General features: G+C 46.2%; 1 protein-coding gene across 1 annotated transcript; it reads right to left on the bottom strand.

Moving 5' to 3' along the window:
- Positions 1 to 16,696: 16,696 nt before the first annotated feature.
- Positions 16,697 to 65,824, bottom strand: nagk (N-acetylglucosamine kinase). Its single transcript, XM_063045150.1, has 10 exons — positions 65,697 to 65,824; positions 62,584 to 62,668; positions 60,188 to 60,286; positions 35,328 to 35,469; positions 33,228 to 33,338; positions 30,150 to 30,262; positions 29,075 to 29,162; positions 23,483 to 23,580; positions 22,459 to 22,537; positions 16,697 to 18,032 (listed from the first exon to the last, which is right to left on the bottom strand). Exons 1-10 carry the CDS (start codon positions 65,723 to 65,725, stop codon positions 17,845 to 17,847), a joined length of 1,032 nt encoding a protein of 343 aa, XP_062901220.1. The 5' UTR covers positions 65,726 to 65,824; the 3' UTR covers positions 16,697 to 17,844.
- Between the last annotated feature and the right edge of the window lie 6,265 nt (positions 65,825 to 72,089).

Genomic DNA, 72,089 nt, shown 5'->3' with positions numbered 1-72,089 from the left:
CTAATCAAGAACTTATCAACCTCCACTTTAAATATACCCAATGACTTGGCTTCCACAGCTATCTGTGGCAGTGGATTCCACAGGTCAAATTCCTCTGGTTAAAGCAGTTTCTCATCTCCGTTCTTCATTCCCTGGAGCATAGGAAATTGAGGGGAGATTTGATAGAGGTGTACAAAATTATGCAAAGTATATAGGGTAAAAGCAAGTGGGCTCTTCCCCCTCAGATTGGAAGAGACTAGAACTGGAGATCATAGGTTTAGGGTGAAAGGTGAAATATTTAAGTGGAACTTGACGGGAAGCTTCTTCGCTCAGAGAGTGGTGAGAGTGTGTAACGAGGTGACAGTGGAAGTGGTGAATGTGGGTTAGATTGAAACAGTTAAGAGAAGTTGGGATATATACATGGGTGGGAGGGGTATGGTTCGGGTGCAGGTCGATGAGGTTAGACAGAAAACCAGGCTGGCACAGACTAGATGGGCTGAACTGCCTGTTTCTGTGGTGGAGTGCTCTATGACACAATAAACCTACAACACAGAACTTTGAACAATACTACACAGAAACAGGCCCTTTTGTCCACCTTGCAACAAACACACACACAAGAGATTCTGTAGATGCTGGAAATCCAAAGCAATACACACACACACACACACACACACACACACACACACAAAATGCTGGAGGAAATCAGCAGGTTAGGCAGCATCATGGAAATAAACAGTCAATGTTTCAGGCCAAGACTCTACATCAGGACTGGAGAAGAAGGGGGCAGAAGCTAAGATAAGGAGGAGGGGGGAGAGGAAGGAGTACAAGCTGGCAGGTGATAGGTGAAGCCAGGTGAGTGGGTGAGGGAGAAAGATGAAGTAAGGAGATTGGAGCTGATAGGTGGGAGATATAAAGGTGGTTTGGAAAGATAAAGGGCTGTAGGGTTGTAAAGGAAGGGATCTGATAGGAGAGGAGAGTGGACCATGGGAGAAAGGGAAGGAAGGGGGGACCCAGGGGTAAGTGATGGGCAGGTGAGGAGAAGAGGAGGAGTAAGAGGGGAGCCAGAATGTGGAATGGACAAAGAATGGAGGTGGGGTTAAATTACTGGAAATCAGAGGAATCGATGTTCATGCCATCAGGTTGGAGACTATCCAGGCAGAATATCAGGTGTTGCACCTCCAACCTGAGAGTCGGAATTAGAAGGAGACTGGAATTAAAATGGCTGCCCACCGGTATTCAACAACAGTTAAGGTTTCTCAAACACCAGCAATCCCATCGACCTCCCCAACCACCCAAGTCATTAATAGTTATAACATCACTAATTGGATCCAGTGCTTGAAAGGAGTTCCTTTGGAGACAGAGTTATTACCTTCTGGATTGTTCCAATAACAAGAATCACTTCCTCTCACTACATGAAGATTGTCTTTTAAAAATGTTTTTGTCAATATTACCATGGATATGACTGTTTATAAGTGTGTGTGTGTGAGTGTGAGTGTGTGTGTGTGTGTGAGTGTGTGTGTGTGTGTGTGAGAGTGTGAGTGTGTGAGTGTGTGTGTGTGTGTGCGCGCGCATGCAGATATGTGGAGATGAACGGCAATGCTACATTTTATTGAACGAGAAATATAATTAATTAATTATGATGTCACCCCCCCACTCCTGTGACATCATTGCTCCCTCCCTAGTTGATGATTTCTCCCCTCCCTCAGGACAAGAAAGTTCACCAAGCGCCTCCTTGTCCTCAAGAGGCATAAGAAATTTAGCCGCATCTTTTTTTTTGACCATACAGAGTGTCCTATCTGGATGCTTTCAGTAAATTGAAGGCAGAGAATCAGAAAAGGCTGCAAAGAGTTGTAAACTCAGCCAGCTCCATCATGGGCACCAGCCTTCCCAGCATCCAGAACATCTTCAAAAGGCCATGCCTCAAAAAAGACAGCATCCATCATTAAGGACAACTATTACCCAGATGGGTGACAGGGTGGAGATACGTCTCTACCAAAGGAAGTGTAAGGCACTCCTTCCCTCTGCTAACCTGCAGGTCACCCTTGGGCAAGGTGGAGCACCTGCTTAGTCCCTCGATCAGTCACGTGAAGCCATGGGAGCAGGTAGATTGGGGAGCAAGCCTTATGAGAATAGGTTGAGTGAACTCGGCCTTTTTTCCTTGGAGCGACAGAGGATGAGAGGTGATCTGATAGAGGTGTATAAGATGATGAGAGGCATTGATCGTGTGGATAGTCAGAGGCTTTGTCCCAGGGCTGAAATGACTGGCACAAGAGGGCACAGTTTTAAGGTGCTTGGAAGTAGGTACAGAGATGTCAGGGGTAAGTTTTTTTATGCAGAGAGTGGTGAGTGCGTGGAATGGACGGCCGAGGATGGTGGTGGAGGCAGATACAAGAGGGTCTTTTAAGAGACTCCTAGACAAGTGCATGGAGCTCAGGAAAATAGAGGGCTATGGGTAAGCCTAGGTCATTTCTAAGGTAAGGACATGTACGGCACAACTTTGTGGGCCGAAGGGCCTGTATTGTGCTGTAGGTTTTCTATGTTTCTAACTCACGGTCATGGAAAGACCATGATCGCCCACGTCATATGTTAAGGCACACAATGAACAAATATGTCCCATTCTCATTGTTACCATCAAGGAGGAAGTATAGGATCCTGTAGACACATTCAACACTTCAGGAACAGTTTCTTCCCCTCTGCCATCAAATTTCTGTTTGGACAATGAACGCCTATACACGATTTTTTTTACTCTCTATTTGCATTGCTTACTTTATTTTATATAACAGTATTTCTTATTGTAATTTATAGTTTTTTTATTTCTGTGTGTTGCACTGTATTGCTGCTACAAAACTAATTTCATGACATATGCCAGCGATTTTAAACCTGATTCTGATTGTGAGTAGTACAAGGTTAGTGGACAGATTCTTAACAGTGTGGAAGAACACTGGGACCCTTGAGATCCCTCAAAGTTGATGGTTAAAGGTGGTTAAGAAGGCATATCGTGCATTGGCCTTCTTTCGTCAGGGGACTGAGCTCAAAAACCACAAGGTAATGTTGCAGTTCTATAAAACCCTGATCAGACCACACTAGGAATATTGTGTTCAGTTCTGGTCACCTCATTATAGGAAGGGAGTGGAAGCATTAGAGAGGGTGCAGAGGAGGTTTACCAGGATACTGCCAGTATTAGGGAGCACATCTTATGAGGAAAGGCTGAGCAAACAAACACGTTTCTCTTTGGCATAAAGGAGGACGAGAGGTGTCTTGAAAGAGGTGATAAGAGGTATAGAAAGAATTGATAGCCAGAGACTTTTTCCCAGGGCATAAATGGTTAATACCAGGGGCATAACTTTAAGGTGATTTGAAGAAAGTATGGGTGGGGGATGTCAGAGGAAAGTTTTTTTTACACAGAAAGTGTGGGTTCATGGAATGCCCTGCCAGGGGTGGTGTCAGATGCAGATACATTGGGGACATTTACGAGACTCTTAGATAAGCACACAGATGACAGAAAAATTGAATTGACTTGAATTGACTTATTTCTTATTTCCTTCACATACATGAGGAGTAAAAATCTTTACGTTACATCTCTGTCTGAATGTGCAATTTATAGTAATTTATAATAAATATTATGTACAACAGGACAGTCAATATAGCATAGAAATACAATTGTATCAGTGTGAATTAATCAGTCTGATGGCCTGGTGGAAGAAGCTGTCCCGGAGCCTGTTGGACCTGGCTTTAATGCTATGGCACCATTTCCCAGATGGCAGCAACTGAAACAGTTTGTGGTTGGGTCCCCAATGATCCTTCGGGCCCTTTTTACGCACCTGTCTCTATAAATGTCCTGAATAGTGGGAAGTCCACAACCACAGATGCACTGGGCTGTCCACACCACTCTCTGCAGAGTCCTGCGATTGAGGGAAGTACAGTTCCCATACCAGGCAGTGATGCAGCCAGTCAGGATGCTCTCAATAGAGAAAAATGGAGGGCTATATGGGAAGGAAGGGTTAGATTGATCATGGAGTAGGTTTAAAGAGTTGGTATAACTTTGTGGGCTGAAGGGCCTGTATTGTGCTGTACTGCTCTATGTGGGACCTGTACAGATTGGATGGGTTGCACCTGAACTCGAGGGGGAGCAATATCCTTGCAGGTAGGTTTGCTAGCATGGTTCAGGAGGGTTTAAACTAATTTGCGAGGGGGATGGGACCCGGAGCGATAGAGCAGTGAAAGAAGTGCATGGAGTAAGGTCAGAACTAACATACACAGAGGCTTTGAGGAAAGAGAAGCAGAATAAACGGTGTAAAGACAGTATGATAGAAGGGCTGAAATGTGTGTACCTCAATGCAAGAAGCATCAGGAACAAAGGTGATGAACTGAGAGCTTGGATACATACATGGAATTATGATGTAGTGGCCATTACAGAGACTTGGCTGGCACCAGGGCAGGAATGGATTCTCAATATTCCTGGATTTCAGTGCTTTAAAAGGGATAGAGGGGGCGGAAAAAGGGGAGGAGGGGTGGCATTACTGGTCAGGGATACTATTACAGCTACAGAAAGGGTGGGTAATGTAGCAGGATCCTCTTTTGAGTCAATATGGGTGGAAGTGAGGAACAGGAAGGGAGCAGTTACTCTATTGGGGGTATTCTATAGGCCCCCTGGTAGCAGCAGAGATACCGAGGAGCAGATTGGGAGGCAGATTTTGGAAAGGTGCAAAAATAACAGGGTTGTTATCATGGGTGACTTTAACTTCCCTAATATTGATTGGCACCTGATTAGTTCCAAGGGTTTAGATGGGGCAGAGATTGTTAAGTGTGTCCAGGACAGATTCCTGTCACAGTATGTGGACAGGCCGACCACGGGGAATGCCATGCTAATCTAGTACTAGGTAATGAACCGGGTCAGGTAACAGATCTCTTGGTGGGTGAGCATCTGGGGGACAGTGACCACCGCTCCCTGGCCTTTAGCATTATCATGGAAAAGGATAGAATCAGAGAGGACAGGAACATTTTTAATTGGGGAAAGGCAAATTATGAGGCTATAAGGCTAGAACTTGCGGGTGTGAATTGGGATAATGTTTTTGCAGGGAAATGTACTATGGACATATGGTCGATGTTTAGAGATCTCTTGTGGGATGTTAGGGATAAATTTGTCCCGGTAACGAAGATAAAGAATGGTAGGGTGAAGGAACCATGGGAGACAAGTGAGGTGGAAAATCTAGTCAGTTGGAAGAAGGCAGCATACATGAGGTTTAGGAAGCAGGGATCAGATGGGTCTATTGAGGAATATAGGGAAGCAAGAAAGGAGCTTAAGAAGGGGCTGAGGAGAGCAAGAAGGGGGCATGAGAAGGCCTTGGCGAGTAGAGTAAAGGAAAACCCCAAGGCATTCTTCAATTATGTGAAGAAAAAAAGGATGACAGGAGTGAAGGTAGGACCGATTAGCGATAAAGGTGGAAAGATGTGCCTGGAGGCTGTGGAAGTGAGCGAGGTCCTCAATGAATACCTCTCTCGGTATTCACCAATGAAAGGGAACTTGATGATGGTGAGGACAATATGAGTGAGGTTGATGTTCTGGAGCATGTTGATATTAAGGGAGAGGCGGTGTTGGAGTTGTTAAAATACATTAGGACAGATAAGTCCCCGGGGTCTGACGGAATATTCCCCAGGCTGCTCCACGAGGCGAGAGAAGAGATTGCTGAGCCTCTGGCTAGGATCTTTATGTCCTCGTTGTTCATGGGAATAGGACCGGAGGATTGGAGGGAGGCGAATGTTGTCCCCTTGTTCAAAAAAGGTAGTAGGGATAGTCCGGGTAATTATAGACCAGTGAGTCTTACGTCTGTGGTGGGAAAGCTGTTGGAAAAGATTCTTAGAGATAGGATCTATGCGCATTCAGAGAATCATGGTCTGATCAGGGACAGTAAGCATGGCTTTGTGAAGGGCAGATCGTGTCTAACAAGCCTGATAGAGTTCTTTGAGGAGGTGACCAGGCATATAGATGAGGGTAGTGCAGTGGATGTGATCTATATGGATTTTAGTAAGGCATTTGACAAGGTTCCACACAGTAGGCTTATTCAGAAAGTTAGAAGGCATGGGATCCAGGGAAGTTTGGCCAGGTGGATTCAGAATTAGCTTGCCTGCAGAAGGGAAAGAGTGGTGGTGGAGGGAGTACATTCAGATTGAAGGATTGTGACTAGTGGTGTCCCACAAGGATCTGTTCTGGGACCTCTATTTTTCGTGATTTTTATTAACGACCTGGATGTGGGGGTAGAAGGGTGGGTTGGCAAGTTTGCAGATGACACAAAGGTTGGCGGTGTTGTAGACAGTGCAGAGGATTGTCAAAGATTGCAGAGAGACATTGATAGGATGCAGGAGTGGGCTGAGAAGTGGCAGATGGAGTTCAACCCGGAGAAGTGTGATGTGGTACACTTTGGAAGGACAAACTCCAAGGCAGAGTGCAAAGTAAATGGCAGGATACTTGGTAGTGTGGAGGAGCAGAGGGATCTGGGGGTACATGTCCACAGATCCCTGAAAGTTGCCTCACAGGTGGATAGGGTAGTTAAGAAAGCTTATGGGGTGTTAGCTTTCATAAGTCGAGGGATAGAGTTTAAGAGTCGCGATGTAATGATGCAGCTCTGTAAAACTCTGGTTAGGCCACACTTGGAGTACTGTGTCCAGTTCTGGTCACCTCACTATAGGAAGGATGTGGAAGCATTGGAAAGGGTACAGAGGAGATTTACCAGGATGCTGCCTGGTTTAGAAAGTATGCATTATGATCAGAGATTAAGGGAGCTAGGGCTTAACTCTTTGGAGAGAAGGAGGATGAGAGGAGACATGATAGAGGTGTACAAGATAAGAGGAATAGATAGAGTGGATAGCCAGCGCCTCTTCCCCAGGGCACCACTGCTCAATACAAGAGGACATGGCTTTAAGGTAAGGGGTGGGAAGTTCAATGGGGGATATTAGATGAAGGTTTTTTACTCAGAGAGTGGTTGGTGCGTGGAATGCACTGTCTGAGTCAGTGGTGGAGGCAGATACACTAGTGAAGTTTAATAGACTACTGGACAGATATATGGAGGAATCTAAGGTGGGGGCTTATATGGGAGGCAGGGTTTGAGGGTCGGCACAACATTGTGGGCTCTATGTTCTGCAAGGGATGAGCCTCAGAATTTTCCATTCCATTTCAGCTAGCAAAACCTTAAAAAAAATTAGAAGAGGCACATTTGCAAATGTGTTGAGGAAAGTTTCCTTTATCAATAAGAGGTTCCAATTAGAGAGTGCAATACTGGATGCAGTTTGGGAGTGTTGGCCAAAAAGTCTACAAATTACTGGATTCGAATGAATCAAGGACAGGGAAAACAGACAAACCAATTGTCTTTATCACACCCCCCCCCCCCCCCCCGGACCATTTTGTGGACTCTGAACTCATCCTTGCTCTGGGATAATCAAATCAGAGCAATTCAGTGTGGACACAAGGAGCTTCAAGTAAACCTGAGACCACTCTCAGACGAGTAGCTATTTATTATGGGAAGTCTCTCTGCAAGCTCTCTGTTTCCTCAACACGACCCGCTTCTCAGCAAATTTAGCCACAAATCCATTAATCCCATAGTCCAAATCATTGACATACATCGTAAAAAGCAGTGGTCCCAACACTGACCCCTGTGGAACTCCACTGGTAACCGGCAGCCAGCCAGAATAGGATCCCTTTATGCCTACCCTCTGTTTTCTGCAGACCAGCCAATGCTCCACCCATGCTAATAACTTCCCTGTAATTCCATGGGCTCTTACCTTGCTAAACAGCCTCATGTATGGCACCTTGTCAAAGGCCTTTTGGAAATCCAAGTACACTACGTCTACTGCATCTCCTTTGTCTACCCTGCTTGTAAATTCCTCAAAGAATTGCAATAGGTTTGTCAGGTAGGATTTTCCTTTCAGGAAACCACGTTGTCATATGCCTCCAGGTACTCTGTAATCTCATCCCTAACAATCGATTCCAACAACTTCCCAACCACTGATGTCAGGCTATAGTTTCCTTTCTGCTGCCACCCACTCTTCTTAAATAGCGGAGTAACATTTTCAATTTTCCAGTCATCCGGTACAATGCCAGGATCTATCGGTTCTTGAAAGATCATCGTTTATGCCTCCGCAATCTCTCCTTCAGAACCCGAGGGTGCATTCCATCTGGTCCAGGACACTTATCCACCCTCAGAGCATTAAGCTTCCTGACCTTCTCAGTCTTAATTGTCACTGCACAAACTTCACTTCCCTGACACTCTCAAATGTCCAGTATACTGCAAACGTCTTCCACTGTGAAGACTGATGCAAAATTTGCATTCAGTTCCTCTGCCATCTCTACATCTCTCATTACAATATCTCCAGCATCATTTTCTATTTGTCCTACATCTACCCTCAACTCTCTTTTTCCCTTTATATACTTAAAAAAGCTTTTAGTATCCTCTTTGATATTAGTCGCCAGCTTCCTTTCATAATTCATCTTTTCCTTCCTAATGACCATTTTAGTTTCCTTCTGAAAGTTTTTAAAAGCTTCCCAATCCTCTATCTTCCCAATAGCTTTGGCTTCCTTGTATATGCTCTCTTTTGCTTTTACTTTGGCTCTGATTTCATTTGTCAGCCATGGTCGTATACTTCTTCCATTTGAAAATTTCTTCTTATTCAGAATATATCTGTCTCGCACTTGCCTCATTTTTTGCAGAACCTCCAGCCATTGCTGCTATGCTTTCCTTCCTGCTAGTGTCCCTTTCCAGTCAACTTTGGCCAGTTCCTCTCTTGTGCCATTGTAATTTCCCTTATTCCACTGAAATACCAACACATTGGAATTTAGCTTCTCCTTCTCAAATTTCAACGTGAACGCGATCATATTGTGATCACTTTTCCCTTAGGGTTCCTTAACCTTAAGCTCTCTTATCATCTCTGGATCATTGCACAACACCCAATCCCTTTGTCGGCTCAGCAATAAACTGTTCTGAAAAGCCATCCCTTAGACATTCTACAAATTCTCTCCCTTGAGGTCCAGTACTGGCCTGGTTTTCCCTATCCACTTTCATGTTAAAATCTCCAACGACAATCATGACATTGCCCTTCTGACACGCCTTTTCTATCTCCTGACGTAATTTGTAATCCACATCCTGGCTGCTGTTTGGAGGCCTGTATACAACTGCCATTAGGGTCCTTTTACCCTTGTCATTTCTTAACTTAGAGAAATAGAGACTCTATACCTTAACGATCCTATGTCATCTCTTTCTAATGATTTAATATTATTTCTTATACACAGAGCCACACCACTCCCTCTGCCTACTATCTTTCCAATACACCATATATCCTCGGACATTCAACTCCCAGTGGCAGCCATCCTTTAGCCAAGTTTCAGAGATGGCCACAACGTCATATTTGCCAATCTGTAGCTGAATTTCAAGATCGTCCATTTTATTTCTTCTGCTGCGTGCATTCAAATATGACATTTTCAGTCCAGTATTTGTTGCTTTCTGCTTTAACTGCACCATGCCTCTATTGCCCTGTAAATTTTCCCACTGGCTATGATTATGCCTCATCTCCTGCCTGTCCTTTCTATCATCTCTGCTGCACACTATCTTTGATTTATTTCTGTATCCCCCTTCCTCAGCCCTATCACTCCAGTTCCCATCCCCCTGCCAAATTAGTTTAAACTCTCCCTAACAGCTTTTTTAAAATCTGCCTGCTAGGATGTTGGAACCCTTTGGGTTCAGGTGTAACCCGTCCTTTTTGTACAGGTCGTACCTCCCCCAGAAGAGGCCCCAATGATCCAGGAACCCGAAGCCCTGCCCCTACAGCAGTTTCTCAGCCTGATATTAATATGCCTGATCAGGCTATTCTTGCGCTCGTTAGCACGTGGCACAGTCAGCAATCCTGAGATTACTACCCTGGAGGTCCTGCTTTTCACCTTCTTACCCAACTCCCCGAATTCCCTCTTCAGGACCTTCTCCTTTTTCTACCTATGTCATTGGTACCAATGTGTACCACGACTACTGGCTGTCCACCCTCTCCCTTCAGAATACTCTGCACCTGATCCGAGACATCCCATACCCTGACACCTGGGAAGCAACACACCATGCGGGTATCTCTATCAGGCTGACTGAATCTCCTGTCTGTTCCCCTCACTATGGAATCCCCTACAACTACTGCATTCATCTTCTTCTCTCCTTTCTGCACCACAGAACCAGGCTCAGTGACAGAGACCCCATCACCATGGTCATCCTCTGTCAGGTCACCCCCCTCAACAGCATCCAAAACGAGATAACGATTACTGAGGGGGATGGCCACAGGGGTGCTCTCTACTGTCTGAGTTCTTCCCTTCCCTTCTCTGACAGTCACCCACTTGTCTAACCCCTGTCACATCTCTACTATCTGAGTTCGTCCCTACCCTGACAGTCATCCACTTGTCTAACTCCTGTCACTCACACTAATCTGAAGTCTGAATGGAAAACAGCTGTTTTTATACAGAATTGGCTTATTGGTTATGTATATTGATGGCTTTAAGTTGGATATGTTCAAATTCCTTACTCACAAGATCAATCACCATTCACAGTCAAGGTATTAAAGTCAGTTGAAACTTTGAGAGGATGCTGATGATATTTTGAAGTTAGTAAAGAAAATAGAGCCTTGGTTGTTGGGTATGTTTCACGTCCTTCTGTCATCCTTATCTCATCTGTCTCCAGCACCCTTTATTGTGTAAAGGGACACGATGATTTGAGTCCTGATGAAGGGTCTTGGCCGAAATTTGGACTGTTTATTTTTCATGGATGCTGCCTGACCCGCTGAATTCCTTCAGCATTTTGTGTGTGGTCCTTTGTTTTATGGAGACCTTTCTGGAAAAGTCTCAGTACAGAGGCCTCACTTCTCTGGCTTGAGCAAACACTGCCATGCACAATCCAGACCATGTCTCCAGCAGTCTGACCTCAAAGGTCTCACTTGACTACAACTGGCCTGGACGATCCTTGCCTTACCATGACTTCTGTACATCACCACTATAACCAGTGCAGTTAGTAACTGATGCCTGGGATCTCCATTCTTCAGGATGTCTTGTGAGTAAGGACTTGATGGTAGATGACAGAAGGACGTGAAACATACCCAACAACCAAGGCTCTATTTTCTTTACTAACTTCAAAATATCATCAGCATCCTCTCAAAGTTTCAACTGACTTTAATACCTTGACTGTGAATGGTGATTGATCTTGTGAGTAAGGACTTGATGGTAGATGAGAGAGCACTTCCGCAGTTAAACAAAGTAACAGCAAAGACCACAAAGTCCTTCAACCACCTGTGATCATTCCTCACTCTCCAAGCATATCTCAACATTTATCTCTATTTGAAATCAGCGTCACAGGTAGACAGGGTGGTGGGAAAAGATGCTACCATCCACGTACCTATCCAAACTGCTCTTAAATGTCGAAATCAAGCTCGCATTCACCACTTGCACTGGCAGCTCATTCCACACTCTCATAACCCGCTGTGTGAATAAGTTTCCCCTCATGTTCCCATTAAACTTTTCACTTTTCAAACTTAACTCATGACCTCTGGTTATAGTCCCATCCAACCTCAGTGGAAAAAACCTGCATTCATTAATCCTATCTCTACCCCTCATCATTTTGTATACCTCTTATCAAATCTCCTCTCAATCGTCTACATTCTAAGGAATGAAGTTATAATCTATTCAATCTTTCCTTAAAAATCAGGACATCCAGACCTGGCAACGTCCTTGTAAAGTTTCTCAGTCCTCTTTCAACGTTCAATCATTCTACAGTTTCAGTTAATATCAGAGAAATGTATACAATATACAACCTGAAAAACTTGTTCTTCGCAGACATCCATGAAAACAGAAGAGTGCCCCAAAAAATGAGTGAGTTAAAATGTTAGAACCCCAAAGCCCCCCTACTCCCTCCTCCCATGCACAAACAGCAGCAAAGCAACAAGCCTCCCCCACATCCACCCACTTCTGCAAAAAAGCATCAGCACCCTCTACTCACCAAGCAGACAAGCAAAGCCCCCAATAAATACCATGATCTGCAGAACAACAAAAATTAATTGTTCACCGACAATTCGACATGCCACAGGCTCTTTCTCTCTAATATAGAGAAACAGAGGTGTTCCCTTTCACAGCGAGAGGGGAGACATAACAACTCACTGATTTACAATAAGTTATTTGCATCTTTCCTGTAGATAGGTGACAGGATATTGAATTAGTTTGATGAGGGGTGTCGGCTTGTAACATTGACTGTTTATTCCTTTCCACAGATGCTGCCTGACCTGCTGAGTTCCTCCAGCATTTTGTGTGTGTTGCTCTGAATTTCCAGTATCTACAGAATCCCTTGTGTTGTTGAGTTTAGGAGTTGGTTTGCAAGTTGTCCAAGTTATTGGTGAGGCTGCCCTTGGAGTACTGAGAGTTTTAGTCACCGCGTTACCGTAAAGATGTGGCATGGCAGCGTAGCAGTCATCACCAAGTGATCACCACCTGCAGTTCAATTCCCGCCATTGTTTTCCTTATCTCTCTCTCTCCTGAGACAGGTGGCAGACCAACTGCTGATCCCACTGGTGCCAGCACAGGACAGCTAACATCTTAATCTATGTGTATTCTTGTCACAAGTGCAAAGAGCTAGAGCATCTGAGAGCATAGGCTTTCATTCCTTGGAACATAGGAAGCTGGGAGTTAACCTTAAAGAAACATTTAAAATTAAGAGAGGCATAGATAAGGATGGTAACAGACTTTTCCCTAGGGTAGGGGACACAGCTTTAGGGTGAAATAGGAAAGATTTAAAAGGGACCTGAGGGACAACTTTTCCATTCAGAGTCCGGTGAGAACGTGGAATGAGCTGCCAGAGAAAGTGGTTGAAGCAAGTATGATAGTATCATTTAAGAAATATTTGGAAAGGTTCATGAAGGTACGAGGCTTAGAGGGATATTGGCCTAGTGTAGAAAATTGGGACTAGCTGGGTGGGCACAGGACTGGCTGGGCTGATGACAGGGCATCTATGCTGTATTGCTCTACGACGTACCCTATACCTTCTCCAAGGGTCGTTACCTTGTCATGATGGAGAGGGTTACTGAGACCCTGGAGCTTAGTTCCTGGTAGGGTCATCCATGGTGGTAAGGTCAAGGGGGAGACGTTCCAGACAAAGAGCGATCCAACCACGAGCCCAGTGGTGCGGCTGGCAAAAGACAATGACACATCACAACGGCAGTGAAGATGGAGGAAGGCCGCAGCAGTAAAAGGTCCCCAGTTGCCCTGAGCTCCATGCCACTGGACCCTGAACCGTGTGGTGGCTGCCCGTGCATCAGACTCCCCTGGTTAAACAAAGCCATGCACAGGCGTCCTCCATCAAGAGAACAACATACTTGACGTGAATGATCACACTACACCACAATTATAATGACTTATCTTTGGTCATTGAAACCAGCTCAATGGTTCAATTTAATACCAGAGAATGTACACAGTATGCAACCTGCAATCCTTACAACGAGATCTAGGTGTCCTTGTTCATCAGTCACTGAAAGTAAGCATGCAGGTACAGCAGGCAGTGAAGAAAGCTAATGGCATGCTGGCCTTCATAACAAGGGGAGTTGAGTATAGGAGCAAAGAGGTCCTTCTGCAGTTGTACAGGGCCCTGGTGAGACCACACCTGGAGTATTGTGTACAGTTTTGGTCTCCAAATTTGAGGAAGGATATTTTAGCTATTGAGGGAGTGCAGTGTAGGTTCACAAGGTTAATTCCCGGGATGGCGGGACTGTCATATGTTGAAAGATTGGAGCGACTGGGCTTGTATACACTGGAATTTAGAAGGATGAGAGGGGATGTGATTGAAACATATAAGATTATTAAGGGATTGGACACGCTAGAGGCAGGAAACATGTTCCTGATGTTGGGGGAGTCCAGAACCAGGGGCCACAGTTTAAGAATACGGGGTAGACAATTTAGAACAGAGTTGAGGAAAAACTTTTTCACACAGAGGTTTGTGGTTCTGTGGAATGCTCTGCCCCAGAAGGCAGTGGAGGCCAATTCTCTGGATTCTTTCAAGAAAGAGTTAGATAGAGCTCTTAAAGATAGCAGAGTCAAGGGATATGGGGAGAAGGCAGTACCGGGGTACTGTTTGTGGATGATCAGCCATGATCACAGTGAATGGTGGTGCTGGCTGGAGGGGCTGAATGGCCTACTCCTGCACCTATTGTCTACTCTTTGCGGGAATCCTTGAAACAGAGAGGGGAAAAAAAAACAAAGAATGGACATTACTTTACCTTATTGTCGCCAAACAGTTGATACTAGAACGTACAATCATCACATCAATATTTGATTCTGCGCTTTGCGCTCCCTGGAGTACAAATCGATAGTAAATATTAAAAATTTTAATTATAAATCATAAATAGAAAATAGAAAAGGGAAAGTAAGGTAATGCAAAAAAACCGAGAGGCAGGTCCGGATATTGGAGGGTACGGCCCAGATCCGGGTCAGGATCCGTTCAGCAGTCTTATCACAGTTGGAAAGAAGCTGTTCCCAAATCTGGCCGTACGAGTCTTCAAGCTCCTGAGCCTTCTCCCGGAGGGAAGAGGGACGAAAAGTATGTTGTCTGGGTGGGTCGTGTCCTTGATTATCCTGGCAGCACTGCTCCGACAGCATGCGGTGTAAAGTGAGTCCAAGGACGGAAGATTGGATTGTGTGATGTGCTGGGCTGTGTTCACGATCTTCTGCAGCTTCTTCCGGTCTTGGACAGGACAACTTCCATACCAGGTTGTGATGCACTCTAGAAGAATGCTTTCTACGGTGCATCTATAAAAATTAGTGAGGGTTTTAGGGGACAGGCCAAATTTCTTCAGCTTTCTCAGGAAGTAAAGGCGCTGGTGGGCCTTCTTGGCAGTGGACTCTGCTTGGTTGGACCAAGTCAGCTCATTTGTGATATTGACCCTGAGGAACTTAAAGCTTTTGACCTGTTCCACTTGCGCACCACCGATGTAAATGGGGTCATGCGGTCCGCTACTCCTTCCGAAGTCAACAACCAATTCCTTCGTCTTGCTGACGTTAAGGGATAGATTATTGTCTTTGTACCATGCCACCAGGTTCTTAATTTCCTCTCTGTACTCAAACTCATCATTACCCGAGATACGGCCTACAATTGTTGTGTCATCAGCAAACTTATATATTGAGTTTGATGGAAACTTGGCTGCACAATCATGGATGTACAGTGAGTACAGCAGGGGCTGAGTACACAGCCTTGTGGGGCACCAGTGCTCAGAGTGATTGTAGAGGAGAGCTTGTCCCCTATTTTTACAGCCTGGGTCCTGTCTGTGAGGAAGCTGAAGATCCAGCTGCAGATCTGAGTGCTAAGGCCCAGGTTCCGGAGCTTAGGAATCAGTTTATTTGGAATGATGGTATTGATGAGCTGTAGTCAATGAAAAGGAGCCTTACGTATGCATCTTTATTCTCCAGGTGTTCTAAGGATGAATGTAGGGCCAGAGAACCCCAAAACCCCCCTCCCAGCAGCAAAGAATCAACTCTCCCCCCGTTGTTCCAACAGAGAGCATCAGGAACCCACCACCCACCAAAGATCATGTTCTATAGACTGCCAAAAACTAGTGTCCCTCCTAACCCTTCAACATCTGAGGTGGATGCTTTCCTGGTGTCATGGATTCTTGATTAGCTGACTGGCAGACCACAGTACGTGTGCTTGCAACACTGTGTGTCTGACAGAGTGATCAGCAGCACTGGGGCTCCACAGTCTTGTCTCCCTTTCTCTTCACCATTTACACCTCGGACTTCAACTACTGCACAGAGTCTTGTCATCTTCAGAAGTTTTCGGATGCATCACCAAGGGAGATGAGGCTGAGTACAGGGCTACGGTAGGAAACTTTGTCACACAGTGTGAGCAGAATTATCTGCAGCTTAATGTGAAAAAGACTAAGGAGCTGGTGGTAGACCTGAGGAGAGCTAAGGTACCGGTGACCCCTGTTTCCATCCAGGGGGTCAGTGTGGACATGGTGGAGGATTACAAATACCTGGGGATACGAATTGACAATAAACTGGACTGGTCAAAGAACACTGAGGCTGTCTACAAGAAGGGTCAGCGCCATCTCTATTTCCTGAGGAGACTGAGGTCCTTTAACATCTGCCGGACAATGCTGAGGATGTTCTACGAGTCTGTGGTGGCCAGTGCTATCATGTTTGCTGTTGTGTGCTGGGGCAGCAGACACCAACAGAATCAACAAACTCACTCGTAAGGCCAGTAATGTTGTGGGGATGGAACTGGACTCTCTCACCCTGGTGTCTGAAAAGAGGATGCTGTCCATGTTGCGTGTCATCTTGGACAATGTCTCCCATCCACTACATAATGTACTGGGTGGGCACAGGAGTACATTCAGCCAGAGACTCATTCCACCAAGATGCAACACAGAGCGTCATAGGAAGTCATTCCTGCCTGTGGCCATCAAACTTTACAACTCCTCCCTTGGAGGGTCAGACACCCTGAGCCAATAGGCTGGTCCTGGACTTATTTCCTGGCATAATTTACATATTACTATTTAACTATTTATGGTTTTATTACTATTTATTATTTATGGTGCAACTGTAACGAAAACCAATTTCCCCCTGGATCAATAAAGTATGACTACGACTATCTCAACAGGCCCTCTCTTTCACCTTCAATCCTCTGCCTAGTTGCAGATCGAACAAATGAACAGTGAGTTAAAGAAAACACAGACAAGCATTTTCATGGTTCATAACATTATCCGTCATGAAAGTGCAAATATATTCTGACAATCTCCAATAAAATACAGTTCTCTTCAGGAATGTTATCAGGGTGCACATCACTATTTCGTTTTCGCTGACCCATGAGCCGAACGGGTCAGTCAGTAATTGTTACATGTTCTTTGGGCAGTGCTGCTGCCCCACAGCTCCAGAGACCCAGGTTCGGTTCCGACGACAGGCGTTGACAACGTCCTCTCGGAGACCATGTGAGCTTCCCCTGGGTGCTCTGGTTCCCACCCACCTCGCAATTGCGGGAGTCAAGGAGTAGGGCAGGGGGTGTTGGCAGACTAATCACCTGCTGTAAAACACACGTTGCGCGTTAGGAGATGGCAGGAAGATCAATGGAGACAGACAGAAAATAAGGGAAAGAATGGGACTGAGCTGACATGGGCTTGAAGGGCCAAATGGCCTCTTTCTACCATCAGAAAACACAGACTAAATGCAAAAGATGGACAATACTCCACAAACACATCTCCCACCACTTGCCACACCTTCATACAGACCAAGAACACTACATGGGTTGTGGGTGTGAATGGTGGCCCATACACCTCCCTCCCAAACTCCCGGGCCGACATTTAATAGTAACCCCACGCCGCCAGTGCCTAATGATGACACCCCCCCCACCACATGGCTGTCAACTAAAGGTGACCCACACATGCCCCCCACATGTCTGACACCTAAAGATGACCCCCCCCTGCACCTGTCATCTGATGCTGACCCCCTTGCCTGGCACCTGAAGATCAGATCGCAGTTGTGCAGGACTGAAACTTGTGCACAGTAACGCCCACCTGTGTTTAAGTGTTGCCCTGAGAGAGGGGTAGAAAGTTGTGCACAATAACTCCCACCCCTGTTTAAGTGTTGCCCTGAGAGAGGGGCAGAAAGTGAATGATATTGTTTTCCAGGACTGTGTTACTGATAAGGACATGATTGATTAGATTGCAATTAAACCTTTGATTGGTAAACATCCAAAGTACAGGCATGGAAAGGAATCACTGAGTGTCCGTAATTACGTCATATTTACATCTCCGATCAAGCAGGCTCCCTGGTCAAAGCCACATAATCCCCTGCCTCCACGACGGGCAGGTTCACTGGGGTTAGTAGCAGTGTGTGTAGAAGACTGTCACATTATCCATGTACCGCATTGGTAAATCGTAACCAATGTGCCTGGCGCCAAGACTGGCTGCTCCAACCGCCGACGGCTGCTTCAACTTCATCAGGGAGAACTTGGACAGCAGTTTCTCCGCCGGCTTCTGCCTCGCTTCCGCCAGCACCTTGAGAAACCCTGAGGAGAAAACAGACAGGGACTTTGGTTCTGCAGCATTGGATGCAAGGAAGTGGAGCTAAAGATTTAAAGATAAAGATTTGCTTTATTTGCCACATGTACGTCGAAACGTACAGTGAAATGTGTCACTTTGCGCCAACAACCAACACCGTTCGAGATAGTCAGTTGAGTGTGCCAGTGTTGGGAGGGGCTTTGGCTCATCTGGCTTGGGTGATGTAAAGCATCTGGTAAGTTTCCCTTTCTGTCCGTACTTGCTCAATCCTCACCTGTTAAGGCAGAGTAGTGTAGTGAGGATAGCTCCAAGGGCAGTGTTTTGTACTCTGTGTGGGATGGGATCTCCAGCCTCCCGGATGAACACGTCTGCACTGGGTGTACCAAGCTGCAGCTCCTCAGAGAACGTATTAAGGAAATGGAGCTGCAGCTTGGTGACCTTCCTTCGGGGGAATGAGGAGGTAACAGATAGGAGTTACAGGGAAGTAGTTACCCCTAGGTTGCAGGAGACAAGTAACTGGGTGACTATCAGGGGAAGGAAGGGAATTCCCCTCAATAATAAGTCTATAACTTTACATACTGTTGTGGGGGATGACCTACCGGGGGGGGGGGGGGGCACAGTGACTGGGTCTCCAGCACTGAGCCTGGTGCAGTGGCTCAGAACAGCAGAGAGGAGAAGAGGACTGAAGAGTTGATAGGAGATTCCATAGTCAGAGAAACAGAGATGAGATTCTGTGGGTGCAACAGAGACACCCAGGTGGTATGCTGCCTCCCAGGTGCCAGGATCAGCAATGTCTCAGATTGGATCCACGGCGTTCTCAAGGTCAAAGGTGAGCTGCCAGAGGTCTTGGTGCATATTCGGACCAATGACTTCGGTAGAAAATATGAGGAACTCCTGAAGAGAGAGATTTTAGAAAGCTGAGAAACAGGACCTCCAGGATATTAATCACTGGATTGCTGCCTGTGCAATGTGCCAGTGAGGGTAAGAACAGGATGATTTGGCAGGTGAATGCATGGCTGACTAACTTGTGTAGAGGGCAAGGGTTCATTGGGATCTGTTCTGGGGACTTGTACAAAAGGGATGGGTTACACCTGAACCCAAGGGGAACCAATATCCTTTCGGTCAGGTTTGCTAGAGTTGCTCGAGAGGGTTTAAGCTAATTTGGCAGAGGGATAGTGCTGAAGATGAGGTAGTTGGTTTACAAACAGAAGCAATGGGTAGTGAGGAGAGGCTGTTGATCGGGCAAAATTGCAGTCAACAGGATGAGTTGCAATGTAAAAGGTGGACAAAATCAAAATGGGTGAATACAGGACTGAAGATGTTATATTTGAATGTGTGCAGTGTGCAGAATAAAGTAGATGAACTAGTAGCAGTTACAGATTGGCATGTATGACATTGTAGGCACCACTGAATCATGGCTGAAAGATCATAGTGGGAGCTTAATGTCCAAGGATACACACGCTACCAAAAGGACAGGCAGGTAGGCAGGGGGGTGGTGTGGTTCTGTTGGTAAGAAAATGAAATCAAATCAATAGAAAGAGATGAAAGAGGTGTTGAATTGTTGTGGGTAGAGATAAGGGTAAGAAGACTCTGATGGGAGTTATATACAGACCCCTGAACAGTAGTAAGGATGTGGTCTACAAATTACAACTGGAGATGGAAAATGCATGCCAAAAGGGCAACGTTACAGTAGTCATGGGGGACTTCAATATGCAGGCAGATTAGGAAAATCAGGTTGGTGCTGGATTCTAGGAGGGCGAATTTCTAGAATGCCTACAAGATGGCTTTTTAGAGCGGCTCACGGTTGAGCCCACTAGGGGATCAGCTGTTCTGGATTGGATGTTGCACAATAAATCAGAATTGATTAGAAAGTTTAAGGTAAAAGAACCCTTAGGAGGTCTTAATATGATTGAACTCACCCTGAAATTTGAGAAGGAGAAGCTAAAGTCAGATGTATCAGTATTACAGTGGAGTAAAGGGAATTACAGAGGCATGAGAAGGGAGTTGGCCAGAACTGATTGCAAAAGAATATTGGCAGGGATGATGGCAGAGCAACAATGGCTGGAATTTCTGGAAGCAATTTGGAAGGAAGAGGATATATACATCCCAAGGAGGAAGAAGTTTTCTCAAGGCAAGATGACACAACCATGGCTAACAAGAGAAGACAAAGCCAACATAAAAGTCAAAGAGAGGGCATATAATAGAACAAAAATTAGTTGGAGGATTTAGAAGTTTTTAAAAACCAACTGAAGGTAACTAAAAAAAGTCATAAAGAAAAAGATGGAATACGAAAGTAAGCTAGAAATAATATTAAAGAGGATATCAAAAGTTTCTTCAGATATATGAAGTGTAAAAGAGAGGTGGGACTGGATATTGGCCCACTGGAAAAAAGGTCTGAAGATAAGTCACCTGGACTAGATTGTCCACACCCCAGGGTTCTGAAAGAGCTGGCTGAAGAGATTGTGGAGGCATTAGTAATGATCTTTCAAGAATTACTAGATTCTGAAATGGTTCTGGAAGACTGGAAAATTGCAAATGTCACTCCACTCTTCAAGAAGGGAGAGAGGCAGAAGAAAGGAGACTATAGGCCAGTTAGTCTGATCTCAGTGGCTGGGAAGATGAAAAGTGTTTGGGAAGACGAAGAGTCGATTCTTAAGGATGTGGTTTCGGGATACTTGGAGGCACATCATAAAATAGGCCATAGTTAGCATAGTTTCCTTAAGGAAAATCTTGCTTGACATTTGTTGGAATTCTTTGAAGACATAACAAGCAGGATAGATAAAGGAGAATCACTTGATATTGTGTACATGGATTTTCTGAAGGCTTTTAACAAGATGCCACAGATGAGGGTGCTTAACAAGCTACGAGCCCATGGTATTACAGGAAAGATACCAGCATAGATAAAGCAGTGGCTGAATGGCAGGAGGCAAAGAGTGGTAATAAAAGGAACCTTTTCTGTTTGGCTGCTGGAGACTAGTGGTGTTCCACAGGTGTCTGTATTGGGACCACTTCTTTTTTATGTTTTACATCAATAACTTGGAAGATGGAATTGATGGCTTTGTTGCAAAGTTTGCAAACGATATGAAGATACGTGGAGGGCAGGTAGTTTTGAGGAAGTAGAGAAGTAGAGATTAAGTGAAAGGGCAAAGAAATGGCAGATGAAATACAGTGTTGGGAAGTGTATGGTCATGCACTTCGTAGAAGAAATAAAAGGGTAGACTATTTTCTAAATGGAGAGAAAATTCAAAAATCTGAGGTGCAAAGGGACTTGGGAGTCCTTGTACAGGATTCCCTAAAGGTTAATTTTCAGATTGAGTAATGGTAAAATGGTAAAGAAGGCATTTATTCCTATAGAATTTTAACTTTCATTCCAGAGGACTGGAATATAAAAGCAAGGATGCAATATTGAGACTTTATAAAGCACTGGTAAGGCCTCACTTGGAGTATTGTGAACAGATTTAGGCCTCTTATCTTAGAAAGGATGTGCTGATACTGGAGAAGATTCCAAGGAGGTTTATGAAAACGATTCCAGTATTAATCGGCTTGTCATATGAAGTGTTTGACGGCTCTGGGCCCGTATTCACTAGAATTCCGAAGAATGAGGGGTGACCTCATTGAAACCTATCAAATGGTGAAAGGCCTTGGTAGAGTGGAGGTGGAGAGGATGTTTCCTGTGGTGGGAGAATCTAGGACCAGAGGACACAGCCTCAGAATAGAGGGGTGTCTTTATGTATACTTATGGCAGAGGTTGACAGATTCTAGATTGGTCAGCGTATGAAGGGACATGGGGAGATTGGAGCTGGGAGATAAAATGGACCAGCCATGGTGAAATGGTGGAGCAGACTCAATGGGCCGAACGGCCTGGATCTGTTGCCATATCTTATGGAGATGTGCTGGAGGCAGCCCGCAATGTAATTCCCCTAACCTGTATGTTTTTGGAATGTGGGAGTAAACCGGAACACCAGAGGAAACCCATGTGTTTACGGGAAGAATATACACCTTACAGACTGCGGCGGAATTGAACCCAGATCTCACAACGGGCACTGTAAAGCATTACACAATCCACTATGCCTAAAATGGCTGTTCATCAGGAGACCACTGCTACTGAGACCCCTTCCCACTCCCACAGTGACAGGTCTATCCACAACCACCTCTACTGCCGAAGAGCAGCACCTCATACACAGCTTTGGTAGGCAGCGTCACACTTTACAGTGTCAGTGATTCGAGTTCAATTTCCACTATTGTCCAGAAGGGGTTTGTACATTCTCCCTGTGACCCTCGTTTGGAATTGGACTTACTAACCCATATGCCTTTGGAATATTCCAAAAGGTATATGTGTTAGTAAGTCCAATTCCAAAGAGGGATCGACTCCCAAGGCGGAGTCCTGAGAGAGTTCTTCACAACTCTCCTCTCCCCCCCACTCCAAGAACTCACCGTCTTTGAGCAGGTCCCAGCTGTTCCAAACCGATCCCACGCAGACTATCGGTAGACCAAGCTCCCCCTCAAAAAGTATCTGAAACAGGGAAAAACCTCAGTTAAGCCTAAACCCTGTAAGTCCATAAGACAGAATTAGACCATTCAGTCCATCGTGTCTGCTGCACCATTCAATCTTGGCTGATTTATTTTCCCTCTCAACCTCATTTTCCTGGCTTCAACCCAAAAGCTCCGCTTTAAATATATCCAATGATTTGGTCTCCACAGCCTTCTGTGGCAATGAATTCCACAGATTCACCACCCTCTGGCTAAGAAATTCCTTCTCATCTCTGTTCAAAGGGGAAGGCCTTTTCTTCTGGGTCCTAGACCGCCCCCTCCCCCCCCACTGTTGGAAACATCCTCTCTATATCCGTTCCATCTAGGCCTCTAATCTTGTCACCCAGCTCAGGCAGAGAAGCACCAGTAGCAACTGGTCCCTTCAGTTACCACCCAACTCACTCACAGAGTTGTACAGCACAGAAACAGGCCCTTTGGCCCATCTGACCAAGATGTCCCATCCAAACCAGTTAATTCCCTGTGTCTAGCCCACACCCTTTCTGATCCATGTACTTGTCCAACTGTGTTTAAAATGTTGTTACCAAGGTTCCCCCTCAGCTGCGCGGGTGCACGGCCGCACCGTAACTGAAATGCTCCCGCGCACATAGCCTTTGTTGCTACTCAGCTGGAATAAAGACATATGAGAAAAAGTTTACAAAATGTGAAAGATTTCCACTGTACTGTATTTCAATTTACCCTTCAATTAATAAATAAAAATCTAAAACGTGTTGAAAAATCACATGGATCCAGCGCAAAAGTCAACCATTTATTCCTTTTCATAGACACTACCTGACCTGATTAGTTCTCCAGCATTTTGTGTATGTTCCTCAAGAATGTCCATCTATTTTTTTTGTTCTTGACAATGAAAACGTCTGATTTCAGGAGTTATCCAAGCACAAACCGATGCAAATGTTCGATTTTATTTTACCTTGTCTGCAGCCGGTATCACAGCCACGACATGCCGAGCCAGTTCCTGTCCTGCTCTTCTGAACATACTGCAGCTCAACGCGTCTCCATCTTTTGCCACTGAAAGTAATGTTTAAATAAAAACAAGTTTTCATTGTTGTCCCCTTCTCTCCTACCACCATCATGATCAAATCTCCCGAAGGAGTTGGACATCACAGACATCTCCAGCTACTAAGATGGTCTAAAACCGGGGTCCACAGACCCTTTGGTTCATGGCAGGAGTCCAAGGCATAAAAAAGGTTGCGAGCCTCTGGTTTAGACAGTCGACATCAAGCTCATCGTAAGATACCCAAGTACATTCACAGATGCAATGAAAAACTTACTTGCAGCAGCAGCAGAGACACAACATTTGCAAGAAAAATAAAATTATATAAGAAAGAACACAGATGGTCACAGTGTTGTTATACTGAGGTAGTGATCAGGGTTGCCCTGGCTGGTTCATGAACCAAACGGTTGAAGGGAAGTAACACACATCAAAGTTGCTGGTGAACGCAGCAGGCCAGGCAGCATCTCTAGGAAGAGGTACAGTCGACGTTTCAGGCCGAGACCCTTCGTCAGGACTAACTGAAGGAAGAGTTAGTAAGAGATTTGAAAGTGGGAGGGGGAGGGGGAGGGGGAGGGGGAGATCCAAAATGATAGGAGAAGACAGGAGGGGGAGGGATGGAGCCAAGAGCTGGACAGTTGATTGGCAAAAGGGATATGAGGGGATCATGGGACAGGAGGTCCAGGGAGAGGGAAAAGGGGGAGGGGGGGAAAACCCAGAGGATGGGCAAGGGGTATAGTCAGAGGGACAGAGGGAGAAAAAGGAGAGAGAGAGAGAAAGAACGTGTGTATAAAAATAAATAACGGATGGGGTACGAGGGGGAGGTGGGGCATTAGCGGAAGTTAGAGAAGTCGATGTTCATGCCATCAGGTTGGAGGCTACCCAAATGGAATATAAGGTGTTGTTCCTCCAACCTGAGTGTGGCTTCATCTTTACAGTAGAGCAGGCCGTGGATAGACATGTCAGAATGGGAATGGGATGTGGAATTAAAATATGTGGCCACTGGGAGATCCTGCTTTCTCTGGCAGACAGAGGGAAATAGCTGGTCCTGAAACTGGTGGTGTGGGACTTCAGGCTTCTGTACCTCCCGCCCAGTGGCAGCTGTGGGAAGATGGCCTGGCCTGGATAGTGGGGATCTTTGACGACAGATGCTGCATGAGGTCACCGTCAAGGTGCAGGAGGAACATCTTATATTCCATCTGAGTAGCCTCCAACCTAATGACATGAATATTGTTATCTCCTTCCAGTAATTTTCCCTCCTCCTCCCCTCTTCTTCTATTCACCACTCTGGCCTTTTACCTCTTCTCACCCGCCTACCACCTCCCCCTGGGTCCCCTCCTCCTTCCCTGTCTCCTATGGTCCTCAGATTCCTTCTTCTCCAGCCCTTTAACCTTCCCTACTCACATGGTTTCACCTATCCTCCTTCCTCTCCCCCCATTTGATTCCACTGTCTTCCCCCTCCCTTTCCAGTCATGAAGAAGGGTCTCAAACCAAAAGGTTGACTGTTTATTCATTCCCACAGACGCTGCCTGACCTGCTGAGCTCCTCCAGCATTTTGTGTGTGTTGCTCCGGATTTCCAGCATCTGCAGAATCTCTTGTACATGGGACAGGAATTGCTCAGAAAACTCCGGACCCAACACTGACAAATGGGACAACCTTGCTCAGCACGGACCGGTTGGCTGGAAGAACCTGTTCCCGTGCTATACAACCCAATGGGACATTCTTGAGGCAGCGTCTCAGAGGGATGCTGCCAAAAGTTGGGAGGGAGGTGCCCATGATGTACTGGCCCAAGTCCACTACTCTCTGCAGCTTATGTTCCTGCGCCATCGAATTGTCATACCAGACCATCCAAAAGCTTACGGTACCAGTTATCAATCATGGATCTGGTCACCCCATTACATGAAGGACATAGAGGCTTTGGAGAGGACGCAGAAGAGTTCCCTCTGATTTCTTTTGAAAGCTGCATGGAGCAACCGTTGTTCTGAACAGGAAATTTTTACACAGCCTGAAAACTGCGCAGCATTTTGGATGTTTTGTTTGTAATATGCATGCTACAAACACTTAGAATGAAAATTGAAAATATAATTTTGCCGTTTGTGCAATTTGTTCTGTTTTTCACGCGTTGGGTGTTTGAAGTTTTCTTGAATGGGTTCCATGATGTTAAATCTGTTTTGTGGCTGCTGTGGGAGGATGAATCAGAGTTGTATTCTGTATAGATACTTTGAATCTTTGGAAAATTCCTTTGTTAAAAATTTTATTTGCTAATTAAAGGGTATAATGAAATGCATTATGTGTGGGCACGTGGCCAAGTGGTTAAGGCATTGGACTGGCGACCTGAAGGTCGTGAGTTCGAGCTCCAGCCGAGGGAACGTGTTGTGTCCTTGAGCAAGGCACTTAATCACACGTTGCTCTGCAGCGACACTGGTGCCAAGCTGTATGGATCCTAATGCCCTTCCCTTGGACAACATCGGTGTCGTGGAGAGGGGAGACTTGCAGCATGGGCAACTGCCGGTCTTCCATACAACCTTGTCCAGGCCTGTGGCCTGGAGAGTGAAGACTTTCCAGGCGCAGATCCATGGTCTCGCAAGACTAACGGATGCCTTTATTTATTATTAATGGAATGCAGTACAACAAAGAAAATATTTCATGTTTCGTAAACTTTTTCTCATCTGTCTTTATTCCAGCCGCACAGCAACAAAGGTGATGTGCACGGGAGCATTTCAGTTATTGCGCGGCCGTACACATGCGCAGCTGAGAGGGAACAGTGTTCACCAGGATACAGCATGGATTAGATTATTAACTGCAAGGAGAGACTGGACAAACTTGGTTTGATTTCACTGGAGCGTTGGAGGCTGATGGGGGACATGATAGAAGTTGATAAAGTTATGGGGCATATTTTAAACATATAATAACAACAAATTGTGAGGCTGGCAGAGAGTCAGAATCTTGTACCCAGGGTAAAAATATCAAATACTACAGGGCATAGCTTTAAGGTGAAAAGAGGCAAAGTTTAAAGGGGATATTTTCCAGGCAAGTTGTTTTCTTTTACAGAGTTGAAATGATAGGTGCCAAGACTGGGCTGCCAGAGGTGGGTGGTAGAAGTAGATATGATAGTGGCTGTCAGACAATCACATGAATATGTCAATAAGAATCTACATAGCTGGAGCTATGCACTTAGAAAGGGGGAACGACAGTGGCTATAATTTCATTAGGAGTTTGAGGAGATTTGATATGTCACCAAAGACACTCACAGATTTCTGCATGGAGAGCATTCTCACTGGCTGCATCACCGTCTGGTGTGGAGGGGCCACTGCACAGGATCGAAAAAAGCTACAGAAAGTTGTAAACTCACTCAGCCCCATCATGGCCACTAGCCTCCATAGTATCCAGGACATCCTCAAGGAGTGATGCCTCAGAAAGGTGGCTTCCATCATTAAGGACCCCCAGGACATGCCCTCTTCTCATTGTTGCCATCAGGAAGCAGGTACAGAAGCCTGAAGGCACATTCTCAATGATTCAGGACAGCTTCTTCCCCTCTGCCATCCGATTCCTGAATGGACAGCGAACCCTTGGACACAACCTCACTACTTTGTTGTCTTTATTTTTGCTCAACTTATTTAACTATTTTTATGTAATTCATTTTTTTCTATTATTATGCTGCCAAGACAACACATTTCACGACATACGGTGGTGATATTAAAATTGATTCTGGGGAAATGGAGGGATACGGACCATTTACAGGCTGAAGAGATTAGATTAACTGGGCATCATTCTCAGTAGGGCCTGTCCCAGTACTGCACTCTTCTGATTCCAATAAATGGGAAAGATCGTGCACAACTTTTCACCATGTCAGAATGTCCTAAAGTTTGGAACAAATAAAGGCCTTTTTAAACTACTCTCCAATGTTATCATATGGAAACAAGTCAGCTAATCTGTGGACAACAAGATCCCATAAATAGCAATGTGATACAACTAGATAATCTGAACTATCCTGATGTTGGTCGGTGACATTTGCCCAGGAAATTGCAGGGAACTCCTATCTTCTCTGAAAAGTGATACTATCTTTTACACCTTTCTGAGAGACCATGTGAAGTTCACCTCATCCCACTGACTGCAACTTTGTCCTATCACCTGCCTATCCTTCCTCACAGCCTCACTACGCACTGCATCTACTTCTATATCAACTAGCCCATCCTCACCTCGATCACTCTGGTTCCCTTCCCCTTGCCAAATAAGTTTAAACTCTTCTCAACAGCCCCAGCAAATCTGCCCCCAAGGATATTAGTTCTTCTTGGGTTCCGGTGTAACCTGTTATTTTTGTACAGATCATTCTGTCCGCAGAAGAGATCCCAATGATCCAGAAATCTGAAACACTACCCCTTGCACCACCAATTCCTCAGCCATGCATTTATCTGCCTAATTACCTTATTCTTACCTTCTCTGGTGCATGGCACAGCCAGCAATCCAGAGATTACTACCCTTGAGGTCCTGCTTTACAGCTTTCTACCCAACTCCTTCTATTCTCTCTTCAATATGCACCAGGTCTTCCGGCTGCTCACCCTTCCACTTTAGAATGCCGTGGACCTGACCTGAGACATCCCTGACCCAGACACCGTCTGGGTGTCTCCTTTCACAGCCCACAATCTCATGTCTACTCCTCCAACTATGGATCCCGGTTGTGAAAGAAGTGATGTTGGGTCAGAAGAAAATGAGAGGGATCTGGATGTTATCAGTGTAGGGTTCTCAGTAAAATTAACTGTAATGTTAACTGTTAAGGCTAACAAAATGGCTTCTCTGTAATGTTAAATGACGAGGTAACGGTTCTCTGTAGCTGCGATGTTTGGGTTATAACTACAGATAACGGAGGAACTAACCAGTGGAAGTCATGTTATTCTATCTGTATGTGTGGGAACCGGGGTGAGTGCGTGGGCTTTCGTCGAGAAGAGAGGAGGACGGACGCGTGGGAAGCGCTCTGGTAGACCACCGGGGGTGGTCCTAGCCGAGCGTCAACCAAGTTCGGAGGAGATCGATTGGTGGAAAGGAGAACTGGTTCCGTGAGCTCCAACAATTTATTTTGTGCCCAAAACTGATAAATTTACTGAGTGGCGCCTTTGTTTTATTTGTTTCTACTAACCACACCACCAAAAAGAGTTATAAAGTGCAATCACTTAATCGTACATTGTGTAGTCTGATATTTTACGTTGTGGGTACTTTACACAGCATCTACGCAAACGTGAGACACAGTTTGGCGGGCAGGCAGCAGTTTCCCCTAGACGAGCATGAGTTGATAGAGCTGAGTGTTACATCAGTATGCTATGTTTGAGGGGCTGTGTTACGAGAGGCTAGGTTAAGATGGAATTCGGCAATGACAGTCTGGGAAGAGGAGATGCTGTCAATTTGAAGGCGTCTGACTGGACAGAAAGAGAAGCAATGTACCCACCCCCCCCCCACCGCCCAACCCAGCAAACGAACAATTCAGAGAAGAAGATTACGCCCTCAAGCGAGTTTACCTTTGGCTAATACTTGACAAAGTCCAGCAATTTTAGATTTCTCAAAGCTCCGATAGAAGTGAGTAAGGAGGTCCATCCGATTGGATATCTGCATATTTTGGAGAGAGGAGAGTTTGAGGGCCAGATCTGTCGTCTTTCACAGGAGCCAAGGCTCTATCTCTCTGCTCGGGCTAACACAAAATCCAGTTCCATGTTGAAGACAGCTGCATCTACTGTGCCTCAGATATCGTCACTAAAGCATCATGTGCTCCCTTTTTCAAATATGAGGATTTCTGTCTCCGTCACCTACTGGGAGGTGCGCTCCACCATGCTCTACTGTGAGGTTTCTTTCTTCTATTCCTCTAACGTTACCAATAAAACACATTGTTCCAGTTCTGATGAATGGCTCTAGATTTTACAGAGAACGGTGCAAAAAACAAACAAAAAAAAATAATCCAGTGAGCGGCAGTTCTGTGAGGAAAAATGCCTTGTTAATGAGAGAGGTCAGAGGAGAATGGTCAGACTGGTTCAAGCTGACAGTAACTCAACTAACCACGTGTTACAACAGTGGTGTGCAGAAAAGCATCTCTGGTTACACAACATGTCAAACCTTAAACGCATGGGCTACAGCAGAAGACCACACTAGATTCCACTGATGGTGCACATACTTTGATAATAAACTTTTACTTTAACCTCCTAAATCTTTATTTGCAATCTGTCTTTTCCTATATTTTCTAATAGCATGGAGTGTAGAAAGACAGAGCACCAAATGGCATTCTATGGGCGCCATGGTAGCGTGGCGGGTTAGCACGACATCATTACAGTTCAAAGTTCAATTCTGGTGCTATCTTCAAGGAGCTTACATGTTCTCCCCATGACTGTGTGGGTTTCCTCCGGGTGCTCTGGTTTCCTCCCACATTCCAAAGACGTACAGGTTAGTAGGTTAATTAGTCATTGTAAATTGTCCTGTGATTAGGATAGGGTTAAATGGGGGGGGGGGCAGCACGGTTCGTTAGGCCAGAAGGGCCTGATCTGCATTGTATCTCTAAATATACAAATTCCCTCAGGAAAGAATTCACAAACCAGCACTTCTGACCTGGAAGTAATTGTACATGGCCTTCTGTACCAGCGAGATGTCATAGGGTGTGCACTTGAAGTTATCCGTGGCGTCAAACACAGTCTTGATAGCCAAGTGGGATATCCAATAAGCTGCAAGGAGAGAGCAGAGGGTTTTACTGACGCTGGTCCATCTGCCACCATCCAAACCTCATTCCTCCAAGGACCCCAACCACTCAGGACACGCCCTCTTCACATTACTACCAGCAGGGAGCAGGAAGTACAGAAGACACACACTCAACAAGCTTCTTCTCCACCAACAATGGTCCATAAACACCATCTCTCTTTTTGCTTATTTATATTTCTTATTATGACTTATAGTAATGTATTGTGGGCACGTGGCCAAGTGGTTAAGGCATTGGACTAGCGACCTGAAGGTCATGAGTTCGAGCCCCAGCCGAGGCAGCGTGTTGTGCCCTTGAGCAAGGCACTTAATCACACATTGCTCTGCGATGACACTGGTGCCAAGCTGTATGGGTCCTAATTCCCTTCCCTTGGACAACATTGGTGTCATGGAGAGTGGAGACTTGCAGCATGGGCAACTGCTGGTCTTCCATACAACCTTACCCAGGCCTGCGCCCTGGAGAGTGAAGACTTTCCAGGCGCAGATCCATGGTCTCGCAAGACTAACGGATGCCTTTTATAAATGTATTGCACTGTGCTGCTGCCACAAGTTTCACTGCTAGAAAACAACAAATTTCACAACATATACTAGTGGTAATAGATCTCATTCTGAAGTGCAGTTTAACTTTACTAAGAAAGAGGGACAGGGAGGACAAAGAGAGTGTTGAGCATCAAGGACACCTTCAAAAGGCGATGCCTCAAAAAGGAAGTTTCGATCATTAATTACCCCCTTCATCCAGGATATGCCCTCGTTCCATTGCTGACATCAAGGTGGTGGTACAGGAGCCTGAAGACAGAACATCTCAGGAACAGTTTCTTCCCCTTTGCCATCAGATTCCTGAACAGACCCGACCTCACTACTTTCATTTACTTTTTGCACTACTACTTTTGTTCACTTTTTGCACTACTGATAACCAGTAAGGCAGTTCAGAACTGTGCTGCTCACTGTGGTTTCATGCATTCAGGCTTGGAGATGTCACAAACAGCGGGAGTAAAAATGAAATAGTTTCACTACTTCAACAATCTAGGAACAGCGAAGGAGGGAAAATCTGCAGACGCTGGAAATCCGAGCAACACACACAAAATGCTGGAGGAACTCAGCAGGCCAGGCAGCATCTATGGAAAAAAGTACAGTCAGCGATTCGGGCCAAGATGTTGACTGTACTTTTTTTCCATAGATGCTGCCTGGTCTGCTGAGTTCCTCCAGCATTTTGTGTGAAGAACTGCAAAGAATTTGAAGGTATCCACAATCACCTTGAATGATACAATGAAAATGAAGGTTTGGAGGCTGGGATTCTTGAAAGCACTGTACCAAAGGTAGTCAATTATCTACACTAAGTGTCTGTATTGATTTTGTTCATTTACACTTAATCAAAAGAACACAGCAGCATAAACTAAATGAATTTCTCCGTCGATAACTCCTAGGAACTAGTATAGCTTTATAGTACTGTGGTAGCATTGGTAGCATTCTAATTTGTTCAGTATTTCATTAAAATATAACTTGTTACTTGATTAAACAGTAGTTTGTCTTTTTTATACATTTTTAACTATTTCCATGAAACTTGGGTTCATTGGGGCAGCGGCTTAATTGGGCCAAAATGTACTGGTCCTGATGTGTCCCAATTAGCTGGAATCCACTGTACTTACAAAGGACCTGTACTCTTCTATATCCTAACAACAGCTTCTTCCCTTCCACCATCAAATTTCTGAATGGTCCATAAACCCAGGTAGAGTATGATTTTCTCCTAAGGCAGGGGTTCCTAACCCCCTGGGGTCTCCAGAACCCTCGATTACTAGTACTGGTCCACGACATAAAAAAGGTCGGGAACCCCTGTCCTAACGGGTTCTTTTAAATTTTTTAATGATTCTTTTTGTTTTGGAACATTTTTCATTTCTTTTTTTTGAAAAGCGAATCAATTCTTCTGAATCACTTTTCATTCTTCAGAACCCCAGGAAGTTACACAGTCACAGAGCAGACATGGAAACAAAGGGCCGAATGGCCCCATTCCTTTCTATAAACATTCTATGATGCGGCTTGTAGGTAAAGCTTCAATCGCTCTTCACAGAAAAGCCCCTAAGCCAGGAGTCAAACTTATAACTCTTGTTCAGTGCTTTTCAAATGATATGAAATTCACAGCTTAGGAAATCCTTTCTGATATTCTTCCTATGCATCTAACGTTGTTCTGAGACGTTGAAATAGATCAGCTGGGTCAGCATGACACTCCAGACCTAAACATCCCTGGTTCAGTTCCTGGTCACAGCACTGACACTTCAGCTCCGGAATGCAGGTACAGCACCTTGAAGCGGACAAAAGGTCGGCCATTGCCGGGGCAGGTTTCAAGCTGGATGGAAGTGTCGAGGCCCAGGAGCAGAAAAAGAACTGGTGATCAGCCCCACTGCTCCCCTCCCGAGCCCCTCCCGCCTGCCTGCATTTGACCTGGCTCTCTCTCTTCTCGCTACTGCCATGGGGCAGGAGGTGTAGGAGTCTTGGGTCCCACGCCACCGGGTTCATGAACAGTTGCTTTCCTACAACCACCAGGCTTCACTCATCTCAGTGCTGAACTGACGACACAATCTGCAGCGACTCACACAAAACGATAGAGGAACTCAGCAGGCCAGGCAACATCCATGGAAAAAAATCACGGTCGACGTTTCGGGCTGAAACCTTTTGGCCTGCAGACTCACTCTCAGGAATTCTACCTTTGTTATATATGGTTTTTCTTTATTGTCCAGTGGCTGCCTGCAAGAAAGTGAATCTCAAGGTTGTATATGGTACACATTGATAAAAATTTATTTCAAAACCACTCTGGATGAGTCCAGAATTCCAAACTCTCCAGAAAGAATCAAAGCAGCTAACCAGTCAAAACCAAAAGTACCAAGATGCACGGAAGCCTGGTCCGCTCAATGGGTACTCCCAAGCTTCTCCCCCACTCACCGGATCCCTCGTCTCCCAGCAGGTGACCCCAGCCTCCACAGCCGATCTCGGACCCGTCCGGATTGACGAGCTTGCAATTGGAGCCCGTTCCCGAGATCAGCACGATTCCGCCTGGGAGCAAAGATGACAAGACTTGACTTAGAAGGGGTCGTTCAGTTCAAAGAGCACACCTCGCAAACTGGTTAGCACCGAAAGGACAACGTCAGCAAGTACAACAGAAGAGTACAGCACTAGGTAGGAAGGACGTCGAGAGAGACACTTCCAATATTGGGAGAGTTCAGGCTGTGGATCTGTACTCACTGGAGTATCAAGTGAGATCTTACTGAAACTTACTGAAAGGCCTAGATATGAGTTGTGGTGCAGAAAATGTTTCCTATAGAGGGTGAGTCTAGGTCCAGAGGGTACAGCCTCAGAATAAAATGATGTATCTTTAGAGCAAGATGAGGAAGAATTTCTTTAGCCAGAGAGTTGTGAAACTGTGGAATTTATTGCCACTGACGGCTTTGGAGGCCAAGTGATTGGATATATTTAAAGCAGAGGTTGATAGCTTCTTGATTAATCAGTGTCAAAGGCTATGGGGAGAAGACAGGAGAATGGGGTTGAGAGGGATAATAAATCAGCCAAGATGGAACAGCAGAGCAGACTTGATGGACCAAAAGGTCTAATTTTACTCCCATGTTGTGTGGTCTAAAGGCGGACCAAAGAGACTCCCAACATAGAGACTGGGGCTGACTGCAGCATTCACCCCTGCAGTTTCTCCACAGAAGGCAGCAGGAAATCCACTAAACCATAAGGCATAGAAGATGACTTGGGGCATTCGGCCCAACGAGTCTACTCTACAATTCCAGCACAGAGATGAAGTCAGTCCGTCTTGGGCGTGTCTTTAGGAGTAGGAGGTGGCAGTGGTGTAGCTGGCCAAGTCACTGCCTTTCATCAAGACAGACCCCAGCTCAACACTGACATTGTGTGCCGTCCACGTGGAGTTTGCATGTTCTCCCTAATATCCCCTCTGTGTAAAATTATCTATCCCGATATCCCAACTGTATTTTCCTCCAATTGCATTAACATTAACTATTTCCACCTTGGGAAAAAGTCCAACCTTTCTATGATTCTTATCATCTTATACATCTTTAGCAAGTCACCTTCAGTTCTAAGAGAAAATCTCCAGCTTGCTCAACCTATCCTCATAAGACATGCTCTGTAACCCAGACTCTCCTCTGCACCCTCTCTAAAGCTTCCACACCCCTTCCTATAAGGAGGCAACCAGAACTTAACACAATATTCTAAGTGTGGTCTAACCAGAGTTTAATAACACTGCAACATTACCTCATGGCTCTTGAACTCAGTCCCCTGACTACTGAAGGTCAACACATCATATGCCGTCTTAACCACTCTATCCATCATCAGGAACCCCTATCATCCAGGACATGCTCTCAACTCACTGCTGCTATCAGAAGGGAGGTACAGGAGCCTCAGACCTCACACCACCAGGTTCAAGAACAGTTATTACCCCTCAACCAGCAGGCTCTTGAACAGAGGGGATAACTTCACTCAACTTCACCTACCCCATCACTGAACTGTTCCCACAACTTATAGACTCACTTTCAAAAACTCTTCATCTCTTGTTCTTGATATTTATTGCTTTTTTATTTATTCTTACAATTATTTTTTCCCCTCTTTTTGTACTTACACATTTTATTTTTGTTTTTCACAGTGGTCATTTATCCTGTTGGTGTGTTCTTTCATTGATTCTATTGTGTTTTTTGCATTTACTGTGTATGTCTTGAAGAAAACGAATCTCAGGGTAGTACATGGTGACCTATTGTATATGTACTTCGATAATAAATTTACTGTGAACTTGTGCGGCAACTTTGACGGATCTATGGACATTTACCCGGAAGACCTGCCTGTTCCTTAACACTACTAAGAATCCTGCAATTAACCCTGTGCTGTGCCTTCAAGTTTGAGAATCTGTGCAGTGAGCCATTGCCAGTGGAAGGGTGAGGACTCCCCGTCTATGAAATATGCGTGGAGGTGAAGGAAGAAGAGCCTGACATCAAACGCATAACTGCTTAAAGAAGCAACTCCAGTGAGTCTTACCCCTATTGGTGGCAGTGGCTATCCCTCCTATTGCATCCGTGGTGATGTGGTATTTCTCACTCAGGTTTGGGTACCTCTCCCTCAGGAGCTGAACCAGTTTGTTGATGGCTTCTTTCTGCTCTCCGCCGCTCAGCGACATTCCCTGAGAAAGGAGCAAGCACTGAAATAAGAGGCAGCTGAAACTGGTTAATAACGACCCACGTCCGTGCAACGGAGAGGAAATTGTCTACTGGACTAAAAGCAAAGGACGTGGAAGCTTTAGAGAGGGCGTAGAGGAGATTTACCAGGATGCTACTTGGAATAGAAAGCATGTCTTAAGAGGGTAAGTTGAGTGAGCTAAGGCTTTTCACTGTAGATCAGGAGTTCCCAACCTTTTCATGCCATGGACCAATACCATTAAGCAAGGGGTTCCTGGACTCCAGGTTGGGAATCTTTGCTTAAAAGCAAAGAGGGACGAGAAGCAATTTGACAGAGGTGTACAAGATGATAAGAGGCGTAGATTGAGTAGACATCCAGAGACATTTTTCCCTGGAAGGAAATGGCTAATGCTAGGGGGCATAATTTTAAGGTGATTGCAGGAAAGTATTAGAGGGGGATGTTAGAGGCAAGTTCTTTACATGGAGATTGGTGGGTATGTGAACAAGGGTGGTGGTGGAGGCAGATACATTAGGGACATTTAAGAGACTCTTAGATAGGCACATAGATGATAGAAAAATAGAAGGCCACGAAGGAGGGAAAGGTTAGATTAATCTGCCTGTAAGGTGTTTGTACAATCTCCCCGTGACCACCTGGGTTTCCTCTGGGTTTCCAGACGTACTGGTTGGTAGGTTAATTGGTCATTGTAAATTGTCCCAAGATTAGGCTAGGGTTAAATTGGGGGATTGCTCTGCGGCACCGCTCGCAGAGCTGGATGGGCTTACTCCACCAAATAAATTTAAAAATAGGTTGGCACATCCCTGTACTGTACAGGGATGCACAGAAGGGCCTATACTGTTAGTTAGTTAGTTGAGTGGTACTGCAGCAACAACTTTGCACCCAACATCATTAAGACCAAAGAACCGATCATGGACTTCAAAGGGTAAGATGAGGGAACACACACACCAGTCCTCATCGAAGGATCAGAAGCGGAAAGAGTGAGCAATTGCAAGTTCTTGGGGTGTCAACATCTCTGAGGATTTATCCTGAGCCCAACATATCGATGTAGCTACAAAGAAGGCACACCAGTGGCTATATTTCATGAGTTTAAGGAGCTTTGCTATATCAACAAAGACACTCACAGATTTCTAGAGAGCATTCTAAATGTCTGTATCACCATCTGTTATGGGGGAGGGGGTCACTGAACAGGATCGAAATAAGCTGCAGAAAGGTGCAAACTCAGTCAGGTCCATCACGGCCACTAGTCTCCCCAGCATCCAGGAGATCTTCAAGCAGCGATGCCTCAGAAAAGCGGTATCCATTATTAAGGATCCCCATCACCCAGGACATGCCCTCTTCTCTTGCGACCATCAGGGAGGAGGTACGGTATCCTGAAGACACACATTCAATGATTCAAGAATAGCTTCTTCCCTCTGCCAACTGACTTCTGAATGGACATTAAACCCATAAACACAACCTAACTACTTTTTGTTTCTCTTTTAGTAACATAAAAAATTGTATATATATACACATACACTGCCTGACATAATACAGTAAATAATTGCATTGTACTACTGCCGCATAACAACAAATTTCACAACTTAAGACCATAAGACATAGGAGCCATTCAGCCCATCAAGTCCACTCTGCCATTCCATCATGGCCGTTCCTGGATCCCACAAAACTCCATACATCTGCCTTCTCGCCATAACCTTTGATACCCTAACCAATCAGAAAACTAACAACTTTCACACTAAATATACCCACGGATTTGGTCTCCACCACAGTCTGTGGCAGACCATTCCACAGATTCAATACTCTCTGGCTAAAAAAAATTCCTCCTTACTTCTGTTCTAAAGGGTCATCCTTCAATTTTAAAGCTGTCCCTGTAGTTCTAGACACCTCCCACTACAGGAAACATCCTCTCCACATCCACCCTATCTAATCCTTTCAATATTCAGTAAGTTTCAATGAGATCCCCACACATTCTTCTAAATTCCAGTGAGTACAGGCCCAAAGCTGCCAAACGCTCCTCATATGTTAACTCCTTCATTCCCGGAATCATCCTCGTGAACCTCCTCTGGACTCTCTCCAATGATAACACATACTTTCTGAGATATGGTGCCCAAAACTGTTGAAAATACTCTATGCAGCCGGACTAGTGTCTCAGAAGGCCTCAGCATTATCTCCTTGTTTTTATATTCTATTCCCCTTGAAATGAATGCCAACATTACATTTGGCGTCTTCACCACAGACTCAACCTGTAAATTAACCTTCTGGGAGTCTTGCACGAGGACTCCTAAAGTCGCTTTGCACCTCTGTTGTTCGAACCTTCTCCCCATTTGGATAAAAGTCTGTACTTTTGTTCCTTTTACCAAAATACATTATCACACATTTCCCAACACTGTATTCCATCTGCCACCTTTTTGCCCATTCTTCCAATTTGCCTAAACCCTGCTGCAATCACATTGCTTCCTCAGCTCTACCTACCCCTCCACCTATCTTCGCATCATCCACAAACTTTGCCACAAAGTATATGCCAGGGATATTAAACCTGATTCTGAGCTGTGTTCAAAGTTAAGATTTGTATCAAAGGTTGGCATAATGAAGCATTTTAAAAGAGTTTCCAATTACTTCGTTGTATATGGGCATTGATGCCAAGGTCAGAATATGATGTCTACACATAAGAGACTGCAGATGCTGGAATCTGGAACATACATACAAACTGCTGGAAGAACTCAGAGGATCAGGCAGCATGTGTGGAAGGAAATGGACAGCTGATGCTTTGGCTCGAGACTTCATCTGGACAGGAAAGGGAGAGATACCCCATATAAAATGGTGGGGTGGGAGGTAAGGGGCAGAACAAGAGTTAGCAGGTTGATCGGCAGGTGAGGGCAGGAATGATGTACCTGTATGTCACTCTATACAACCCTGAGATTCATTTTCTTGTCGGCATTTACAGGAAAATAGAGAAACATATTTGAATTTATGAAAAAGCTATACATAAATAATGCAAACAAGAATTCTGCAGACGCTGGAAATTCAAGCAACACACATCAAAGTTGCTGGTGAACGCAGCAGACCAGGCAGCATCTCTAGGAAGAGGTACAGTCGACGTTTCAGGCCGAGACCCTTCGTCAGGACTAACTGAAGGAAGAGTTAGTAAGAGATTTGAAAGTAGTGGGGGGGGGGGGGAGATCGAAAATGATAGGAGAAGACAGGAGGGGGAGGGATGGAGCCAAGAGCTGGACAGGTGATTGGCAAAGGGGATACGAGAGGATCATGGGACAGGAGGTCCAGGGAGAAAGACAAGGGGGGGGGATCCCAGAGGATGGGCGAGGGGGATAGTCAGAGGGACAGAGGGAGAAAAAGGAGAGTGAGAGAAAGAATGTGTGCATAAAAATAAGTAACAGATGGGGTACGAGGGGGAGGTGGGGCATTAGCGGAAGTTAGAGAAGTCGATGTTCATGCCATCAGGTTGGAGGCTACCCAGACAGAATATAAGGTGTTGTTCCTCCAACCTGAGTGTGGCTTCATCTTTACAGTAGAGGAGGCCGTGGATAGACATGTCAGAATGGGAATGGGATGTGGAATTAAAATGTGTGGCCATTGGGAGATCCTGCTTTCTCTGGCAGACAGAGCGTAGGTGTTCAGCAAAGCGGTCTCTCAGTCTGCGTCGGGTCTTGCAAATATATAGAAGGTCGCATCGGGAGCACCGGACGCAGTATATCACCCCAGTCGACTCACAGGTGAAGTGTCGCCTCACCTGGATGGACTGTCTGGGGCCCTGAATGGTGGTAAGGGAGGAAGTGTAAGGGCATGTGTAGCACTTGTTCCGCTTACAAGGATAAGTGCCAGGAGGGAGATCAGTGGGGAGGGATGGGGGGGGGACGAATGGACAAGGGAGTCGCGTAGGGAGCGATCCCTGCGGAAAGCGGGGGGGGGAGGGAAAGATGTGCTTAGTGGTGGGATCCCGTTGGAGGTGGCGGAAGTTACGGAGAATTATATGTTGGACCCGGAGGCTGGTGGGGTGCGGTGACTGCATTGGCGCTGCTTCCTGCATGCATGCTGAGCTCGTTGACTTTATTAACTTTGCCTCCAACTTTCACCCTGCCCTCAAGTTTACCTGGTCCATTTCCGACACCTCCCTCCCCTTTCTAGATCTTTCTGTCTCTGTCTCTGGAGACAGCTTATCCACTGATGTCTACTATAAGCCTACCGACTCTCACAGCTATCTGGACTATTCCTCTTCTCACCCTGTCTCTCGCAAAAATGCCATCCCCTTCTCGCAATTCCTCCATCTCTGCCGCATCTGCTCTCAGGATGAGGCTTTTCATTCCAGGACGAGGGAGGTGTCCTCCTTTTTTAAAGAAAGGGGCTTCCCTTCCACTACTATCAACTCTGCTCTCAAACACATCTCCCCCATTTCACGTACATCTGCTCTCACTCCATCCTCCCGCCACCCCACTAGGAATAGGGTTCCCCTGGTCCTCACCTACCACCCCACCAGCCTCCGGGTCCAACATATTATTCTCCGTAGCTTCCGCCACCTCCAACGGGATCCCACCACTAAGCACATCTTTCCCTCCCCCCCCCGCTTTCCGCAGGGATCGTTCCCTACGCGACTCCCTTGTCCATTCGTCCCCCCCATCCCTCCCCACTGATCTCCCTCCTGGCACTTATCCTTGTAAGCGGAACAAGTGCTACACATGCCCTTACACTTCCTCCCTTACCACCATTCAGGGCCCCAGACAGTCCTTCCAGGTGAGGCGACACTTCACCTGTGAGTCAGCTGGGGTGATATACTGCGTCCGGTGCTCCCGATGTGGCCTTCTGTATATTGGCAAGACCCAACGCAGACTGGGAGACCGCTTTGCTGAACACCTACGCTCTGTCCACCAGAGAAAGCAGAATCTCCCAGTGGCCATACATTTTAATTCCACATCCCATTCCTATTCTGACATGTCTATCCATGGCCTCCTCTACTGTAAAGATGAAGCTACACTCAGGTTGGAGGAACAACACCTTATATTCCGTCTGGGTAGCCTCCAACCCGATGGCATGAACATCGACTTCTCTAACTTCCGCTAATGCCCCACCTCCCGCTCGTACCCCATCTATTATTTATTTTTATACACACATTCTTTCTCTCACTCTCCTATTTCTCTCTCTGTCCCTCTGACTATACCCCTTGCCCATCCTCTGGGTTCCCCCCCCACCGTCTTTCTCCCCGGACCTCCTGTCCCATGATCCTCTCATATCCCCTTTGCCAATCACCTGTCCAGCTCTTGGCTCCATCCCTCCCCCTCCCGTCTTCTCCTATCATTTTGGATCTCCCCCTCCCCCTTTCAAATCTCTTACTAGCTCTTCCTTCAGTTAGTCCTGACGAAGGGTCTCAGCCTGAAACTCGACTGTGCCTCTTCCTAGAGATGCTGCCTGGCCTGCTGCGTTCACCAGCAACTTTGATGTGTGTTGATACATAAGTAATTACTGACAAACAACCAACATGCAAAAGAATGCAAATGATGCCAATAACATAAATAAATAATACGGAGAACTTGAGTTGTAGAGACCTTGAAGGTGAGTCCATAGGTTGTGGAATGTTGAGGTGAGTGAAGTTATCCACACTGGCTCAGAGCCTGATGGTTGAAGTATATTAAATGCACCTGAACTTGGTGGTGTGGGACCTGAGGCTCCTGTACCTCCTGCCCAATGATTGTAGAGAGCAGATGGTAGGAGAGAAGAGATCGTGGCCTGAAAGTCTACTCCTAGCGCCGAGAGGTGATGCGCACCCCAAACTTGTACGGACGTCCACAACAAGAGTCCAAGATGAAATGATTAAGATCAGCACAACATTCTGAGTCAGAAAGTTAAGAAGCCCAAGTCCCACTCGAGAGAAATGTGCACAAATTCTCGGCTGAATCCCTCAATGTGGAACTTAGAGTGGGCCTCATTGATACAACGCCTCAGCACAAAGGTAAAATCGTACTCGCCCTCTCAGGACACAGAAGAGAACAGCACGGGACAGGCCATTCAGCCCGCAATCATCTCTCCCATCCCTTTATAATCATGTGTCTGTCTATAGACCTCTTAAACTCCATCTCACTACCTATTCTAAGATCCTATGTAACATACTTGCCTCTTACCTCATCTTTAATCTTAAAAAGCCATATCAGGTTTCTGTGCAGTTCTGGTCACCTATCTACAGGAAAGATACCAACAGGAAGTGATTTGTCATTACTTTCTTCTGGGCAGTGTCTTTTCAAGTCGGGTGACCCCAGCCAGCCATTATCAATACTCTTCAGAGATTGTCCACCTGGCGTCAGTGGTCACATAACCAGGACTTGTGATATGTACCAGCTGCTTGTACCGCCATCCACCACTGCTCCCATGGCTTCACATGACCCCGATTTTGGGAGGGGGGGTGGGGGCGGGGGAGAGGGCTAAGCAGGTGTTACACCTTGCAGGATAGTGGAGGGAAGGAATGCCTTACGTCTCCTTTAGTACAGACGCATCTTCACCCCGCCACCTTAATTGAAAAGAGTGCGGAGAAAACTTACAAGGATGTTGCCGGGACTTGAGGACCTGAGTCACAGGGAAAGGCTGAATAGGGTAGGATTTTATTCCCTGGAGCTTAGGAGAATGAGGGGAGTATGGAGGGCTATGGTCCTGGTGCAGGTAGATAGGAGATGTCAGTGTAAATGGTTCAGTATGGACGAGTTGGGCCAAAGGGCCTGAATCTGTGTTGTACTTTTCTATGGTTCTATTTGACAGAGATATACAAAATTATGAGGGGTATAGGCAGGGTAAATGCAAGCAGGCTTTTCTGCTGAGGTTGGGTGGGTCTACAAGAGGTCATGGGTTAAGGGTGGAAGGTGAAGTGACAGGGGAGATATGAGGGGTATAGATGGGGTAAATGCAGACAGGCTTTTTCCACTGAGGTTGCTCTGGATTCCCAGCATCTGCAACCTGAGTTTATAATGTGCTGGGGGGGAAACTGTTTAAGATGTTTAAAAGGTGCCAAAATGTGCAGAGAGTACTGACATAGAGTTGACATAAGGGACTAGCTTAAAAGGGGATTTAATTACTAGCTTAATCAGTTTGGCACAACATGGTGGGCTAAAGGACCTATTCCCATGTTCTGTGTGTTATGATGTAGGTGTCGACTCAAAACTTCGACGTTTCCTTCCCTCCTGCTGATTCTGCTCAACCTTCTGAGTTCCTCCAGCAGATGCTTTGCAGTACAACACAGATCGCACGTTCCTCTCCACCTCTGCAAACTTCTGATAACCGTTCTCCACCGCCACCCTCTGGAACATCAGCTCTTGTACCTCATGCCCTCTTACATCTCTTCTTCTTAGATTGTCCATCGATTTTCGATGATGTCTGAGGCCTGGGCAAGGTTGTATGGAAGACCGGCAGTTGTCCATGCTGCAAGTCTCTCCTCTCCACGCCACCGATGTTGTCCAAGGGAAGGGCATTAGGACCCATACAGCTTGGCACCGGTGTTGTCGGAGAGCAATGTGTGATTAAGTGCTTTGCTCAAGGACACACACGCTGCCTCAGCTGAGGCTCGAACTCACGACCTTCAGATCACATGACTGACACCTTAACCACTTGGCCATGCGCCACACATCTTACATCTGATTACCAACAGACCCCAGCATCTTCCTGTAAAATCTTCCACATAACCTCTCGCCTTAATTAAATGATAAAATCATTACTGGCACTGCCATTAACCTCCACCAGGGTTAAATGATCGCCAGTGTTATAGGATTTACAAATAAATCATTAAATTAAAAGTTCAAAGTGCTTGATGTTGCGGCATTTGCCGAGCTTGGCAATTAGCTTGCAGACATCTCACCAGTCGAGGAGACATCCTCAGTGCGCAGTTGTTGGTATTTCTCCTGTTTATATAGGGTCCTGTTTGCTTGCCTCAACTGGGGATCTGCAAGCTATTTGCCAAACTCGGCGAAAACCACAGCATCAAACACCTCAACCCGAGCTACCAATATTCACCACCATCAAAGTACATTGTTTTATCAAAGTATTCCATATACAACCTTGAGATTTGTCTCCTTACAAATAGATCTAACAGAAGCCCATTAAAAAAAAGAAGGCTCTCACTCAATACACAAAAAAAACCAAATCATGGAAACAGTGAAAGTAAGCAAATAACATTCGGAACTGAAGTTCACGAAAGCGAGTCCACAGTCACAACGCCAGTCTCGGACGATTCAGGAACCCATTAATTGCAGGCCACAGCCCCAGTCCAATAAGGGCGAGTAAACCTTATGGAGCAGTAAACTAAACACTGGCTTGTCCCACAACTCTGGCCTCAACACCCCGACCTTTACAACCTGGCCTGACATTTAAATCAGTCAAAGCTCAGGTCATTCCTGGCTTTGACCTGGGACCTGCCACTTCAACACAGGCTGGGGCCCGGGCCCCTCTTTCCTTGGGCCTGTACCCTTGCTTTACAATCCGGGCCAGTGCTTAAATCAGCCAAACAGCAGGTCATTCCTCACTCTCACTCTGAGTAGTATGTTTTATTCAATTACTTCCACAAATTTGTTAAGAGCACTCCAAGTAATTCAAAGTAGCAGTCACAACAAGAGTTACAAATTCCTAAGTGTAAATATCACCAATAATTCAACCTGGTCCAATCACCATAAGACCACAAGACATACGAGCAACATTAGGCCATTCGGCCCATCGAGTCTTCTCCGCCTTTCAATCACGGCTGATCCTTTGTTTTCTCCTCCTCAACCTCAACTCCTGGTAACCTTTGATGCCATGACCAATCAAGAATCTATCAATCTCTGCCTTAAATACACCCAATGACCTGGCCTCCACAGCTGCATGTGGCAACAAATTCCACAAATTTCTCCGCATGTTCTGAATGGACGCCCTTCTATCCTGAGGCTGTGCCCTCTTGTCCTAGACTCTCCCACCATGGGAAACATCCTTTCCAAATTGATTCCATCTAGGCCTTTCAACATTCAAAAGGTTGCAATGAGATCCGCCCCCCCACCATCCTTCTAAATTCCAGCAAGTACAGACCCAGAGCCATCAAATGTTCCTCGTAAGATAACCCTTTCATTCCCAGAATCATCCTTGTGATCCTCCTCTGAACCCTCTCCAATGTCAGCACATCTTTTCCAAGATAAGGAGCCCAAATCAGTACACGATACTCAAGGTGAAGCCTCAGATCACATCCTTGCTCTTGTATTCTAGACCTCGTGAAATGAATGCTAACATGGCATTTGCCTTCCTCACCACTGACTCAACCTGCAAGTTAACCTTTAGGGTGTTCTACACAAGGACTCCCAAGTCATTTGGTATCTCAGATTTTTGGATTTTCTCTCCATTTAGAAAATAGTCTGCACATTTATTTCTACTACCAAAGTGCATGACCATGCATTTTCCAACATTATATTTCATTTGCCACTTTCTTACCCACTCTCTTAATCTGTCATTCTGCATTCTACCTGTTTCCTCAACACTACCTGCTCCTCCACCAATCTTCGTATCATCTACAAACTTGGCAACAAAGCCATCTATTCCATCATCTAAATCATTTATATACAGCATAAAAAGAAGTTGTCCCAGTACCAACCCCTGCGGAACACCACGAGACACTGGCAGCCAAACAGACGAGGATCTTTTTACTCCCACTCGCTGCCTCCTTCCAATCAGCCAATGCTCTAACCGCATTCGTAACTTTCCTGTAATACCATGGGCTCTTAACTTGGTAAGCAGCCTCATGTGTGACACCTTGTCAAAGGCCTTCTGAAAGTCCAAATATACAACATCCATTGCATCTTCTTTATCTATCCTACTTGTAATTTCCTCAAAGAATTCTAACAGGTTCCAAGCAGGATTTTCCCTAAAGGAAACAATGCTGACTTTGTCCTATCTTGTCCTGCGTCACAATTACTCCATCAGCTCATCCTTAACAATTGGCTCTAACTTCTTCCCAACCACTAAGGTCAGACTAACTGGTCTATAATTTCCTTTCTGCTGCCTTCCTCCTTTCTTAAAGAGTGGAGTGATATTTGCAATTTTCAAGTCCTTTAGCACCATGCCAGAGTCCAATGATTTTTGAAAGATCATTGCTAATGCCGCCACATCACAGAGATGTTATGGTCAAGAAAACTCACCAGCACCTTTACTTACATTCTCACTTCGTCCCTTCCCACTGGGCAGAAGATACAAAAGCCTGAAGCACATACCACCAGGCTCAAGGACAGTTGCCCACTGTAATCGGACTACAGTTGTAAGATTCTAGTATGAAAAGATGGCCTTGCAATTTATTTGTCTGCCTGCACTGCACTTTCTCTGTAAATGTAACACATTATTTTGCATTGTCATTGTTCACCATCGAGCACATCTTCAAAAGGCAATTCCACAAGAAGGTAGCAACTTCCCCTAAGGACAGTTACCATCTGGATCACACCCTCTTCTCATTACTACCATCAGGAAGGAGGTACAGGAGCCTGAAAACACACACTCAATATTTTAGGAACAAAATCTTCCCCTCTGCCATCAGATTTCTGAATGACCCATGAAGATTACATCACTATCTTGGTCTCCTTTTGCACTACCTACTTATGTTTTTCTATTTATCGTAACTTATAGTAATTTTTTTATGTATTGCATTGTACTGCTGCTGCAAAATAACAAATTCCACAACATACATTAGTGATATAAACCCGATTCTGATCTCCCTCATTGAACTGTTGTGATGAACTGATCTCTGTGGATAACATGCACTACAAAGTTTATCACTGTATCTCGGTACACGTGACAATAATAAACCAACTTTCTTCCTCAGAAGGCCAAGAAAACGCCACATTATAATTATAATAAATATTATGTACAACAGGATAGTCAATATAATATAGAAACACAGTTGTGTCAGCATGAATTAAGCAGTCTGATGGCCTGGTGGAAGAAGCTGTCCCGGAGCCTGTTGGTCCTGGCTTTTATGCTGCGGTACCGTTTCCCGGAAGGTAGCAGCTGGAACAGTTTGTGGTTGGGGTGACTCGGGTCCCCAACGATCCATCAGGCCCTTTTTACCCACCTGTCTCTGTAAATGTCCTGAATAGTGGGAAGTTCACATCTACAGATGCGCTGGGCTGTCCACACCATTCTCTGCAGAGTCCTGCGATTGAGGGAAGTACAGTTCCCATACCAGGCAGTGATACAGCCAGTCAGGATGCCCTCAACTGTGCACTGTAGAAAGTTCTTAGGATTTGGGGGCCCATTCCAAACTTCTTCAACCATCTGAGGTGAAAGAGGCACTGTTGTGCCTTTTTCACCACACAGCCGGTATGTACAGACCACGTGAGATCCTCGGTGATGTTTATGCCGAGGAACTTAAAGCTGTTCACCTTCTAAACCCCAGATCCATTGGTATCAATAGGGGCTAGACTATCTCCATTCCTCCTGTAGTCCACAACTAGCTCCTTTGTTTTTGTGACATTGAGGGAGAGGTTCTTTTCTTGACACCACTGTGTCAGGGTGATGACTTCTTCTCTGTAGGCTGCCTCATTATTATTTGAGATTAGGGCAATCAGTGTAGTGTTGTCAGCAAATTTAATTAGCAGATTGGAGCTGTGGGTAGCAATGCAGTCATGGGTATACAGAGAGTAAATGAGGGGGCTTAGGACACAGCCCCAAGGGGCACCTGTGTTGAGGGTCAGAAGGGCAAAGGTGAGGGAGCCCATTCTTACCAACTGCCGGCAATCTGACAGGAAGTCCAGGATCCAGCTACACAAGGCAGGGTCAAGGCTGAGTTCTCTGAGCTTCCTGTCAAGCCTGGAGGGAATTATGGTGTTGAATGCTAAACTGTAGTCTAAGAACAGCATTCTCACATAAGCATCTCTCTTCTCCAGATGTGTAAGGATGGTGTGTAGAGCTGTGGCTATTGCATCATCTGTCGATCGGTTGTGTTAGTAGGTGAACTGTGGGTGGTAGCAAGCTGCAGATGTCGTCCTTGACCAGCCTCTCAAAGCATTTGCTTATTATTGAGGTGAGTGCGACAGGACGCCAGTCGTTCAGACATGTTACCTTGGTCTTTTTAGGTACAGGGACAATGGTGGATGTTTTGAAGCAGGAGGGCACTCTACACTGGGAGAGGGAGAGATTAAAAATGTCTGTAAACACACCTGCCAGTTTGCTACGCACATCCTGAGCACTCGTCCTGGGATGCCATCCGGTCCTGCAGCCTTGCGACTGTCCACTTGCTGGAAACACCTACGTACTTCGGCCTCAGAGATGACCAAGAAGCCAGTCGCATCATCTACAGGTCTCCTCAGGGACTCAGTATTGATGACATCGAATCAAGCGTAAAAAATATTTAGCTCATCCGGGAGAGAGGCAGCAATGTTGGAAACTCCACTGTGTTTAGCTTTGAAGTCTGCGATGGTGCGCAGACCTTGCCGTAAGTTGCATGTGTTTTTGGTGGAAAGACGTGTCTGGATCTAGTCCCTGTATTGTTGTTCCATTGCCTTGATGACTTTGAGCAGATTGTAGCTGCACTTCTTGAGTTCCTGCTGTTTACTGGCAATGTAGGCTGTGTCACGCTGTAAATGCTGCTTGCACGGAACTGTTGATCCAGGGTTTCTAGTGTGGATAGACCCTGACCAATTTCTGGGGGGGCAACATCCTCGATGCACTTCTGGATGAAGCTCGTGACCCCTTCCGTGAACTTGGGGACATCCTCGTCATGGAAGACATTCTAGTTGACGTCATCAACTGTTGCACGGAGGGCAAGAGTGGACGGTTTTAACTATAGCCGCCTCTTCTTTCAGCTTGTGCCTGTATTATAGCAGCAGCAAAAGTACAGGAGGAGTGGTCCGATTTCCAACTGGGGGGCGAAGGAGTGCTTTGTAAGTATTGCGGAAGGGAGAGTAGCAGTGGTCGAGTATGACATCTCCCCGTGTGCTCACCTGGATGCGTTTACAAAATTCCGGAGAGACTTTAGACAGTGACGCTTTATTAAAGGTTACCGGTAATGATGAAGGCAGCCTCCTGGTGTACAGTCTCCAGATCCTTGAGATCCAGGCCAGTATCAGCCTCCGGCAGAATATACACAGCTGTGATAATAACCTGTGAATCCCCTGGGCAGCCAGAAAGGTCTACACAGCAGCACCAGGTGCTCCAGATCTGGGAAACAAAAGGATTTGAGGGCATGCGCATTTCACTCTGTTATTGCTTTTCCTCAATACAGGTTTCCCCCGCCATCCGAAGGTAGGGTGTTCCTATGAAACGGTTCATAAACTGGAATGTCGTAAAGTGAAGAAGCAATTACCATTTATTTATATGGGAAAAATTTGTGAGCGTCTGCAGACCCAAAAAATAACCTACCAAATCATGCCAAATAACACATAAAACCTAAAATAACAGTAACATATAGCAAAAGCAGGAACGATATGATAAATACACAGCCTATACAAAGTAGAAATATTTTTCCACAATCATTGCCGTACTGTCCACCGTAGCGAAAATCTCACGCAAGCACACTCGGCAAAAACACGGCACAAGCGCTGTTGGCAGAAACGCTCTCTGCAGTAACCTTTAAGCTATGAAGCTGCCAAATCATACCAAATAACACATAAAAGTACACAGCCTATATAAACTAGAAATAATGTATGTACAGTGTAGTATCACTTACGGGAATCGGGACAACACTGCCGAGCACACTGATAATGCTGTGTTAGGCTGAGTCATCAGAGGTTGGGGTGGTGCAGTGGTCCCCAACCTCCAGGCAGTGAACCAATACCGATCCACGGAGAATGCAGCGGTAGCTGGGATGCACCCAGCACATCTTTAACAAAAATGCCAAAATAAACAAGCTAATTATTTACGTGCTGGGCGGCACCTAATTAATTAGCACGTTTATTTCAGCTTTTTTTCATAAAGATGTGCTGGGTGCATCCCGGTTACCGCTGCATTCTCCGTGGAAATGTATCGGTCCACAGCCCGGGGGTTGGGACCACTGGGGTGGTGGGACACTAGGGTGTCATCTCATCGTCATCTGTTTCCATCAGGGCAGGCATGTCATCTTCTTCTATCTCAAAACGCTTAATTATGTCTAGCTTTACGCTAAGTGTAACACCCTTACGAGCTCTTTTAGGCTTTTCCGATACCTTAGAACTCACCTTGCTAATGGCTGCTCACAGGCACGTGTTTAAGCAATGCCGGCTAGAACGCAGTTCCGGGGGAGGAGCTTGGCTGTTCGGGGCGCACGCTGCCTTTTATCGTAACAGTGAAAACACCTTATGTTAGTGAAAACAGGTAACTAATGTAGGCCTTTTGTAACAGCGAGGTTCCATAAAGCGAACATTCGAAAAGCGGGAGACACCTGTATACTGCTGTGAAAAGCTGACCTAACTGCAGACGAGGCTTTTGCTGTATCTCTGTACACGTGGCAGTAGAACATAGAACAGTATAGCAGAGTATTTTTATTTATTTAGCATTCAAGCCGTGCTGCCCCAGCAACCCCAGACAAACCCAATTTAACCCTGACCTAATCACACGACAACGTACAATGACCAATTAACCTACCCGATACGTCTTTGGACTGTGGGAGGAAACAGGAGCAGCCGGAGAAAACCCACACATTCCATGGGGAGTCTCCTTACAGAGGATGCCGGGACTGAACTCGGAACTCCAGAATGTCTCTGTGACAGGCCCTTCAGCCCACAATATTGTGCTGAGCCTTTCAGCTACTTCAGATCAATCTACCCACGTAACATTCCATTTTTCTTCCATCTGAGTTTCATCTTTCATTCAAGCTTCTATCAAAACTTTAAATACCTCTACTACCATGTTCCATACACTCACTCTCCGAGTAAATAACGTATCTCTGACATCCTCCCCATACTTTCCTCCAATCACCTTAAAATTGAGTCCCCTCAAATTAGCCATTTCTGCCCTGAGAAAAGGTCTGGCTGTGCACTCTGTCGTTGTTTCTTGTCATCTTGTACACCTCTGACAATTCACCCTACGAAATACAATGTTGGAAAGTGTATGGTCATGCACTTTGGTAGAAGAAATAAACGGGCAGATTATTATTTAAATGGGGAGAGAATTCAATGTTCTGAGATGCAATGGGACTTGGGGGTCCTCGTACAGGATACCCTTAAGGTTAACCTCCAGGTTGAGTCGGTGGTGAAGAAGGCGAATGCAATGTTGGCATTCATTTCTAGAGGAATAGAGTATAGGAGCAGGGATGTGATGTTGAGGCTCTATAAGGCACTGGTAAGACCTCACTTGGAGTACTGTGGGCAGTTTTGGTCTCCTTATTTAAGAAAGGATGTGCTGACATTGGAGAGGGTTCAGAGAAGATTCACTAAAATGATTCCGGGAATGAGAGGGTTAACATATGAGGAACGTTTGACTGCTCTTGGACTGTATTCCTTGGAGTTTAGAAGAATGAGGGGGGACCTCATAGAAACATTTCGAATGTTGAAAGGCATGGACAGAGTGGATGTGGCGAAGTTGTTTCCCATGGTGGGGGAGTCTAGTACGAGAGGGCGTGACTTAAGGATTGAAGGGTGCCCATTCAGAACAGAGATGTAAAGAAATTTTCTTAGCCAGAGGGTGGTGAATCTGTGGAATTTGTTGCCACGGGCAGCAGTGGAGGTCAAGTCACTGGGTGTATTTAAGGCAGAGATTGATAGATATCTGAGTAGCCAGGGCATCAAAGGTTATGGTGAGAAGGCGGGGGAGTGGGACTAAATGGGAGAATGGATCAGCTCATGATAAAATGGCGGAGCAGACTCAATGGGCCGAATGGCCGACTTCTGCTCCTTTGCCTTATGGTCTTATGGTCTCTCATCCTCCTTCACTCCAGAGAGAAAAGCCCTAGCTTGTTCAACCTATCCTCATAAGATATACTCTATAATCCTGGTAAGTTTCTTCTGCATCCTCTATAAAGCTTCCACGTCCTTCCTATAATGCGGGGACAGAGTTGAACACAATACTCCAAGTGTGGTCTAAGCAGAGTTTTATAGAGCTGCAACGTTATAGACAGATAGACACTTTATTGATCCCAAAGGAACTTAGTGTCACAGTTGCATTACAAGTGTACAGATATACAAATATTAGAAATGAAGTAAGAAAGAATAAAAAATAAGTCTAACAGGAGGGGAGTCATCACTTCCCTGGCTGTAGGTTGACTCATTATTGAGCCTAATGGCCAAGGGTAAGAATGACCTCATATAACACTCTTTGGAGCAGCACAGTTGTCAAAAGTGCTCCTGTGTTCATGTCTGCTCCAGGGGTCCTTGGGTGACTCATGTAGCAGCAGAACTCTCACTGGATACAATAAAATAATCCTGTTTCGGCCTGATACAGCTAAAAAGCACAACGGCTTCCAAGATCAACAGAGATGTCTTAATGTGCTTAACCGAACTATCGCTGCTTAAAACTGACGGAAACCACACCTCATCCTCATAGCATTCCACGCAGGAAGCGTGACTGCAGAACAGAGAAAAAAGTGCGTTTAAGGATACGGGGTTTTAAACTCCCAATACCGACTATCTTGCTGGCAAACGTGCAGTCTCTGGTGATCTCGAAGCTAGGGTGCTGAATCAGAGGGACATTAGGACCACATGTATCTTTTGTTTCATGGAATCCTGGTTAACCCCTTCCGTACCAGATGCCGCAATTCAAATGGACGGGTTTACTATACACCGTCAGGATAGATCTATAGAGTCTCTCAAAAGCAGAGGTGGAGGAGTATGCCTCATCATCAACTCTGCTTGGTGGACATATATATCAGTGCTGTTCCAATTCTGCTCATCAGACCTGGAATATCTAGCAGTTAAGTATCATCCTTTTTACCGACCACAGGAGTTCTCCGAAGTCATTTTGGTAGCAGTATACATTCCAACTCAGGCCAATGTCAATCAGGCTTCAGATGATCTGAGCAATGGGATCAACATGCATGAAACAGCACACCCTAACACGTTCACCACCGTTTTGAGGGATTTTAACCAGGCCAGTCTGACAAAATCACTAGCAATTACCATCAACAGATCACTTGCAATACCAGAGGAAACAACACACTGGACCACTGCTACACCACCATCAAGAACGTCTGCCGTGCTATTCCACGCCCTCACTTTGGGAAGTCTGATCACCTGGCTGTGCTTCTACTCCCAGAGTATAGGCAGAGACTGAAGACTGCAGCACCAGTAGTGAAGACCAAGAAGGTTTGGACAAGGGAAATACAGGAATGCCTAAAGGACTGCTTTGAATTGGTGGCCTGGACTGTATTCAGGGATTCATCTTTGAATCTGAATGAGTTGTTACCGACTTCATTAAAACCTGTGTGGATGAGTGTGTGCCTACAAAGACTTACTGAACATTCCCAAACCAAAAGCCATGGATGTACCAGGAGGTATATCGTCTGCTGAAGGCTAGATCTGTGGCATTCAAGTCTGGCGACCCAGGCCTGTACCAGAAAACCAGGTCTGATTTGCAGAGGGCTATTTCAAGGGCGAAAGGACAATTTTAAACGAGGTTGGAGGTGACATACGATGTATGACAACTCTGGCAGGACTTGCAAGACAGTACTTCCTACAAAGCGAAACCCAACAGCATGAATGGCAGTGATGCTTCACTACCAGGTGAACTCAATGCCTGACCCCTTCTCCCGTCTTCAACCCTCCTCCTCTTCATGGACACCCCACTCTGGATCTCTTTATTGCTTTCCTCGACTGCTGCGTTCCACCAGCATTTTGTGTGTGTTGCCTTCTATGCACGCTTTGAAAGGGAGAATATAACTACAGCTGTGAAGATCCCTGCTGCACCTGATGACCCTGTGATATCGGTCTCTGAGGCCGGTGTTAGGCTGTCTGTAAAGACAGTGAACCCTCACAAGGTGGAAGGTCCCAGTGGAGTACCTGGTAAGGCTCTGAAAACCTGTGACAACCAACTGGCGGGAGTATTCAAGGACATTTTCAACCTTTCACAGCCACGGGAGGAAGTTTCCACTTGCTTCAAAAAGGCAGCAATTATACCAGTGCCTAAGAAGAATAATGTGAGCTGCCTTAATGACTATCGCCCGGTAGCACTCACATCTACAGTGATGAAATGCTTTGAGAGGTTGGTCATGACCAGACTGAACTCCTGGCTCAGCAAGGGCCTGGACCCATTGCAATTTGCCTATCGCCACAGTAGGTCAACAGCAAATGCAATCTCAATGGCTCTCCACATGGCTTTAGACACCTGGACAACACAAACACCTACGTCAGGATGCTGTTCATCAACCATGGTTCAGCATTTAATACCATCATTCCTACAATCCTGATTGAGAAGTTACAGTACCTGGGCCTCTGTATCTCCCTCTGTAATTGGATCCTCAACTTCCTAACTGGAAGACCACAATTTGTGTGGATTGGTGATAACATCTCCTCCTCACTGATGATCAACACTGGTGCACCTCACGGGGTGTGTGCTTAGCCCACCGCTCTACTCTCTCTATACCCATGACTGTGTGGCTAGGCGGAGCTCAAATACCATCTATAAACTTGCTGAAGATACAACCATTGTTGGTAGAATCTCAAATGGTGATGAGAAGGCATACAGGAGCAAGATATGCCAACTAGTGGAGTGGTGTCACGGCAACAACCTGGCACTCAACATCTGTAAGACGAACAAGCTGATTGTGGACTTCAAGACGGGAAAGACGAAGGAACACATACCAATCCTCATAGAGGGATCAGAAGTTCAAAAAGTGAGCAGTTTCAAGTTCCTGGGTGTCAAGATCTCTGAGGATCTAACCTGGTCCCAACATATCGATGTAGTTATAAGGAAGGCAAGACAGCAACTACACTTCATTAGGAGTTTGAAGAAATTTGGTATGTCAACAAATACACTCAAAAACTTCTCTAGATGTATCGTGGAGAACATTCTAACAGGCTGCATCACTGTCTGGTATGGGGGAGGGGAGGGGTTACTGCACAGGACCAAAAGAAGCTGCAGAGGGTTGTAAATTTAGTCAGCTCCATCTTGGGTACTAGCCTACAAAGTACCCAGGACACCTTCAAGGAGCGGTGTCTCAGAAAAGCAGCGTCCATTATTAAGGACCTCCAGCACCCAGGGCATGCCCTTTTCTCACTGTTACCATCAGGTAGGAGATACAGAAGCCTGAAGACACACACTCAGCGATTCAGGAACAGCTTCTTCCCCTCTGCCATCCGATTCCTAAATGGACATTGAACCCTTGAACACTACCTCACTTTTTAAATATATATTATTTCTGTTTTTGCACAATTTAAAATCTATTCAATATACATATAATGTAATTTATTTATTTTTTCTTCTATGTTATGCAGTGAATTGAACTGCTGCTGCCACTAAGTTAACAAATTTCACGACACATACCGGCGATAATAAACCCGATTCTGATTCTGTTCAACCAAGGTGGTATGCAGAGGGTGAGAAACCTTGTCCAGAATTGCCAGGATTTTCCATAAAGTCTTTTGTTCTATCACAGCCTCCAGTGTGACCAGTTTGACCTCTATAACAGAGCCAGTCTTTCTAATCAGTTTATTGAGCCTGTTGGCATCACCCGTGATGATGACATTGCCCCAGCACACCACCGCACAGGAGATTGTGCTGGCAACAGCAGACTGGTAGAACTGTGAAGGAGAGGCCTGCGTACTCCAAAGGATCTCAGCCTCCTCAGGAAGTAGAGGCTATTCTGGCCCTTGTACCCAGCCTCTGTGTTGGTGCTCCACTCAAGTCTGTCATTCAGGTGCACCCCCAGATACTTGTAGGTCCTCACCACATCCTTGTCCTCGTGGCCAATAGTAACAGGGAGCAATGCAGCCTTGGGCTTCCTAAAGTCCATCACCATCTCCTTTGTTTTACTGACTTTGAGCTGCAGATGATTCAGCTTGCACCATTTGCCAACATTATTAACGTCTGGTCAGAGTTAATAATAAACTAATTATCAATTATCAGAACTGGATGATAAAGTTTTCAAATCTTTTAAAGTAGCAACTTGGCACTTTACCAGTTTCTATTTAAGTACATTTCCCTCAGACTCTCTATAACAATCCACACAATCTACCACTGATTATACGAAGTGTTATGAATGAATGTGACGAAGCACCCCACCCCCCAGATACAACTCCTCACTCTGTAAGCTGATCCATTGTTTCACTGTGATGTCGCAAACAGATTTGTATAATAAATCTCATTGAGTCCTTCATTCTTTGATTGTTATGGTTATTTTTCTGTAGATTTATTGAGTATGTCCACAAAAAACAAACCTCAGGACTTTGATAATAAGTTTACTTTGAACTTTGAAGCTCATTTTCATTGAGTAACAGAGTATCAATTTCCTGTTCCACAAAAAAACCCAATGAAAATGCATACCCCGATAAATTCTCTGGAAATTCTTTGGTAACAGCTTCTTTCCCCAGGCTGTTAGACCTCTGAACACCTTGCTGCCATCCAGGACACATGTACACCCTGTCTGAATGTCCTTCACTTCCCACTCCCCAACTCAACGACACCCTCTCATCCACTGTTGTAGCTTTTATTGCTGCCATTTCACATATTTATGCAACTGCTCGTTTTACTATAATAGTGTCAGTAACATTACACTGTCTCACGTGAATTGTACCTCGCGCTTTATGTCAACCTGTCAGTCTTCAGGCCAATACACACAAAATGCTGCAGGGTCAGAAGGCATCTATGGAAATGAATAAACAGTTGACGTTTTGGGCTGAGACTCCAGCATTTTGTGTGTGTTGTAATGTTAACAGATTCACCAGAGAGACACTGAAACTGGCGGATAGAGAAGTGTTTTATTTAACCAAAACGAGCAGCAAGCATCATATTGATAGACTTTTAGGGGAAGAGGCCTCCCGACCCGACTACATGACATTTCTATATGCTAATGATCAAAAGTAACAGCAGGACAATTCTATAGTTACAATGTATCTACAATGCTTCCTGTGAATTACATATCGTTTTCACACACCAGACACCCAAATTGAATGTTAATCAGCATTGTCTGCTTTGCAATCAGTTCTAGTCCACAGCTCCAGGAAAACCATGTTCAGGGCTGCATTTTAAATTCAATCTACAATCCATAAGACCATAAGACAAAGGAGCAGAAGTCGGCCATTCGGCCCATTGAGTCTGCTCCGCCATTTTATCATGAGCTGATCCATTCCCCCATTTAGTCCCACTCTCCCGCCTTCTCACCATAACTTTTGATGCCCTGGCTACTCAGATACCTATCAATCTCTGTCTTAAATACACCCAATGACTTGGCCTCCACTGCTGCCCATGGCAACAAATTCCGTAGATTCACCACCCTCTGACTAAAAAAATTTCTTCGCATTTCTGTTCTGAATGGGCGCCCTACAATCCTTAAGTCATGCCCTCTCGTACTAGACTCCCCCATCATGGGAAACAACCTCTGTCCATGCCTTTCAACATTCGAAATGTTTCTATGAGGTCCCCCCTCATCCTTCTAAACTCCAAGGAATACAGTCCAAGAGCGGACAAACATTCCTCATATGTTAACCCTCTCATTCCCGGAATCATTCTAGTGAATCTTCTCTGAACCCTCTCCAACGTCAGCACATCCTTTCTTAAACAAGGAGACCAAAACTGCCCACAGTACTCCAAGTGAGGTCTTACCAGCACCTTATAGAGCCTCAACATCACATCCCTGCTCCTATACTCTATTCCTCTAGAAATGAATGCCAACATTGCATTCGCTTCTTCACTACTGACTCAACCTGGAGGTTAACCTTAAGGGTATCCTGTATGAGGACTCCCAAATCCACATTTATATCTGAAGATTGGTTGCTGATGAAGTTAATATTTGCTATAGACCCTAACTCCAGAACACACCCTAACATGTATTACTCTGGATTTCCAGAATCGCTTGTGTATATAATCTTGAGACCATGCCACACAGGAACTTGAGCTAATATTGTTGAGACTGCATGTGCTAGATCATAACTACCGCATATGTGCTCTTTGTGACTATATGGACTGTATTTTCCACCTTGGCCCCCAAATGAATGATGATTATTAAGGTTATTAATTTCAGCTGCCAGCTCTCTTATCTGTTAAACTTGAATTTAGTGATTTCTCTAATTTGAACCCTGTTCCAATAATCGAGAAGTACTTCCCTATAGTACGACCAGTGATCCAGGAACACAAGTTCAAAGCTCCAATGGAATTTAAGGTTAAGCAGCTGACTAAACCAGTGGAATCAAATGAGCTTCCATCAGCAACTACCCCTTCCCCTCACCCAGCCTTAATTTGACTTCTACCCTCTTCTTTTCAAACCCAGTAAAGTGTCTCAGCCTAAAATGTCAACTGATTATTCCCCTCCAAAGTCAAAGTAAAATTTATTATCAATGTCTATATATGTTGTCATATACTACCTTAAGATTCATTTCTTTGCAGGCATTTACAGGAAAATATAGAAATCTAATATATTTTATGAAAAATTACATATAAAGACTAATAGACAACTAATGTGCAAAAGACAAATCATGCAAATAAAAAAAATAATATTGAGAACCTGACTTATAAACGACCCTGTAAGTTGTGGAATCAGTTCAGCGTTGTGGTGAGTGAAGTTATCCGTGCTGGTACAGGAGCCTGATGGTTGAAGGGTAATAACTGTTCCTCAACCTGGTGGTGTGGCACCTAAGGCTCCTATACCTCCTGCCCGAAGGTAGATTTGAGAAGACAGTACGGCCTGGTTGACCAGTGGGCAGGGGATGCTGCTTACTTGTGGCAGCGCTCCTTGTAAATGAACTGAAAGGTGTGGAAAATTTTTCTCGTAATGGACTGGGCTGTGTCTGCAACTTTCTGTTGACTTTTCCATTCCTGGGCATTGGTGCTCCCATAGCAGGCCATGATGCAACAGTCAGGATACTCACCATAGTGCATCTATGAGGTCTGTCATGCTGGGGTGGGTGGGTGGGTGGGTGTGTGTGTGTGTGGTGTATATTGAACATTGCGGGCATGTGACGTTGGCACTGGAACGTGTGGTGATACTTGTGGGCTGTCTCCAGCGCATCTTGGGTGCTGCTTGTTGATGCAAATATCACATTTCACTGTTCGTTTCAATGTACGTGTGATGAATAAATAAACCAGCATACACTGGAATAGGCTGGATGCTGGACGGACACCTTCCCTCCGGTTACAGACTTGGATCAGAAGCCAGTCTCAGGACAGGTTACTTTAGTTTACATTGGGGCAGAATTTCCTTCCTTAGAGGACGACATCTGCAGAGGTTGTGGAATGCTAGACACCAAACATACACTCAGTGGCCAATTGATCAGGTACACCTGTACACTCGTTAAAGCAAATATCTAATCAGCCAATCAGGTGACAGCAACTCAATGCATGAAAGCATGCAGACATGGCCAAGAGGTTCAGGTACTGTTCTGAGCAAACATCAGAATGAGGAAGAAATGGGATCTAAGTGACTTTGACCGTGGAATGATTGTTGATCTCAGATGAGGTGGTTTGAGTATTTCGGAAGCTACTGATCTCCTGGGATGTTCATGCACAACATTCTCTAGAGTTTACAGAGAATGGTGCGAGGAAAAATAAAATCCAGTGAGTGGCAGTTCGGTGGGTGGGAATGTCTTGTTAATGAGAGAGGTCAGAGGAGAATGGCCAGACTGGTTCAAGCTGACAGGAAGGTGACAGTAACTCAATAACACATTCAGTGATTCAGAAACAGCTTCTTCCCCTCTGCCTCTGGTTTCTGCACAGACATTGAACCTAGAACACTATCTCACTTCTTTTTTATTTTTATTTTTTCACTATTTATTTAATTTAACTACTTTATATATAGTCACAGTCACCTTACTTTCTATTATTATGTACTGCTTCCGCAAAGACAACAAATTTCATGACATACACCAGTGATACTAAACCTGATTCTGAACCACGTTTCAACAGCGGTGTGCAGAACAGCATCTCTGAACGCACAACACATTGAATCTCGAAGAGGATGGGGATGGGCTACAGCAGCAGAAGACCATGAACATACAGAAATTCACACATTTAAGGCTGAGACTGAGACATTTATACGCTGTAGATACGGCAATAAGACAGAAGCATCCATAAGGAATGACGGAACCATCTCCAACGATCACGTGACTGACGTACTCATTAAGACTTAGCCATACAGCACGGGAACAGGCTCTTCTGGCCCAACGAGCCCACGCTGCCCAATTCCACCCACAAGACCAATTACAGTCAGGTAGCATCTGCGGAGGGAAACGGGCAATCATTTCCGGTCAAGACCCTCCACCTGCACTGGTTTCCACACAAAATGGCAACTGTCTGCTTCCCCTCAGAGATGATGCCTGACCCAATGAATTCTTCTAGCAGTTTGTACTTCCTTAAAAAGTTTATTTAGAGCTTTGGCAAGGTAACAAGTCCTCGCGGACTTACCCCCACGTGACTAATTAACCTTCCAACCTGTTCGTCTTTGGAATGTGGATGGAAACTGGAGCACCCAGAGGAAACCCATGGGGCCATGGGGAGAACGTACAAACTCCTTACAGACCGCGCTGAAATTGAACTCAGGTTGCTGGCGCTGTAAAAGTGTTATGTTAACGGGCTACCCAAATATTCTTCCAATATTCATTAAGGTTGTTGTGTGTTCTGAGCAAGTTTAAAACCAAGAGTTCTAGTTTCCTTACCAAGGACTTGAGTGGTACTCCTGGGTTACTGCCAGCATGCATCTTGGCTTCCTCGACCATTTGATTGATGGCTGACAAACACTGGTCCACCCCAACCAGCTGCGGAGAAAAAAATTAAACCGAGGGCGGTCAGACGACTACAAATACCATCTTATCTCAACCATGCAGAGACATTGTGGACACAAGAGATTCTGCAGATGTTGGAAGTCCAGAGTAACACACACAAAAGGCTGGAGGAACTCAGCAGGTCAGGCAGCAGCTATGGAAAGGAATAAAGAGATGACGTTCTGGGCTGAGACCCTTCATCAGGAGATTCTGTGGTAGTTGCAGCAAGGTAAGGGTTAAGACAATGTCCAGGCAAGAATTGTAGAGAGATAGTGTGCAAACAGCCCAAGCAATAAAGGTCTTTGAAGAGCACAGCTTCCTTTTGCATAGCAACAGAATTGACTTGATGGGCAGGTTTTTTTTAAACTCAGAGAGGGATGTGTGCCTGGAATGCACTCCCAAAGGTGGTGGATACGTTAGGAACTTTTAAGAGACATGTAGCTGAGCATGTGAATGTGAGGAAAATGTTAGGATATGGACATTGAGTAGGCAGAAGAGATTAGTTAGCAATCTGATTACTAATTTAATTGGTTCAGCACATTGTTTTTTTCACTCTAATTGTTCCCACGTTATCCCTCTCACTCTGCTCACAGTAATAAAGCATTAACATTTTCTGCATTTTTTTTTAAAGAGATACAACATGATAACAGGTCCTTGCAGCTGCTCAAAGAGCCTACACTGCCCAATTACACCCATGTGGCCAATTAACCTACTAAGCCAGACACCTTTGGACTGCAGGAGGAAACTGGAGCACCCGGAGAAAACCCACACAGTCACAGGGAGAGCGTGCAAACTCCTTACGGACAGCGACAGGAATTAAAACCACTTCACCAGCGCCGGACAGCGTCACGCTACCGCGCCGCCCTGGCGTTGCACGCTGAGAAGAGGTTAGCGGCCTTATCTCGTGCTCTATGTCACAACACTCGTTACTTTGAAATCTTCCTCATGTGGACGCACAAGCACACACACAATAATCTGTGTGTCCCACATCCACTATCTCCTCCTTTACACAGTTCGTCTTTTTTTAAACTTTAACTGTCAAAATAAAATGTATTACCCTTGTATGATAAAATTGAACAATTGATCACTCACCCTACCCTATCATGGCCCCTTGCACATTGTCTGCCTGCACACCCCCTGCAACCGTAACACATTCTCCCTTCTGTATTCTACACCATGTTACAGGCCAGATTTTTTTTACATCCTTATTTTTTTTCTCTGCAATACTTTCCCCCTGTACTATCTCGATATACTGATGTGTGATAAAATTATCTGCATGGATGGCATACATAAAAAGCCTTTCACTGTACCTCAGTGCATAGAACAGTAATGGCCCTTCAGCCTACAATGTTGTGCTGACCTAGGTAAGCCTACTCCATGAGGCAGGAGCAGATCTTACCAACGACAGTGCTTATATTTCACTGGGAGCTTGAGGAGACTTGATGCATCACCAAAGACACTGGCAAAGTTCAACAGATATCCAGCGGACAGCATTCGAACTGCAAACACGAGGAATTCTGCAGATGCTGGAAATTCAAGCAACACACATCAAAGTTGCTGATGAACGCAGCAGGCCAGGCAGCATCTCTAGGAAGAGGTACAGTCGACGTTTCAGGCCGAGACCCTTCATCGACTGCACCTCTTCCTAGAGATGCTGCCTGACCTGCTGCGTTCACCAGCAACTTTGATGTGTGTTGCTAGCATTCTAACTGATTGCCTCACCGTCTGGTTTGGTGGGACCATGACACAGGATTGGAAAAAGCTGCAGAAAGTTGTAAACTCAGCCAGCTCCATCATGTGCACTCACCCCCCCCCAGCACCAAGGACACCTTCAAAAGGTAATGCATCAAAAAAGGTGGCGTCCATCATTAACGATCTCCATCACCCAGGACATGCCCTCTTCTCACTGCTACCATCAGGGAGGAGGCACAGGAGCCTGACGACACACACACTCAACATTCCAGGAACAGCTTCTTCCCCTCCACCATCAGATCCCATCGAACAATGAACCCATGAATACTACATCACTATTTTTTGCACTATTTAATTTAAATTTTATAGATATTTCTCATTGCAATGTATTGCTTTTATATTTTGTAATTGCACAGTACCGATGCCGCAAAACAACAAATTGATGACGTATGGTGGTGGTATTAAGCCTGATTCTGATACAAATTACTCCATGCACTGGGAATAAACCAACTACCATGAAAAGTACAGAACTGACCAGATAGACACCGTGTGCCCCGCAATCCCGATGTTCCCCAGTGGACAAAGAAACCAGCCCGTACCCAGTGGTTGGTGGAAGGTCCATCTGCCTTCGCCACAATGGTTCCATCTTCAGCAATCAACACAACATTCGAGCTGGTCCCTCCTCTAGGATCAGAACTAGAATTAATTTTTGCTATCAAAGCCCAGAGAATGGTTTTCCATAAGGGATAGGAGGAGAGGTGAGCTATTTAGCAATTCAAGTCTGCTCTGCCATTTCATCATGGCTGATTTATAATCTCTCTCAACCTGCCTTCTCCCCATAACCTTTGAGACCCTGACTAATCAAGAACCCATCAATTGCAGCCTTAAATATACTCAATGACTTGGCCTCCACAATCTAGTCGGAGCTGTTAATGTTTCCACATGCCCAGGCGTAAGGGAAGAGTCACTGTAGCAAAGTGGGACACCAGATCTGGTCCACTCTCTGGGGTGGTGCAAGAGGGGCGGGGGCAGACGAAGGACTGGAGGGGCTGGGCACCTCTTCCTCCCTCCATCTCCTTCCTTCCCTCTATTCCTTCCTCCCTCTTCCTTCCCTTCCTCTCTCTCCCATCTACCCTCCCTCCCTCTTCCCTCCCCTTCCCTTTCCCCTCCCCCTTCCCTCCCTCCATTCCCCTCCACTCCCCTTCCCCCCTCCCCTCCCCCTCCTCCCCTCTCCCTCCCCCTCTCCCCCTCCCCCTCCCCTCTCTCTCCCTTCCCCCTCCCCTCCCCTCCCCCTCCCTCCCTTCCCCCTCTCCCCCCTCCCCCCACTTCCCTCTCCCCCCTCCCCCCCTCCCCCCACTTCCCTCTCCCCCTCCCCTCCCTCCTCCCCCTTCCCTCACCCCTCCCACCCTCCCTCCTCCCCGTCTTCTCTCACCCCTCCCTCCCTTCCCCTCCCCTCCCCTCCCCTTACCTCCTCCCCCTCCCTCCCCTGCCGCCCTCCCTCCCTCTCCCCTTACCCCTCCCTCCCCTTAACCCCTCCCTCTCCCTCCCCTTAACCCCCTCCCTCCCTTCCCCTCCCCTTACCCCCTTCCTCCCTCCCTCCTCCCCCTTCCATCACCCCTCCCTCCCTCTCCCCTTACCCCTCCCTCCCCTTAACCCCTCCTTCTCCCTCCCCTTAACCCCCTCCCTCCCTTCCCCTCCCCTTACCCCCTTCCTCCCTCCCTCCCTTACTTCCCCTCCCCTTACCCCCTCCCTCCCTTCCTCTCCCCTCACCCCCTCCCTCCCCCTCCCCCTTACCCCCTCCCCCTTACCCCCTCCCTCCCCCTCCCCCTTCCCCTTACCCCCTCCCTCTCCCCCTTACCCCCTCCCTCTCCCTCTCACCCCCTCCCTCTCTTCCCCTCCCCTTACCCCTCCCCTACCCCCTCCCTCCTTGCCCCCTCCCTCCCCTCCTTACCCCCCCTCCCTTCCCCTCCCCTTACCCCCTCCTAACCCCCCTCCCTTCCCCTCCCCTTACCCCCTCCTTACCCCCCTCCCTTCCCCCTCCTTCCCCCCTCCCTTCCCCCCTCCCTCCCCTTCCCCCCTCCCTTCCCCCCTCCCTCCCCCCCTCCCTCCCCTTCCCCTTCCCCCCTCCCCTCCCCCTCCCTTCCCCCTTCCCCTCCCCCTCCCTTCCCCCTTCCCCTCCCTCCCCCCTCTCCCCCTCCCTCCCCCCTCTCCCTCTCCCCCTCCCCCTCCCTCCCCCCTCTCCCCCCTCCCCCCCCTCCCCCTCCCTCCCCCCTCTCCCCCTCCCTCCCCCCTCTCCCCCTTCCCCTCCCCCCCTCCCCCCTTCCCCTCCTTCCCCTCCCTCCCTTCCCCTCCCCCCTCCCTCCCTTCCCCTCCCCCTCCCCCTTCCCCTCCTCCCCCTCCCCCCTTCCCCTCCTCCCCCTCCCCCTCCCCCCTCCCCCCTCCCTCCCTTCCCCTCCCCCCTCCCTTCCCCTCCCCCTCCCCCTCCTTCCCCTCCCTCCCTTCCCCTCCCCCTCCCCCTCCTTCCCCTCCCTCCCTTCCCCTCCCTCCCTTCCCCTCCCCCTCCCTCCCTCCTCCCCCTCCCCCTCCCCCCTTCCCCTCCCTCCCCCTCCCTCCCCCTCCCCCCTTCCCCTCCCCCTCCCCCCTTCCCCTCCCTCCCTTCCCCTCCCCCCTCCCTCCCTCTCCCTTCCCCTCCCCCCTCCCTCCCTTCCCCTCCCCCCTCCCTCCCCTCCCCCTCCCCCCTCCCTTCCCCTCCCCCCTCCCTCCCCTCCCCTCCCCCTCCCTTCCCCTCCCCCCTCCCTCCCCTCCCCTCCCCCTCCCTCCCTTCCCCTCCCCCTTCCCCTCCCTCCCCCTCCCTCCCTCCCTCCCTCCCCCTCCCCCTCCCTCCCTCCCCCTCCCCTCCCTCCCTCCCCCTCCCTCTCCCTCCCCCTCCCTCTCCCTCCCCCTCCCTCCCCCTCCCTCTCCCTCCCCCTCCCTCCCTCTCCCTCCCCCTCCCTCCCTCTCCCTCCCTCCCCCTCCCTCCCTCCCCCTCCCTCTCCCTCCCTCCCCCCTCCCTCTCCCTCCCTCCCCCCCTCCCTCTCCCTCCCTCCCCCCTCCCCCCTCCCTCCCTCCCCCCTCTCCCTCTCCCTCCCTCCCTCCCTCCCCTCCCTCCCCTCCCTCTCCCTCCCTCCCCCCCTCCCTCCCCCTCCCTCCCCCTCCCTCTCCCTCCCTCCCCCTCCCTCCCCCCCTCCCTCCCCCCTCCCTCTCCCTCCCTCCCCCCTCCCTCTCCCTCCCTCCCCCCTCCCTCTCCCTCCCTCCCCCCCTCCCTCTCCCTCCCTCCCCCCCTCCCTCCCCCCTCCCTCCCTCCCTCCCTCTCCCTCCCTCCTCCCCCCCTCCCTCTCCCTCCCTCCCCCCCCCTCTCCCTCCCTCCCCCCCCCTCCCTCTCCCTCCCTCCCCCCCCTCCCTCCCCTCCCTCCCTCCCCCTCCCTCTCCCTCCCTCCCCCTCCCTCCCCCTCCCCCTCCCTCCCCCTCCCTCTCCCTCCCCCTCCCTCCCCCTCCCTCCCCCTCCCTCTCCCTCCCTTCCCCTCCCTTCCCCTCCCTTCCTTCCCCTCCCTTCCCCTCACCCCCTCCCTTTACCCTCCGCATTTTCTCTTTCCCTCTCTCCCCTTCTCTCCCTTTTCCCACCCTCCCTCTCTCTATTTCCCTTCCCCTCCCTCTCACTCACTCACTCACTCACCCCTCTACCCCGCCGTACAGCGGCTTCATTTCCGAAGAGACGGGAGTCTGTCACGTGACCCGGGGCCGGCAATAAGTGTTCACGTGGCCCTCTGGTCACCTGATGCGGAAACGCGGTTCGAGCCGGCGGAACGCGGAAGGTGGTTCGTTGTTTGGTTCTCGATGGATCTAAGGGGTGATCGAGATGAAGAATAGTACGGGGAAGAATCCGCATGAGAGAAGGGAGAATCAAACATTGACTCCGGCATGTTTCAAAGTTCAAAATAAAATTTATTATCAGACTACATGTATGTTACCTTATATAACCCTCAGATTCATTTTCCTGCGGGCATACTCAGCAAATCTATAGAATGTTAACTGTAAACAGGATCAACGAAAGAGGAAGCGCATAGAACACAACAAACTGCAAATGCAAACACAAATGAATAGTAATAAATAACAAGATAAAGAGTCCTTAAAATTAGTTAATTGGTTATGGGAACATCTCAATAATTGAGAGTAGTTATCCTATTTTGTTCAAGAGCCTGATGGTTGAGGGAACTGTTACTGAACCTGGTGGTACGAATCCTGAGGCATCTGTACCTTCCACCTGATGGCAGCAGCGAGCAAAGAGTGGTGAAGATCTTTAATGATGGATGCTGCTTTTCTGCGGCAACGTTTCATGTAGATGTGCTCAGTGGCTGGGAGGGCTTTACCCGTGGTGTACTAGGCCGAATCCTCTCCATCTTGTCGGATTTCCCGCTCAGAAGCAGCGGTGTTCCCATACCAGACCGTAATGCAGCCAGTCAATAGACTTTTCACTACACATCTATGGACGTTTGCCAAGGTTTTTGATGTCATGCTGTATCTCCGCAGACGCCTGGAGGCGCTGTCGTGCTTTCTTTGCAATTGCATTCATATATTTGCGTATGTTGCAAAATATATTTTAAAAAGTCAATAAAAATCGCCTGTAAATGCAAAAAAATCCCCTTGGAATATCTGCCTGGATTCAATACATGTAAACAAAAAATAGACTACAAAATCTGCTTTTTTTTTTAGCCTAAATGATTTCTGTACCATGTGTGATATTTACAAGAGTGGTTGATGAGTAAATTCAAGGGGTTTTTCGGCGTGAAGCAACGGGAAGAAAAGACTTTGAAATACAGTGCCGGATGAAAGAAAAGAATGGCATTGTTATCTCAGGCCTATAGTTTAAAAGTCCGGTAACTTTATCTCCGCTTCAACCGAACTCTATTGCTTTACTTCGGTGCGACGCAAACAAAGAATTTTCTTTTTACGAGTGTGAGACAGGTAAAATTTACTATTCAATGCAATTTATGGCCCTAATAACACAAACACAAGACATTCTGCTGGAAATCTTAGGCAACACACATAAAATGCTGGAGGAACTCGGCAGGTCAGATGACATCTATGGAGCGGAATAAACAGTTGGCATTTTGGGCTGAGACCCTTCATAGATGCTTCTCTTTCCTGTCTCCTATGGTCCACTCTCCTCTCCTATCAGATTTCTTCCTCTCCAGCCCTTTACCTTCCCTAGCCACTTGACTTCACCTATCACCTTCCCAGCCACCGCCCCCCCCCCCCGCCTTTTTATTCCGGCGTCTTCCCTTTCCTCTCCAGTCCTGATGAAGGGTCGCCACTCATAAGGTTAACCGTTTATTCTTTTTCTGACCCGACGAGTTCCTCCAGCATTATGTGTGTGTGTTATTTCACTGATGCTGCCCGACTTGCTGAGTTCCTCCAGCACTTTGTGTGTGTATTGCACAGGGAGTTAATACACTGGTGCATCAGTTCTGGTCAGGAAGGATGTGGATACTATAGAGAGGGTGCAGAGGAGATTTACAAGGATGTTGCCTGGTTTGGGAAGCATACCTTATGAGAATAGGTTGGAGCGAGGGAGGATGAGGGGTGACCTGATGGAGGTGTATAAGATGATGAGAGGCATTGATTGTGTGGATAGTCAGAGCCTTTTTCCCAGGGCTGAAATGGCTAACACGAGAGGGTGTAGTTTTAAGGTGCTTGGAAGTAGGTACAAGGGGGATGTCAGGAGTAAGTTTTTCACACAGAGTAGTGGGTGTGCGGGATGAACTGCCGGCAATGGTGGGAGAGACTCCAATAGGGGTCTTGTAAGAGACTTTTAGATAGGTACATGGAGCTTAGGAAAATAGAGGGCTATGCAGTAAGGAAATTCTAGGCAGTTTTTAGAATAGGTTGCATGGTTGGCACAACATTGTGGGCCAAAAGGCCTGTAATGTGCTGTAGTTTTCTATGTTCTATGGTGCAACTAAAACCAAGGCAGGTAAATAGTGTGGTTGCCTTTATGCAAGAAGATTGGACTAAATAAAAACTAAGGAAAGGTAGATAGTGTTGAAAGTTATGAAAAATTACGGAGGATCTTGATCAGCTCGGTATGTGGGCTGAGAATTAGTAAATGGCCTTCAATCCTTCGAGCCACGCCATGCAGCGATTTAACCCTAACCTAATCACGGGACAATTTACAATGATCAATTAATCTACCAACCAGTACGTCTTTGGACAGTGAGAGGAAACCCATGCATTCCACTCTGAACTCTGAACTCCAATGCCCTGTGCTGTTGCTGTAAGCTGTGGTTTTCAGAGATCAAACCAGAGTAAAGCTGATACAGTGAATGGTAGGGCCCTGGAGACTGTTGTAAAACAGAGGCACCTACCAAAGTACATAGTTTGCTGAAAGCTGTGTCACAGATAGACAGGGTGGTGAAAAGAGAATTGGTATGCAACCTTCATCATTAAAGGCATTGAGTATAGATGTTGGGAAGTTATGTTGCAATTATTTAAGACTTTTGGTACGGTTGCACATAGAGACCTGTGTACAGTTTTGGTCACCCTGTATAGGAAAGATGCTATTAAACTAAAAAGCGTACAGAAAGATTTAGCAGGATGTTACATGTACTTGAGTTAAAAGCAGTAGTTAAGTAGACTTGGACTTTATTCCCTGGAATGTAGGAGATTGAGGAGTGACCTGATAAAGGTACGGTGAGAAACTTGGACAAGGTGAATGGTCTTTTTTCCAGGGAGGGGCTGCTAAAACCAAGACGGCTCAGGTTTAGGATCAGAGGTGAGAGATTTAAAAGGGACATCGGGAAAGCAGCTTCTTCACACAAGGGGTGGTATGAGCTGCCAAAAGTAGTGGTGGGGGTGGGGGGGGATGTGCATTAATGACCACTTAAATGCCATCGAGATAAGCCCATGAATAAGGGAAGTTTAGGCCAAAAATGGGCAAATGAGACTTGCTTTCTGGGAACACTGAGGGCATAGAAGGGCAGGTTTCCTTGCTGTATGACTCCCTGGCTCCATAAGTGAATAAGGAAGTCCTGCTGGAGTTGTACAGGAGCAGGAGAGAGTGGACTCTGCCCACCACATCATGGGCTCATCCCCCACAATCGGTCATATCTATGGGAGGCAGCATCCATCAGGCCAAGCCATCTTTCCATGGTTACCATCAGGCAGGAGGTACAGAAGCCTGAAACCCCCACATCATTAACGATTAACTTTACTTGCCATCAAGATATTGTTTCCGTCAATTACCAGCATAGTCAGAATCAGAATCGGGTTTATTATCATCGGCATGTGTCGTGGAATCTGTTAACTTAGCAGCAGCAGTTCAATGCAATACATAATATAGAAGGGAAAATAAGTAAATTACAGCATACATATAATGAATAGATTTTAAATGGTGCAACAATAGAAATAATATATATTTAAAAAAGTGTGGTTGTGTTCATGTGTTCAATGTCCATTCAGGAATTGGATGGCAGAGGGGAAGAAGCTGTTCCTGGATCGCTGAGTGTGTGTCTTCAGGCTTCTGTACTTCCTACCTGATGGTGACAGTGAGAAAAGGGCATGGCCTGGGTGCTGGAGGTCGTTAGTAATGAACGCTGTCCTTCTGAGACACCGCTCCCTAAAGATGTCCTGGGTACTTTGTAGGCTAGTACCCAAGATGGAGTCAACTAAATTTACAACCCTCTGCAGCTTCTTTTGGTCCTGTGCAGTTCTATTGGTCCTCCCATACTAGACAGTGATTGCTGGGGGCAATGGAGGTTGATAGGTTTTGGTTGGGTAGGGGCTTCAAGGGTTGCGGGAAGAATGGGGTTGAGAGACGTGGTGGAATGGTAGAATTCTGCTCCTATGGTCTTCTTTGCTACTTGCTAATTCTATTTGAAGAATGGGTTTAAGGACCTGGTTGTTAACAATGTCCCATAAAGCTGCAACTGGTGAAGCACCCGGGTAACAGTTGTTGTATGCACAATCTCTCCTGTCTCAGCCACTGAAGCTTGTAACTCCTCAGAGTTGTCATAGGTGTATAGATGGCTTCCCTCACTAGTCCCCTTCCAGCATGTTCCTCAACGGCCTGCTCTGGCAGATTTACAGCTATGCCATATTCTTTCCATTTCTTGAAGCTTGTAACTCCTCAGAGTTGTCATAGGTGTATAAATGGCCTCCCTCACTAGTCCCCTTCCAGCACGGTCCTCTACGGCCTGCTCTGGCAGATTTACAGCTGTGCCATATTCTTTCCATTTCTTGATGATTGAATTAACTGTACCCCAAGGGCTATTCCGCGACTTGGAAATTTTCTTGTATCCATTTCCTGACTTGTGCTTTTCAATAACATTTTCACAGAGTTGCTTGGAGTGTTCTTTTGTCTTTACAGTGTAGTTTTTGCCAGGATACTGACTCACCAGCAGTTGGACCTTCTAGGAACAGGTGTATTTTTACTACAATCAATTGACTGCACATCGGTGATCTCCATTTATTATTATGTGACTTCTAAACCCAACTGGCTGCACCAGCGATGGCTTGGTGTGTCATATCAAACGGGGTGAATACTTAGACAATCAGTTATTTAATGATTTATATTTGTAATTAATTTAGATCACTTTGTAGAGATGTGTTTTCAATTTTTTATGAAAGAGTCTTTTTCTGCTGATCGGTGTCAAAAAAGCCAAATTAAATCCACTGTTATTCAATGTTGTAAAACAATAAAACATGAACACTTCCAAAGGGGTTGAATACTTTCTATAGGTACTGTACTCTGATAATAAATTTTACTTTGAACTTTGGACTTTGTACTTCTTGCTGCCTCGGTATATAATCAAAGACCCCACCCACCCCAGACAATCCCTATTCTCCTTTCTCCCTTCAGAATCAGAGTCAGGTTTAATATCACTGGCATATGTGGTGAAATTTTCTGTTTTGTGGCAGCAGTACAAAATAATAAAACCGGTAAATTCCAGTAAGAAGTGTGTATATTTACACTCACACTTCTTACTTTTTATTTTACTTAAAATACTTATCTTTTTAAGTTTAATTAAATAAGTGGTGCAAAAAGAAAGAAAAATAAATAGTGAGAAAGTGTTCATGGGTTCAATGTCCATTTAGAAATCTGATGACAGAGGGAAAGAAGCTATTCCTGAAATGCTGAGCATGTGTGTGATGCCCTGGTTAAGATTCTTACTGCTATGCTGTAGGTATTTCATTTTAGCAGTTCTGTAAGAGCAGTCTGTTCTGCTTTCTGATTGTTTGGGTTAGAGCTGAGATAAGAGGCTTTGTTATTCAACTTAGGAATGTGGTGTCAGCCAGTTAGGACGGTGGAACTGGGGGCGGTGGGGGGGGGAGAGGTCTTTGTTTCGCAGGAGCTGGGAGAAGACAGGAGGGGAGATGGCCAAGGATGCCGTCCCTGTTGCACGAGGTGCCTTGTGCAGATGAACGGCTTTGAGGAGGAAGGACCGATACTCCCGAGAGGGAGCCCAATTGTTCAAGATGGACTTTGAGTGACATTGGGAAGGTGGCGTGTGCCTTCACACAGACTGAGGGTCCAGCACAAGTCACAGACAAGTTCAAGCTTTGAGCTCCACCGTGCACATGTGACTGTTTATGTATAATGGGCCCTTTTTGTTTTTTTCTTTCTTTCCTTAAATAACTGTTTGCTTAAGTAAACATTCTTAAATATACTTCCTTATAATTATATGCAGTGTTCAATCTGTTATTTCTTGCCGGGGCAGTAAATAGAAAACATAGAAAACATAGAAAATAGGTGCAGGAGTAGGCCATTCGGCCCTTCGAGCCTGCACTGCCATTTATTATGATCATGGCTGATCATCCAACTCAGAACCCAGCCTTCCCTCCATACCCTCCGATCCCCCTAGCCACAAGGGCCATATCTAACTCCCTCTTAAATATAGCCAATGAACTGGCCTCAACTGTTTCCTGTGGCAGAGAATTCCACAGATTCACCACTCTTTGTGTGAAGAAGTTTTTCCTAATCTTAGTCCTAAAAGGCTTCGCCTTTATCCTCAAACCGTGACCCCTCGTTCTGGACTTCCCCAACATCGGGAACAATCTTCCTGCATCTAGC

Source organism: Mobula hypostoma, chromosome 4 (genome assembly GCF_963921235.1).
Source record: "Mobula hypostoma chromosome 4, sMobHyp1.1, whole genome shotgun sequence".
Taxonomy (NCBI): Eukaryota; Metazoa; Chordata; class Chondrichthyes; order Myliobatiformes; family Myliobatidae; genus Mobula; species Mobula hypostoma.
This window is presented reverse-complemented; position numbering and strand designations above follow the sequence as displayed.

Bases quoted from the DNA above. Each gene is read 5' to 3' on its own strand.
- nagk (XM_063045150.1), bottom strand. From the start codon at position 65,725: ATGAAGCCGCTGTACGGCGGGGTAGAGGG. The intron at 33,339-35,327 runs GTAAGACTCACT...CTTTGCTCCCAG, and splicing joins AGCCACTGCCACCAATAGGG to GCGGAATCGTGCTGATCTCG. The intron at 30,263-33,227 runs GTGAGTGGGGGA...CTCTCCTTGCAG, and splicing joins GCTGGGAGACGAGGGATCCG to CTTATTGGATATCCCACTTG.